This window comes from Plectropomus leopardus, chromosome 17 (assembly GCF_008729295.1).
Source record: "Plectropomus leopardus isolate mb chromosome 17, YSFRI_Pleo_2.0, whole genome shotgun sequence".
Lineage (NCBI taxonomy): Eukaryota > Metazoa > Chordata > Actinopteri > Perciformes > Serranidae > Plectropomus > Plectropomus leopardus.
Genome location: NC_056479.1, coordinates 7,870,351 through 7,942,439, shown reverse-complemented (window position 1 = coordinate 7,942,439; position 72,089 = coordinate 7,870,351). Strand labels below are relative to the sequence as shown.

The following is a 72,089-nucleotide window of genomic DNA, read 5'->3' as shown; positions in this document are numbered from 1 at the left end:
AACATTCACTTGGACTCAACAATGAACTGATGAGAGTATTATACTTAAAGGTCAAGGTCATGGTGACCATTACTCAATGTCATAACTTAGGGACAGAAGAGGAGAAATTTGATCAGTGCTCACTTTAAAACTGTGATGATTGTAATTTTATGCAAACTGAAAATTGGTTACTCAGCAAAAATAACAGTTGTTTTCAACAGGGATGTAATTCCATAATTGTAGTCCTGTGTATCTGAGCCTGAGCTAAATGTCAAAGTATCACTTCAAAGTATCGCTTCATCATTTAAGATCTGTTTGGAATTGAGAAGAGAACATGTTGGTTTAATCTCGGGTTTGATCATTGTTTGTTTTTACATCAGATAATCTACGTGATGCGGAATCCAAAGGACAACATCGTCTCCTACTACCACTTCAGTAGGAACTGTGGTGACCTTGAGACTCCCAAGAGCTTTGACTACTACCTTGAGCAGTATCTGGCAGGAAACGGTAAGATACAGAATAACCATCTGATCACGAAGAGTTGACAGACAGATTTGAAGGTATTTTTAATGTTATGTTAAAAGCGTGGATTGTGTGTTTGTGCTGACAATACCTGCAGATATTTTATGACATACTATACTATAACTGTTTCATGACCTTACGATACTATGACTATACTATACTATGACTTAAAAAAATATTTTCCTGACCTACTATATAACATAACATATTTTATGCCGTGCTGTGCAATGACATTTTCAATGATTTTTTTAATAACATACTATACTGTGACTTTTTCTGATGTTTTAACATTTTTATACTACTACTTTTCAAAAATATTCTATGACCTACTGACATTATTTATGGCATGTTTTACTATGACCTACTATACTATTGTATCTTTTACTTAAAATACTATACTATAAAATTTATAGGAATTATTTTCTGACACACTATCCTTTGACTGTTAAATGACACATTATGCGATCTTTTCTATGTTTTTTGAAAAGAAAAACATATAATGCTGTGACAATGCTGTGGCATACTGTGCTCTGACATTTTTATGACATTTTCATAACACTTCTTATGACATATAAGTGATGTCAGAAAAATGTTTTATTTTAAAAAAAAAAAAATCTATCTGGTTATCTTGTTCATATTATATGACCTACCATGCCATGACGTGGCATTTTTTACGACATACTACAGTATAAAGTTTTTTATGATTTTTTTTATCAGTTTTGTAGGAAACAGATGATTGAGGCTGTCATTTTATCAGTCCTGGATTATGGTGATGTTATCTTATAGACATGCTTCTGCTTCCACTCTGACTGGACTCAGTTTATTACTCTGCGCTCAGAATTATTCCTGGTAACAGTTACTCCACCTATCATTGCATTTTATATGATAAGGTGGGATGGGCACCTCTATCTGTGAGATGAGATATGCATTGGTTTCTTTTCATTTATAAAGTTTTGAAAGACAACATGCCACCATACCGCAGCACATCATGAAACTGGTCAAAAAGTAATTATTCTATGTTGAATTATTCTATGTTAAAGCGATTGCTTAATGCTCAGTTTTACACGGACCAAATATTAAATTTGGAAAAACTGCTTTTAGTTTTTCTGCTGCGTCTACTTTGAACATCTGGCATCTTACATCCAAACTTAACACAATTGTTACTATGGTCCACTTTAAAACTATCATTACCATGGTTATCTGCTTTTGAATGTAACTTTTTAATGGTCCATCCATCCATCCATCATAAAGTTGGCGGATCATCCTGGTTTGACCACATCAGGGAGTGGCATTCTATGAGAGACCAGTACAACATCCTCTTCCTGACCTATGAGGACATGATTTTGGTGAGATGCTTTTTTCCATGTATAGTCAAGAATTTCTGTGGTGTGGGGAAGGAAGTTGTTTCAAAACCATTTAACACCATTAATTTATAGAAGCTGCATTCCTTTGGAAATGACCCTCGTGGAAATAATACATTTTTTGTCAGTGTTTAAACTCGTCTGTTTGCCTTCTGTTTCCCTTTTAGGACCTGAAGGCAGCAGTAACTAAGATCTGCACTTTCTTGGGGAAGAACTTGAGTGGAGCAGCCATTGAGGAAGTTGTTGGAAAAGCTACATTTAACAGCATGAAGAAGAACTCAAAAGCCAACTACGAGTTTCTGCCGCAAGAGAAGGTGAAGAAAGACTTCATGCGTAAAGGTAAAATAACATAACTGCAGCTTAAGTTTATAAACATTTATACAGTTATCGAGTTGAGTTTGTTTTTCTTATTTTTATTACAGGTAAGATCGGTGACTGGAAGAACTACTTTACTGACGCTCAGAGTCAAAGAGTTGATCAACTTCTTCAGGAGAGACTCGGTGATTTGTCTCTGAAGTTTACCTGGGAATAAGCAGAGCAGCCACCAACCATAAGATGTTTACATCTTTTTAAGCCTGAAATGCCCAAAATTGATTGACCCTGTGTCTTCCTTACACGTACAATATCTACACTAGCTAATTAGATCAGTTGATATGCATCACAATATTGCTTTTAATCCATGTTTGAAGTTCTGTACCAGAAAAAAATGAACACACAAGCAGAAATACAACCAATAAATGCAGTTTGCTCATTTGCTGTATTCATGGAATATTAAATATTGGTCTTTTTACTCTGTTTCACTTGTCTGCCAGCTTTAGTTACTTTTCAGTTTACATTTTTTTTATGCCATTTATCATCAGTGAAAAACAACCTCAATATCATCCACTTTTCTGAGGTCCCCATGGTGCTCGCTATGGCCGATCCATGACTAGCACATAAGTTTAATAACATAACACCACTCAGGTTCAGATCCGGCAGGGTGTTCTTCCAAATCACATCTCCTCCAGGTTTATCCAAAATTTGAGCAACCTGCAAGAAAGGCTGAGTACTCCCAACAGCTGATTAGTATAAACAACAGTCAGAGGCCTCCTCTCAGCAACTCACTGTGCATTGAGACCCTTATGTGTTAAGAAAATTCTCCCACCACTTAAGCTAATAAACTCTTAAAAAAAAACTCTGAATCAGTTAAAAAATGCATTGTCACAAAGCTGAAAACAAAGCTTGTTTTCTGACATCATGAAAGGTCGATCTTTTAGAGATAAATGGTTCTCACAGAACAGCAGTGCCACAAACATATGATCTTTTAGAATATGATGTAAATTAAACTACCCAACAGTATATGAAGGAACTGAAAATGAGCACAACCATAAAACACTGACATTGTGTTATATTTTCAGCTTGCTGTTTGTGGCAGTGTGCACTCAGCTGTCAGTGTTGAATATAAAGGTCGATGCATAAAGATGCTAACTGCCAATGGCATATCAAACAAATCAAAGTCCAGAGTCCAGCTGCTGTACCTGTGAACTGAGAGGCTTCTGTGCTCTGCTCTGGTCTGTAACATTTCTCTCATTGTTCTGTGACTCAGAAGCAACATGGAGAAGATCAACGATTACCTCTACAGGTATAAAAACTACACCTTTATCAAGAGTTTCACATCTCCAGAGCACATCGATTCACTTCAGAGCTTTAAAATTCGAGATAGTGACATATTCCTCATCACTTATCCAAAGTCAGGTCAGTGAGACAAATTCTTTATTACACTATTTGCTTTTACAGTTTTGTCCACTGCTTGGAGCAGAATTACTGATCAGGTATGATGTCTCATTACTTAACTTATGACCCACTTTACAGGCACTATATGAACCCAACAAATCATCATCTCCATCTGTGAGTTAGACGGGGGTCTGAATGAATGTCCAAACAACATGGAGCAAATGCCGTGGCTGGAGCATAAGGATTATGAAATACATCCAGCCCTACGACCGTCTCCACGACTCTTTTCCTCTCACCTCATTCCAGCTCTCATGCCTCCGGGACTGAAGGACAAGAAAGCAAAGGTCAGTATGGAGTGGTAACAAGTGGTTGGATATCAACACCCAAAGCTAGCTTGACAGCAACCTCCAACATTTGATAGATGTCACATTTAGATTGATTAACACTGACTTAAAATGAAATAAAATATCAAGTCTAATGATGTTTTCTACCTCACGGCCATTTGGACGACATTGGATTTTGATTATGTAACAGCACAACTAAAAACAAAGAAAAGATCAAGGTCAGCTGTCGTCAGCAATAAGCATTGTTTTTAGCAGGAATGGGCTTCCATAGATAGTGGTCCTATGTGCCTGAGCCTGAACTAAAGATTTTACATTAATTATCTACATTCAGTTTGGCACATAGAACATAACAATTTATACTCTGGGTTGATGGATGTTTGTTTTTACATTAGATGATCTACGTGATGCGTAATCCAAAGGACAACATCGTCTCCTATTACCACTTCAGTAGCAACTGTGGTGACCTTGAGACTCCCAAGAGCTTTGACTACTACCTTGAGCAGTATCTGGCAGGAAACGGTAAGAAACCCAAATTTGTATTATTTGAAATTTGTATCATTTTTTGAAAATAACAAACCAGAGATAAATTATCTTTCTGTCCATCCATCCATCCAGTTTTAGGATCATCCTGGTTTGACCACATCAGGGAGTGGCATTCAAAGAGAGACCAGTACAACATCCTCTTCCTGACCTATGAGGACATGATTTTGGTAAGATGCTGTTTTCAGTATCATTGTTCAGCATTTTCTTGGTGTAAGGAATTACATATCCATTTCAAAATAGCAATTAAAAAGAGCCATGTTCATTTGAAAATGAAACTCTAAAAAAGAACACATTTGATGGCAGTTTTTAAACTTGTCTGTTTGCCCTCGGTTTTCCTTTTAGGACTTGAAGGCAGCAGTAACTAAGATCTGCACGTTTTTTAGGGAAAAACCTGAGTGAAGCAGCTATTGAGGAAGTTGTAGAAAAAGCTACATTTGACACCATGAAGAAAAACTCAAAAGCCAACTACGAGTTTCTGCCAAAAGAGCAGGTGAAGAAAGACTTCATGCGTAAAGGTAAAATAACATAACTGCAGCTTAGGTGCATAAACACTTCACCAGATATCGAGTCTAGTTTGGTTTTCTTTTCTTTTTAATGACAGGTAAGATCGGTGACTGGAAGAACTACTTTACTGACGCTCAGAGTCAAAGAGTTGATCAGCTTCTTCAGGAGAGACTCGGTGATTTGTCTCTGAAGTTTATCTGGGAATAAGCAGCCTCCAACCATAAGATGTTTACATCTTTTTTTTAAGCCTTAAATGCCCAAAATGTATTAACCCTGTGTCCCTCTTGTGCTTACAATAGCCACAGTAGCTAATATCTACAGTAGCTATTCTGTACCAGTTCTGTAATATAAAAAAAAAACACAAGCAGAAAACATTAATAAATGCAGTTGGTCAATTTGTTATCTTTTCAAAATATTAAATATTGTTCTTTTTGTTTGTCTCACAGCTTGAGTTACTTTCAAGATTCCAGATTTTTTTTATGCCCTTCCCGTCCAAAGAAAAATATCCCCAGATGTGTTCATTTTGAATGTTTGTGATAAACTGAGTGATGAAGTGCTCTTTTATGGTTTCTGACCCAATGAAAAGTTGACTTTTTAGAGATATGTGGTTCTCACAGGACAGCAATGCTACAAACATCAGATGGTCTTTTCAAATTTGATGCATTGCTGTAGATTTAACTACCCAACTGTATATAAAGGAGTTAAAATTAGCACAATGTTAAGCATCTACAGCGGTAAAATGCAACATACACATTAATGTAACAGCCATAGTTGTGAGACCTGTGGTATTAAATACCGTAATAATAGATATCTTTCCAGGCAATGTATCAAAGTTAAAAATTCCTGTCTCAGTTCTGCATTACTGGTCCCCTGCTCATTTCTGCCTGTTCAGCCACCCAGCTCCTGGTTTTTAGAGATGCTCCTCAGTATCAGTCAGTGCCCAACTCATCAAGGCAACTCAGTTCACCTGTTCCTGATTACACACAGCCAGTACGTATACACCAGCCTCACAGACACTGCCTCTGTGTGTCTGTTTGCTTGCTCTCCTTGGCTGTATAACGTTCCCGACTGCTCTACAACATTCACCTCGTTGTGCTAACCTGTGATGCGGAGTTATTTGCCATGTGATGAAACACACCGTCTTCGTGTATATGCCATGGAGATTACTCGCCGTCATTGCCGGCTCCTTGATTCCTCCCCTGCCTGACTACCTTCTTCCTCACTGGTGTGTTCACTGCCTGATGCTGTTTCTTGCCAGCTCCTTCATGGCACAGATTAACACGACTAAGCTTTCTGGTGTATGCATCCTGCAGATGCTGGTGACTTGCCTGTCTTCTGCTTTGGCGTGGCCCGCATTGGCTTTTTATTAATCCTGTGCCTCTGGAGACTCCAAGCTGGGGATTTGGACTTTCCTGCTGTTTCACTTACCTGCTCTTTTGGTGTTCTGTTAAGATGTGCAATAAAGGCCATTACATATTGTCTACTGCTTTTCAGTTGTGCTGAATCTTGGTTCACACCACACCCTTTACGATACAATAAGATACAATACAACATACTTTATTGTTCCTTTGGAGAAATTTATCTTAGACTCAGTGCTGCACAGATAATGCCTCCACAGTTAAGAAAAAAACACTCTAATCATATTATTACATTAAAAACACAAAAAACAACATTAGATGTACCATTGCACATAATCCCACTTACACCTAAACACAATATTGTGCACACAAAGTATGGAGATAGGTCTTGCTATGCCAGACTTCTTACTTAGTCTGGCATAGACTTCTTACTTCTTCTTACTACTGTAACTTAGAAAATCTGAAAAGTATGCACTTTTCTGTGGCAACCTGATGGTCCACACTTCCCATAACATGTCCTACCAGCAAAATGTTGCATTCACAAGTTAACCACACGGCCACGTACCTTAAAGGGAAGGCTACCCCTCCATCTTTTTTAAAAATGTAACTTTTTAAAATATGCCAACCACATCTATATTGTGTGGCAAGAAGGGCAGCTTTAGGTGATACTGACTGATAATGTGTTTTTATAATACGTTTGTCATGGTCATGGATGGCCATGTATATTATTGTTAAGATCTCTCTCTCTCGCTCTCTCTCTTTATATATATATATATATATATATATATATATATATATACATTATATATATATATAAATATATTACAAAAATGACTTTGAGCCTGTATGAAGATGTGATGATTTTTTATTTATAATGTAATGTTGTTTGTGGTGTGCTGTTATTGCGGTGTTTTTTATTTATTTATATAATTAATGAGATGTTTCTACGCTAACTTTTTTATGACATACTATACATTGACTTTTTTTTAACTAAAGTTATTATGCTATGACATTTTCTAGTCTTTAATGAAACAATTTATTGTTTTGACTTTTTTGTGATATGATGTGACTTTCTAAAAAAGTTTAATGACCTACAATATGACACATTTTGTGACACACTATGCAACTTTTATGACATTATTTTTTTAAATTAGGTTTTTTTTGTGCCTTAAATCCACAGGACAACATTCGAGTGAGAGAGGGAGAGACAGGGGGTGACATGCAGCAAAGGTTGCAGGCTGAAATCGGGGCCCAATCTACCTGGTGAGCTACTGGGTGCCCTGACATTTTCATGATACAGTATACATTGATGCATTTTATGATATAAGATGACATGAAATTTTTATGCAATTTTTATGACACACTATGATATGACATTTTTAATGATAATACTATATACTATAATAATATAGTATGGCATTTTTTACGACATTTTCATGGCATTCTCCATGACATACTAGACTATTACATTTTTATATTTTTCTCACAATAACATTTTTTCTTCACTGAAAATATTGTGCTTTGAATTTTCTACGGCATTTATGACCTACTGTAAAATGTTTTTTTATTGCGTTTTTATGGCTCAGTACATTATGACATTTTAATATTTTTACTCTTCACTTTGACTTTTTTAAAATATACTATGACTATACTACTATTCAATGACATCTTTTATGGCATTTTACACTGAAAAATGACATTTATGAAATGCTATGCAATTATGTTTTTCAATACAAATCCTGTGCTTTAAATTTAAACATTTTTATATACAATTACATTTTTATGAAATAGAGGAACTGGAGGATCTCCAACTGGTTGGGGCGCCTGTCCCGTCCATGGGCAGCCCCTATTATTTTCGTCTTCTTGTTCTTCTTGTTGTTCTCCTTCTTCTCCTTCCTCCTCCTCTTCTGCTTTTTAAATGCTGTATGATAGACGAAAACAATGACATTTTCGTGGCATTTTTACGACATACTATATTATGACAACTTTTGTGAGATACATTACTATGATATTTCAATGACATTAAATGACATGGCATGGTACATTATGATTTTTTAACATTTTTTGTATTATGACTTTTTAAAGATATTCTGTTACATATTATACGAATACATTTTTATGACCTATTATGCTATGACATTTTTTAAAGATTTTTTGTTCATCTTTTTTTTTTCAATATAAAATCTTTGCTATATATTTTCATGAGTTTTTTTTCCTGTCTCAGTGACATATTATCCCAAGACTTTTTATGACATTTTTATAGTGAGTAGAGTATGAAATTTTCATTTTATTTGTATGACGTACCATGATGACATTTTTATGACATTTTCCCAGTTTGATTTTTAGAATTAAATGTTCTATGACATACTATACTATGACATTTTTTGGCTAGAATTAGTTTTTTTAACATACTATAATATGACATTTGGTAGTGTTTCCTACATACTACACTGTGACTTTTTTTTGATGTGCTATGGTATCTCCTGCTATACTATCTTCTATCGATCTTTTAAAAACTGCTATACTGTGACACTTTTTTTTGTCGACTTACTATATTATGAGTGTTTATTTAAATTTGTTTTACATGCTTTACTGTGACATTTATTTCAGTTTTGTGTCATACTATACTATGGCACTTTTTTTCGATGTGCTATACTAAAACATTTTTTTTCCCGACAAAAAAAGCCGTACTATAGTGTGGCAAAAAACGTGAAATCATGACTTGTCCAAAAAATGCTGAAAATGGCATAAAATGGGGTGCAGAGACATGCCATAGCATTGAATGTTGAAAGACGGCCAAAAAGCCATTAATAATGCATGCTGAAAAAACAACCAAAAAATGCAATACTATTAGTATAGCAAAATATGTCAAAATTTTGAGTTGTCCAGAAAATGCTGAAAATTTCTGGAAATGGCATAAAATAGTGTGCAGAGACATGTCATAGCATAAAATGATGCAAAAAGGCCAGAACATATTAATAATGCATGTTCAAAAAAACGACCAAAAATGAAATACTATAGTATGGCAAAATATGTCAAATTTTGACTTTTCCAAAAAAGGCTGAAAACTGCTGGAAATGGCATAAAATAGCATGCAGTACACGCCATAGCATAGAATGTTGCAAGAACGTCCAAAAACACATTTATAATGCATGTTGAAAAAATGACCAAAAAATGCAATACTATAGTATGGCAAAATATGCCTAATTTTAACTTGTCCAAAAAATGTTGACAACTGCTGGAAATGGCATAAAATACCGTGCAGAGCCATGACAGCAAGAATGTTGCAAAAACAGCCAAAAAAACATTATATAATGCAAACATGCAAAAATGCTATAGTATGGCAAAATATGAAATGTTTTAACTTTTGTCAAAAAAAAGGCTGACAACTGCTGGAAATGGCATAAAATAGTGTGCAGAGCCACAACATAGCATAAAAAATTTTGCATATAAAATTGCAGAAAAATGTTGAAAACACCCAAATATGGCATGTCGAAAAAATGACCAAAAAAGCAAGGCTATAGTATGGCAAAAATGGCAAAAAAGGACATTTCCTAAAAACAGCTGAAAACTGATAAAAAATGACATGAAATAGTGCGCAGAGTTAGACATGCCATTGCTATAAAAATGACAGCAAAAATCCAAAAACACCCAAATGGCATGTCGAAAAATTTAACAAAAAAGCAAGGCTATAGTATGGCAAAAATGTCAAAAATGACATTTCAAAAAAATACTGAAAACTGATGAAAACGACAATTAAATATCGCACAGAGACACGCCATTGCATATAAAATTGCAGAAAACGCCAAAAAACACCAAATATGGCATGTCGAAAAAATTGACCAAAAAAGCAAGGCTATAGTATGGCAAAAATGGCAAAAAATGGACATTTCCAAAAACAGCTGAAAACTGATAAAAATGACATGAAATAGTGTGCAGAGACATGCCATTGCTATATAAATGTGCAGGAAAATCCAAAAACACCCAACAATGGCATGTCGAAAAATTGAACAAAAAAGCAAGGCTATAGCATGGCAAAAATGTCAAAAAGTGACATTTCAAAAAAATACTGAAAACTGATGAAAAACGACATTAAATATCGCACAGAGACACGCCATTGCATATAAAATTGCAGAAAACGCCAAAAACACCCAAAACCCATGGCATGTCGAAAAATTGACCAAAAAAAAGCAAGGCTATAGTATGGCAAAAATGGCAAAAAATGACATTTCCTAAAAACAGCTAAAAAATGATGATAAAAATGACATGAAAATAGTGCGCAGAGACATGCCATTGCATATAAAATTGCAGGAAAAACATCCAAAAACACCCAAATATGGCATGTCGAAAAAATTAAAAAAAAAGCAGGCTATAGTATGGCAAAAATGGCAAAAAAGGACATTTCCTAAAAACAGCTGAAAACTGATAAAAATGACATGAAATAGTGCGCAGAGACATGCCATTGCATATAAAATTGCAGGAAAATCCAAAAACACCCAAATATGGCATGTCGAAAAATTTAACAAAAAAGCAAGGCTATAGTATGGCAAAAATGTCAAAAAGGACATTTCCTAAAAACAGCTGAAAACTGATAAAAATGACATGAAATAGTGCGCAGAGACATGCCATTGCATATAAAATTGCAGGAAAATCCAAAAAACACCCAAATATGGCATGTCGAAAAATTGAACAAAAAAGCAAGGCTATAGTATGGCAAAAATGGCAAAAAAATGACATTTCCTGCAAAACAGCTGAAAACTGATGAAAATATGACATGAAATAGTCCATAGAGACACGCTATTGCATATAAAGTTGTAGAAAACGCTAAAAAAACCCAAATGTGGCATGTCGAAAAATTGAACAAAAAAGCAAGGCTATAGTATGGCAAAAATGTCAAAAAATGACATTTCAAAAAAATACTGAAAACTGATAAAAATGACATGAAATAGTGCGCAGAGACATGCCATTGCATATAAAATTGCAGGAAAAATCCAAAAACACCCAAATTGGCATGTCGAAAAATTGAACAAAAAAGCAAGGCTATAGTATGGCAAAAACACTGTCAAAAAGTGACATTTCAAAAAAAATACTGAAAACTGATGAAAACGACATTAAATATATCGCACAGAGACACGCCATTGCATATAAAATTGCAGAAAACGCCAAAAAACACCCAAATATGGCATGTCGAAAAATTGACCAAAAAAGCAAGGCTATAGTATGGCAAAAATGGCAAAAAATGACATTTCCTAAAAACAGCTGAAAACTGATAAAAATGACATGAAATAGTGCGCAGAGACATGCCATTGCATATAAAATTGCAGGAAAAAATCCCAAAAACACCCAAATATGGCATGTCGAAAAAATTTACAAAAAAAGCAAGGCTATAGTATGGCAAAAATGTCAAAAAGTGACATTTCCTAAAAAACAGCTGAAAACTGATGAAAAATGACATGAAATAGTGCGCAGAGACATGCCATTGCATATAAAATTGCAGAAAATCCAAAAACACCCCAAATATGGCATGTCGAAAAATTGAACAAAAAAGCAAGGCTATAGTATGGCAAAAATGTCAAAAATGACATTTCCTAAAAACAGCTGAAAACTGATAAAAATGACATAAAATAGTGCGTGCAGAGACATGCCATTGCATATAAAATTGCAGGAAAATCCCAAAAAACCCAAATATGGCATGTCGAAAAATTGACCAAAAAAAGCAAGGCTATAGTATGGCAAAAATGTCAAAAATGACATTTCCTGCAAAACAGCTGAAAACTGATGAAAATGACATAAAAATAGTCCATAGAGACACGCCATTGCATAGAAAGTTGCAGAAAACGCTATAAACACCCAAATTTGGCATGTCGAAAAATTGAACAAAAAAGCAAGGCTATAGTATGGCAAAAATGTCAAAAAGTGACATTTCCCAAAAAATACTGAAAACTGATGAAAACGACATAAAATATCGCACAGAGACACGCCATTGCATTTAAAATTGCAGAAAACGCCAAAAAACACCAAATTATGGCATGTCGAAAAATTGACTGAAAAAAAGCAAGGCTATAGTATGGCAAAAATGGCAAAAAAGTGACATTTCCTAAAAACTGCTGAAAACTGATGAAAATGACATGAAATAGTCCATAGAGACAAGCCATTGCATAGAATATTGCAAAAAAATGCCAAAAACACTCAACTATGGCATGTCGAAAAATTGACCAAAAAAGCAAGGCTATAGTATGGCAAAAATGGAAAAAAAAAAAAAATGACATTTCCTAAAAACTGCTGAAAACTGATGAAAATGACATGAAATAGTCCGCAGAGACATTACATTGCATATTAAAATTGCAGAAAAAATCCAAAAACACCCAAATATGGCATGTCGAAAAAATTGAACAAAAAAGCAAGGCTATAGTATGGCAAAAATGGCAAAAATGACATTTCCTGCAAAAACAGCTGAAAACTGATGAAAATGACATGAAATAGTCCATAGAGACACGCCATTGCATAGAAAGTTGCAGAAAATGCCAAAAAACCCAAATGTGGCATGTCGAAAAATTGACCAAAAAAGCAAGGCTATAGTATGGCAAAAATGGCAAAAAAGGACATTTCCTAAAAACAGCTGAAAACTGATAAAAATGACATGAAATAGTGCACAGAGACATGCCATTGCATATAAAATTGCAGGAAAATCCAAAAACACCCAAATATGGCATGTCGAAAAATTTACCAAAAAGCAAGGCTATAGTATGGCAAAAATGGCAAAAAAAGGACATTTCCTAAAAACAGCTGAAAACTGATAAAAATGACATGAAATAGTGCGCAGAGACATGCCATTGCATATAAAATGCAGGAAAAACCAAAAACACCCAAATATGGCATGTCGAAAAATTGAACAAAAAAGCAAGGCTATAGTATGGCAAAAATGTCAAAAAGTGACATTTCAAAAAAAAATACTGAAAACTGATGAAAACGACATAAAATATCGCACAGAGACACGCCATTCCATATAAAATTGCAGAAAAATCCAAAAACACCCAAATATGGCATGTCAAAAAATGACCAAAAAAGCAAGGCTATAGTATGGCAAAAATGTCAAAAAATGACATTTCCTAAAAACAGCTGAAAACTGATGAAAATGACATAAAATATCGCACAGAGACACGCCATTGCATTTAAAATTGCAGAAAACGCCAAAAACACCCAAATATGGCATGTCGAAAAATTGACTGAAAAAAGCAAGGCTATAGTATGGCAAAAATGGCAAAAAAGTGACATTTCCTAAAAACTGCTGAAAACTGAAAACTGATGAAAATGACATGAAATAGTCCATAGAGACACGCCATTGCATAGAATATTGCAAAAAAATGCCAAAAACACCAAATATGGCATGTCGAAAAATTGACCAAAAAAGCAAGGCTATAGTATGGCAAAAATGGAAAAAATGACATTTCCTAAAAAAAATGCTGAAAACTGATGAAAAAATGACATGAAATAGTCCAGAGACACGCTATTGCATAGAAAGTTGCAGAAAAAATGCCAAAAACACCAAAATGGCATGTCGAAAAATTGAACAAAAAAGCAAGGCTATAGTATGGCAAAAATGTCAAAAAATGACATTTCCTAAAAAAACAGCTGAAAACTGATTCAAAATGACATAAAATAGTGCGCAGAGACACGCCATTGCATATAAAATTGCAGAAAAAAACGCCAAAAACACCCAAATATGGCATGTCGAAAAAAATGACCAAAAAAGCAAGGCTATAGTATGGCAAAAATGTCAAAAAATGACATTTCCAAAAAACAGCTGAAAAAACTGATGAAAATGACATAAAATATCGCACAGAGACACGCCATTGCATATAAAATTGCAGAAAACGCCAAAAACACCCAAATATGGCATGTCGAAAAATTGAACAAAAAAGCAAGGCTATAGTATGGCAAAAATGTCAAAAAATGACATTTCCTAAAAAAAAGCTGAAAACTGATGAAAACAACATGAAATAGTCGCACAGAGACACGCCATTGCATATAAAATTGCAGAAAACGCCAAAAACACCCAAATATGGCATGTCGAAAAATTGACCAAAAAAAAGCAAGGCTATAGTATGGCAAAAATGTCAAAAAGTGACATTTCCCAAAAATACTGAAAACTGATGAAAACGACATTAAATATCGCACAGAGACACGCCATTGCATATAAAATTGCAGAAAACGCCAAAAACACCCAAATATGGCATGTCGAAAAATTGACCAAAAAAAAGCAAGGCTATAGTATGGCAAAAATGGCAAAAAAGGACATTCCCCAAAAACAGCTGAAAAACTGATAAAAATGACATGAAATAGCGCGCAGAGACACGCCATTGCATATAAAATTGCAAAAAAATCCAAAAACACCCAAATATGGCATGTCGAAAAAATGACAAAAAAGCAAGGCTATAGTATGGCAAAAATGTCAAAAAATGACACATTTCCTAAAAAACAGCTGAAAACTGATAAAAAAACATGAAATAGCGTGCGAGAGACACGCCATTGCATATAAAATTGCAGGAAAATCCAAAAACACCCAAATATGGCATGTCGAAAAATTGAACAAAAAAAGCAAGGCTATAGTATGGCAAAAATGGCAAAAAAATGACATTTCCTAAAAACTGCTGAAAACTGATGAAAACGACATAAAATATCGCACAGAGACACGCCATTGCATATAAAATTGCAGAAAAATCCAAAAACACCCAAATATGGCATGTCGAAAAAATTGACCAAAAAAGCAAGGCTATAGTATGGCAAAAATGTCAAAAATGACATTTCCTAAAAAACAGCTGAAAACTGATGAAAACACATAAAATATCGCACAGAGACACGCCATTGCATATAAAATTGCAGAAAACGCCAAAAACACCCAAATATGGCATGTCGAAAAATTGACTGAAAAAGCAAGGCTATAGTATGGCAAAAATGTCAAAAAAGTGACATTTCCTAAAAACTGCTGAAAAACTGATGAAAATGACATGAAATAGTCCATAGAGACAAGCCATTGCATAGAAATTGCAAAAAAATGCCAAAAACACCAAATATGGCATGTCGAAAAATTGACTGAAAAAGCAAGGCTATAGTATGGCAAAAATGTCAAAAAATGACATTTCCTAAAAACAGCTGAAAACTGATGAAAAACACATTAAAATAGTCCATAGAGACACGCCATTGCATAGAAATTGCAAAAAAATGCCAAAAACACAAATGGCATGTCGAAAAATTGACCCAAAAAAGCAAGGCTATAGTATGGCAAAAATGTCAAAAAATGACATTTCCTAAAAACAGCTGAAAACTGATTAAAAACAGACATGAAATAGCCATAGAGACACGCCATTGCATAGAAAGTTGCAGAAAATGCCATTAAAACCCAAATGTGGCATGTCGAAAAATTGACCAAAAAAGCAAGGCTATAGTATGGCAAAAATGGCAAAAAAATGGACATTTCCTAAAAACAGCTGAAAACTGATAAAAATGACATTAAATAGCGTGCTGCAGAGACATGCCATTGCATATAAAATTGCAGGAAAATCCCAAAACACCCAAATATTGCATGTCGAAAAATGAACAAAAAAGCAAGGCTATAGTATGGCAAAAATGTCAAAAAATGACATTTCCCAAAAAACAGCTGAAAACTGATAAAAAATGACATGAAAAATAGCGCAGAGACATGCCATTGCATATAAAATTGCAGGAAAATCCAAAAACACCCAAATATGGCATGTCGAAAAAATGACCAAAAAAGCAAGGCTATAGTATGGCAAAAATGTCAAAAAGTGACATTTCCCAAAAATACTGAAAACTGATGAAAACGACATAAAATATCGCACAGAGACACGCCATAGCATATAAAATTGCAGAAAAATCCAAAAACACCCAAATATGGCATGTCGAAAAATTGACCAAAAAAGCAAGGCTATAGTATGGCAAAAATGTCAAAAAATGACATTTCCTAAAAAACAGCTGAAAACTGATGAAAATGACATTAAAATAGCGTGCACAGAGACACGCCATTGCATTTAAAAATTGCAGAAAACGCCAAAAACACCCAACTATGGCATGTCGAAAAATTGACCCAAAAAGCAAGGCTATAGTATGGCAAAAATGTCAAAAAAGTGACATTTCCTAAAAACTGCTGAAAACTGATGAAAATGACATGAAATAGTGCCATAGAGACACGCCATTGCATAGAATATTGCAAAAAAATGCCAAAAACACCCAAATATGGCATGTCGAAAAAATGACAAAAAAGCAAGGCTATAGTATGGCAAAAATGTCAAAAAATGACATTTCCTAAAAACAGCTGAAAACTGATGAAAAACATGACATTAAATAGTCCATAGAGACACGCCATTGCATAGAAAGTTGCAGAAAAATGCTATTAAAAACACCAAATGTGGCATGTCGAAAAATTGAACAAAAAAGCAAGGCTATAGTATGGCAAAAATGTCAAAAAAGGACATTTCCTAAAAAACAGCTGAAAACTGATAAAAATGACATGAAAATAGTGCGCAGAGACACGCCATTGCATATAAAATTGCAGGAAAATCCAAAAAACACCCAAATATGGCATGTCAAAAAATTGACCAAAAAAGCAAGGCTATAGTATGGCAAAAATGTCAAAAAATGACATTTCCCAAAAAAACTCTGAAAACTGATGAAAATGACATAAAATATCGCACAGAGACACGCCATTGCATATAAAATTGCAGAAAACGCCAAAAACACCAAATATGGCATGTCGAAAAATTGAACAAAAAAGCAAGGCTATAGTATGGCAAAAATGTCAAAAAGTGACATTTCCTAAAAACAGCTGAAAACTGATGAAAAACAGCATTAAAATAGCGCGCAGAGACACGCCATTGCATATAAAATTGCAGGAAAATCCAAAAACACCCAAATATGGCATGTCGAAAAATTGAACAAAAAAGCAAGGCTATAGTATGGCAAAAATGTCAAAAAGTGACATTTCAAATAAAAACACTGAAAACTGATGAAAACGACATTAAATATCGCACAGAGACACGCCATTGCATATAAAATTGCAGAAAACGCCAAAAACACCCAAATATGGCATGTCGAAAAATTGACCAAAAAAGCAAGGCTATAGTATGGCAAAAATGTCAAAAAAGACATTTCCCAAAAAAAATGCTGAAAACTGATGAAAAATGACATTAAATAGTGCACAGAGACACGCCATTGCATATAAAATTGCAGGAAAACGCCAAAAACACCCAAATATGGCATGTCGAAAAAATTTAACAAAAAAGCAAGGCTATAGTATGGCAAAAATGTCAAAAAAAGGACATTTCCTAAAAACAGCTGAAAACTGATAAAAAATGACATGAAATAGCGCACAGAGACACGCCATTGCATATAAAATTGCAGAAAACGCCAAAAACACCCAAATATGGCATGTCGAAAAAATTGAACAAAAAAGCAAGGCTATAGTATGGCAAAAATGTCAAAAAGTGACATTTCCCAAAAAAAAAACTGAAAACTGATGAAAACGACATAAAATATCGCACAGAGACACGCCATTGCATATAAAATTGCAGAAAAAAAATCCAAAAACACCCAAATATGGCATGTCAAAAAATTGACCAAAAAAGCAAGGCTATAGTATGGCAAAAATGTCAAAAAATGACATTTCCTAAAAAACAGCTGAAAACTGATGAAAATGACATAAAATATCGCACAGAGACACGCCATTGCATTTAAAATTGCAGAAAAAAACGCCAAAAACACCCAAATATGGCATGTCGAAAAAATGACCAAAAAAGCAAGCTATAGTATGGCAAAAATGGCAAAAAATGACATTTCCTAAAAACTGCTGAAAACTGATGAAAACAGACATGAAATAGTCCATAGACACGCCATTGCATAGAAAATTGCAAAAATGCCAAAAACACCAAATATGGCATGTCGAAAAATTGACTGAAAAGCAAGGCTATAGTATGGCAAAAATGTCAAAAAATGACATTCCCTAAAAACAGCTGAAAACTGATGAAAATGACATGAAATAGTCCAGAGACACGCCATATGCATAGAAAATTGCAGAAAACGCCAAAAACACCCAAATATGGCATGTCGAAAAATTGAACAAAAAAGCAAGGCTATAGTATGGCAAAAATGGCAAAAAAGGACATTTCCTAAAAACAGCTGAAAACTGATAAAAATGACATGAAATAGTCGCACAGAGACACGCCATTGCATATAAAATTGCAGAAAATCCAAAAACACCCAAATATGGCATGTCAAAAAATTGACCAAAAAAGCAAGGCTATAGTATGGCAAAAATGTCAAAAAATGACATTTCCCAAAAAAACTCTGAAAACTGATGAAAACACATAAAATATCGCACAGAGACACGCCATTGCATATAAAATTGCAGAAAACGCCAAAAACACCCAAATATGGCATGTCGAAAAAAAATGAACAAAAAAGCAAGGCTATAGTATGGCAAAAATGTCAAAAAGTGACATTTCCTAAAAACAGCTGAAAACTGATGAAAATGACATGAAAATAGTCGCGCAGAGACACGCCATTGCATATAAAATTGCAGGAAAAAGCCAAAAACACCCAAATATGGCATGTCGAAAAAATGTGACAAAAAAGCAAGGCTATAGTATGGCAAAAATGTCAAAAAGTGACATTTCCCAAAAAATACTGAAAACTGATGAAAACGACATTAAATATCGCACAGAGACACGCCATTGCATATAAAATTGCAGAAAAAAATGCCAAAAACACCCAAATATGGCATGTCGAAAAAATTGACCAAAAAAGCAAGGCTATAGTATGGCAAAAATGGCAAAAAAGTGACATTTCCTAAAAACAGCTGAAAACTGATGAAAACAACATGAAATAGTGCACAGAGACATGCCATTGCATATAAAATTGCAGGAAAAAAAGCCCAAAAACACCCAAATATGGCATGTCGAAAAATTGACAAAAAAGCAAGGCTATAGTATGGCAAAAAATGGCAAAAAATGACATTTCCTAAAAACAGCTGAAAACTGATAAAAATGACATGAAATAGTGCGCAGAGACATGCCATTGCATATAAAATTGCAGAAAATCCAAAAACACCCAAATATGGCATGTCGAAAAAATTGACCAAAAAAGCAAGGCTATAGTATGGCAAAAATGGCAAAAAGTGACATTTCAAAAAAAATACTGAAAACTGATGAAAACGACATAAAATATCGCACAGAGACACGCCATTGCATATAAAATTGCAGAAAAATCCAAAAACACCCAAATATGGCATGTCAAAAAATTGACCAAAAAAGCAAGGCTATAGTATGGCAAAAATGTCAAAAAATGACATTTCCTAAAAACAGCTGAAAACTGATGAAAATGACATAAAATATCGCACAGAGACACGCCATTGCATATAAAATTGCAGAAAACGCCAAAAACACCCAAATATGGCATGTCGAAAAATTGACTGAAAAAGCAAGGCTATAGTATGGCAAAAATGGCAAAAAATGACATTTCCTAAAAACTGCTGAAAACTGATGAAAATGACATGAAATAGCCATAGAGACAAGCCATTGCATAGAATTTGCAAAAAAAATGCCAAAAACACTCAACTATGGCATGTCGAAAAATTGACCAAAAAAAGCAAGGCTATAGTATGGCAAAAATGGAAAAAAAATGACATTTCCTAAAAACAGCTGAAAACTGAAAACTGATGAAAATGACATGAAATAGTCCATAGAGACAAGCCCATTGCATAGAATATTGCAAAAAAATGCCAAAAACACCAAAAACTATGGCATGTCGAAAAAATGACAAAAAAGCAAGGCTATAGTATGGCAAAAATGGAAAAAAATGACATTTCCTAAAAACAGCTGAAAACTGATAAAAATGACATTAAAATAGTGCCATAGAGACACGCCATTGCATAGAAAATTGCAGAAAAAATGCCAAAAACCCAAATGTGGCATGTCGAAAAAATTGACCAAAAAAGCAAGGCTATAGTATGGCAAAAATGTCAAAAAAGGACATTTCCTAAAAAAAACAGCTGAAAACTGACTGATAAAACAGACATGAAATAGTGCGCAGAGACATGCCATTGCATAAAAATTGCAGAAAAAATCGCCAAAAACACCCAAATATGGCATGTCGAAAAAATTTAACAAAAAAGCAAGGCTATAGTATGGCAAAAATGGCAAAAAAATGGACATTTCCTAAAAAAAACAGCTGAAAACTGATGAAAAATGACATTAAATAGTGCGCACAGAGACACGCCATTGCATATAAAATTGCAGGAAAAATCCCAAAAACACCCAAATATGGCATGTCGAAAAATTGAACAAAAAAGCAAGGCTATAGTATGGCAAAAATGTCAAAAAGTGACATTTCCCAAAAAAATACTGAAAAAACTGATGAAAACGACATAAAATATCGCACAGAGACACGCCATTAGCATATAAAAATTGCAGAAAAAACCAAAAACACCCAAATATGGCATGTCAAAAAAAATGACCAAAAAAGCAAGGCTATAGTATGGCAAAAATGTCAAAAAATGACATTTCCTAAAAACAGCTGAAAACTGATGAAAACAGACATAAAATATCGCACAGAGACACGCCATTGCATATTAAAATTGCAGAAAACGCCAAAAACACCCAAATATGGCATGTCGAAAAATTGACAAAAAAGCAAGGCTATAGTATGGCAAAAATGTCAAAAAAGTGACATTTCCTAAAAAAAATGCTGAAAACTGATGAAAACATGACATGAAATAGTCCATAGAGACACGCCATTGCATAGAATATTGCAAAAAAACGCCAAAAACACACAAACTATGGCATGTCGAAAAAATTGACTGAAAAGCAAGGCTATAGTATGGCAAAAATGTCAAAAAATGACATTTCCTAAAAACAGCTGAAAACTGATAAAAATGACATGAAATAGTCCATAGAGACACGCCATTGCATAGAAAATTGCAGAAAATGCCAAAAAACCCAAATGTGGCATGTCGAAAAATTGAACAAAAAAAAGCAAGGCTATAGTATGGCAAAAATGTCAAAAAAGGACATTTCCTAAAAACAGCTGAAAACTGATAAAAATGACATGAAAATAGTGCACAGAGACACGCCATTGCATATAAAATTGCAGGAAAATCCAAAAACACCCAAATATGGCATGTCAAAAAATTGACCAAAAAAAGCAAGGCTATAGTATGGCAAAAATGTCAAAAAATGACATTTCAAAAAAAACTCTGAAAACTGATGAAAATGACATAAAATATCGCACAGAGACACGCCATTGCATATAAAATTGCAGAAAAAAAACGCCAAAAAACACCCAAATATGGCATGTCGAAAAAATTGAACAAAAAAGCAAGGCTATAGTATGGCAAAAATGTCAAAAAGTGACATTTCCTAAAAAAAAGCTGAAAACTGATGAAAAACAACATTAAATAGTGCACAGAGACACGCCATTGCATATAAAATTGCAGAAAACGCCAAAAACACCCAAATATGGCATGTCGAAAAATTGAACAAAAAAGCAAGGCTATAGTATGGCAAAAATGTCAAAAAATGACATTTCCTAAAAACTGCTGAAAACTGATGAAAATGACATGAAATAGTCCATACAGACAAGCCATTGCATAGAATGTTGCAAAAAAATGCCAAAAACACCCAAATATGGCATGTCGAAAAAATGACCAAAAAAGCAAGGCTATAGTATGGCAAAAATGGCAAAAAGTGACATTTCCTAAAAACAGCTGAAAACTGATGAAAACAACATAAAATATCGCACAGAGACACGCCATTGCATATAAAAATTGCAGAAAAATCCAAAAACACCCAAATATGGCATGTCGAAAAAAATTGAACAAAAAAGCAAGGCTATAGTATGGCAAAAATTCAAAAAGTGACATTTCAAAAAAAACTCTGAAAACTGATGAAAACAACATAAAATATCGCACAGAGACACGCCATTGCACATAAAATTGCATATAAAATTGCAGAAAACGCCAAAAACACCCAAATATGGCATGTCGAAAAATTGAACAAAAAAGCAAGGCTATAGTATGGCAAAAATGGCAAAAAATGACATTTCCTAAAAACAGCTGAAAACTGATGAAAAATGACATGAAATAGTGCGCAGAGACACGCCATTGCATATAAAATTGCAGAAAAAATCCAAAAACACCCAAATATGGCATGTCGAAAAATTGAACAAAAAAGCAAGGCTATAGTATGGCAAAAATGTCAAAAAAGTGACATTTCAAAAAAAAAATACTGAAAACTGATGAAAACGACATAAAATATCGCACAGAGACAAGCCATTGCATAGAATGTTGCAAAAAAATGCCAAAAACACCCAACTATGGCATGTCGAAAAATTGACCAAAAAAGCAAGGCTATAGTATGGCAAAAATGGCAAAAAGTGACATTTCCTAAAAACAGCTGAAAACTGATGAAAACAACATAAAAAATATCGCACAGAGACATGTCATTGCATATAAAAAATGCAAAAACGCCAAAAACACCCAAATATGGCATGTCGAAAAATTGAACAAAAAAGCAAGGCTATAGTATGGGAAAAATGGCAAAAAGTGACATTTCCTAAAAACAGCTGAAAACTGATGAAAACAACATAAAATATCGCACAGAGACATGCCATTGCATATAAAATTGCAGAAAAATCCAAAAACACCCAAATATGGCAAGTCAAAAAATTGACCAAAAGAGCAAGGCTATAGTATGGCAAAAATGGCACAAAGTGACATTTCAAAAAAAATACTGAAAACTGATGAAAACGACATTAAATATCGCACAGAGACACGCCATTGCATATAAAATTGCAGAAAACGCCAAAAACACCTGAATATGGCATGTCAAAAAATTTAACAAAAAAGCAAGGCTATAGTATGGCAAAAATGTCAAAAAGTGACATTTCAAAAAAAAATACTGAAAACTGATGAAAACGACATAAAATATCGCACAGAGACACGCCATTGCATATAAAATTGCAGAAAAAATGCCAAAAACACCCAAATATGGCATGTCGAAAAATTGACCAAAAAAGCAAGGCTATAGTATGGCAAAAATGGCAAAAAAGGACATTTCCTAAAAACAGCTGAAAACTGATGAAAATAACATGAAATAGTCCATAGAGACACGCCATTGCATAGAAAGTTGTAGAAAAACGCCATTAACACCCAAATGTGGCATGTCGAAAAATTGAACAAAAAAGCAAGGCTATAGTATGGCAAAAATGGCAAAAAATGACATTTCCTAAAAACAGCTGAAAACTGATGAAAATGACATGAAATAGTGCGCAGACATGCCATTGCATATAAAATTGCAGAAAAATCCCAAAAACACCCAACAATGGCATGTCGAAAAATTGAACAAAAAAAGCAAGGCTATAGTATGGCAAAAATGGCAAAAAAGTGACAATTCAAAAAAAATACTGAAAACTGATGAAAACGACATTAAATATCGCACAGAGACACGCCATTGCATATAAAATTGCAGCAAAAACGCCAAAAACACCCAAATATGGCATGTCGAAAAATTGACCAAAAAAGCAAGGCTATAGTATGGCAAAAATGGCAAAAAAGTGACATTTCCTAAAAAAAAGCTGAAAACTGATAAAAATGACATGAAAATATCGCACAGAGACATGCCATTGCATATAAAATTGCAGGAAAATCCAAAAACACCCAAATATGGCATGTCGAAAAATTTAACAAAAAAGCAAGGCTATAGTATGGCAAAAATGTCAAAAAGTGACATTTCAAAAAAAAACTGAAAACTGATGAAAACGACATAAAATATCGCACAGAGACACGCAAATTGCATATAAAATTGCAGAAAACGCCAAAAACACCCAAATATGGCATGTCAAAAAATTGAACAAAAAAGCAAGGCTATAGTATGGCAAAAATGTCAAAAAGTGACATTTCAAAAAAAAACTGCTGAAAAACTGATGAAAACGACATAAAATATCGCACAGAGACACGCCATTGCATATAAAATTGCAGAAAACGCCAAAAACACCCAAATATGGCATGTCGAAAAAATTGAACAAAAAAGCAAGGCTATAGTATGGCACAAAAATGTCAAAAAGTGACAATTCAAAAAAAATACTGAAAACTGATGAAAACGAACATAAAATATCGCACAGAGACACGCCCCATTGCATTTAAAATTGCAGAAAACGCCAAAAACACCCAACTATGGCATGTCAAAAAATTGACTGAAAAAAGCAAGGCTATAGTATGGCAAAAATGGCAAAAAAGTGACATTTCCTAAAAACTGCTGAAAACTGATGAAAATGACATGAAATATAGTCCATAGAGACAAGCCATTGCATAGAATATTGCAAAAAAAATGCCAAAAACACCCAAATATGGCATGTCGAAAAAATGACCAAAAAAGCAAGGCTATAGTATGGCAAAAATGGCAAAAAAGGACATTTCCTAAAAACAGCTGGAAAACTGATGAAAATGACATGAAATAGTCCACAGAGACACGCCTTTGCATAGAAAGTTACAAAAACACCAAAAAACCCAAATATGGCATGTCGAAAAATTGAAACAAAAAAGCAAGGCTATAGTATGGCAAAAATGTCAAAAAGTGACATTTCAAAAAAAACTCTGAAAACTGATGAAAAACAACATAAAATATCACACAGAGACACGCCATTGCATATAAAATTGCAGAAAAACGCCAAAAACACCCAAATATGGCATGTCGAAAAAATTGAACAAAAAAGCAAGGCTATAGTATGGCAAAAATGGCAAAAAAGTGACATTTCTAAAAAAAATGCTGAAAACTGATGAAAATGACATGAAATAGTCGCACAGAGACACGCCATTGCATATAAAATTGCAAAAAAAAAATGCCAAAAACACCCAAATATGGCATGTCGAAAAATTGACTGAAAAGCAAGGCTATAGTATGGCAAAAATGGAAAAAAATGACATTTCCTAAAAACAGCTGAAAACTGATAAAAATGACATGAAATAGTCCACAGAGACACGCCATTGCATAGAAAGTTGCAGAAAATGCTAAAAACCCAAATGTGGCATGTCGAAAAAATTAACCAAAAAAGCAAGGCTATAGTATGGCAAAAATGGCAAAAAAGGACATTTCCTAAAAACAGCTGGAAAACTGATGAAAATGACATGAAATATCGCACAGAGACCACGCCTTGCATAGAAAGTTGCAAAAAACACCAAAACACCCAAATATGGCATGTCAAAAAATTAAACAAAAAAGCAAGGCTATAGTATGGCAAAAATGGCAAAAAATGACATTTCCTGCAAAAAATGCTGGAAACTGATGAAAATAACATGAAATAGTGCGCAGAGAGACACGCCATTGCATATAAAATTGCAGGAAAACGCCAAAAACACCCAAATATGGCATGTCGAAAAATTGACAAAAAAGCAAGGCTATAGTATGGCAAAAATGTCAAAAAGTGACATTTCAAAAAAAAACTACTGAAAACTGATGAAAACGACATAAAATATCGCACAGAGACACGCAAATTGCATATAAAATTGCAGAAAACGCCAAAAACACCCAAATATGGCATGTCGAAAAATTTGAACAAAAAAGCAAGGCTATAGTATGGCAAAAATGTCAAAAAGTGACATTTCAAAAAAAACTCTGAAAACTGATGAAAACAACATAAAATATCACACAGAGACACGCCATTGCATATAAAATTGCAGAAAACGCCAAAAACACCCAAATATGGCATGTCGAAAAATTGAACAAAAAAGCAAGGGCTATAGTATGGCAAAAATGGCAAAAAAAATAGTGACATTTCCTAAAAAACTGCTGAAAACTGATGAAAATGACATGAAATAGTCCATAGAGAGACAAGCCATTGCATAGAATATTGCAAAAAAATGCCAAAAACACTCAAATATGGCATGTCGAAAAATTGACTGAAAAAGCAAGGCTATAGTATGGCAAAAATGTCAAAAAAATGACATTTCCTAAAAACAGCTGAAAACTGATGAAAAAAACATGAAATAGTCCATAGAGACACGCTATTGCATAGAAAGTTGCAGAAAATGCTATTAAAACCCAAATGTGGCATGTCGAAAAATTGACCAAAAAAGCAAGGCTATAGTATGGCAAAAATGGCAAAAAAGGACATTTCCTAAAAAAACAGCTGGAAACTGATGAAAACAACATAAAATAGTCCTTAGAGACACGCCATTGCATATAAAATTGCAGAAAAACGCCAAAAACACCCAAATATGGCATGTCGAAAAATTGAACAAAAAAGCAAGGCTATAGTATGGGAAAAATGGCAAAAAGTGACATTTCCTAAAAACAGCTGAAAACTGATGAAAACAACATAAAATATCGCACAGAGACATGCCATTGCATATAAAATTGCAGAAAAATCCAAAAACACCCAAATATGGCATGTCAAAAAATTGACCAAAAAAGCAAGGCTATAGTATGGCAAAAATGGCACAAAGTGACATTTCAAAAAAAATACTGACAACTGATGAAAACGACATTAAATATCGCACAGAGACACGCCATTGCATATAAAATTGCAGAAAACGCCAAAAACACCTGAATATGGCATGTCGAAAAATTGAACAAAAAAGCAAGGCTATAGTATGGCAAAAATGTCAAAAAATGACATTTCCTAAAAACTGCTGAAAACTGATGAAAATGACATGAAATAGTCCATAGAGACAAGCCATTGCATAGAATGTTGCAAAAAAATGCCAAAAACACCCAACTATGGCATGTCGAAAAATTGACTGAAAAAGCAAGGCTATAGTATGGCAAAAATGGCAAAAAATGACATTTCCTAAAAACAGCTGAAAACTGATAAAAATGACATGAAATAGTGCGCAGAGACATTCCATTGCATATAAAATTGCAGAAAAATCCAAAAACACCCAAATATGGCATGTCGAAAAATTGAACAAAAAAGCAAGGCTATAGTATGGGAAAAATGGCAAAAAAGGACATTTCCTAAAAACAGCTGGAAACTGATGAAAATGACATGAAATAGTCCTTAGAGACACGCCTTGCATAGAAAGTTACAAAAAACACCAAATACCCCCAAATATGGCATGTCGAAAAATTGAACAAAAAAGCAAGGCTATAGTATGGCAAAAATGGCAAAAATGACATTTCCTAAAAACAGCTGAAAACTGATAAAAATGAAATGAAATAGTACGCAGAGAAATGCCATTGTATCGAAAGTTGCAAAAAACGCCAAAAACACCCAAATATGGCATGTCGAAAAAATGACAAAAAAACCAAGGCTATAGTATGGCATTTCCAAAAAACTGTTTTAAAACTGATGAAAACAACATTAAATAGCGCGCAGAGACACGCTATTGCACAGAATGTTGCAAAAACGGCCAAAAACACATTATTAATGCATGTTGAAAAAATGACCAAAAATGCAATGCTAAAGTATGGCAAAATATGTCAAATTTTGACATGTCCAAAATTTGCTCAAAACAGCTTGAAATGATATAAAATAGCATGCAGTGACATGCCATAGCATTGAATGTTGCACAGCCAAAAACACTTTAATAATGCATGTTGAAAAAACAACCAAAAAATTCAATGACGATGCCAAAAATCAGCTGGAAATGGCACAAAATAGCATGCAGAGACACACTATAGCATAAAATGTTGCAAAAACAGCCTAAAACACCATAATAACATGTCGAAAAAACGGCCAAAAATGCTGTACTAAAATTGCGAAAATGTCAAAATATGATTTCTCCCAAAAATGCTACGAACAGCTGAAAACGAATGCATATTTAAAAAACCACCAAAAAATGCAATACTATAGTATGGCAAAGAATGTTAAACATGACTTGTCCAAAAAATGTTGGAAACTGCATAAAAAAGCGCGCAGTGACACGCTATAGCATAGAATGTTGCAAAAGTGGCCAAAAACACCATCATAACCCATGTCGTACAGAGTTTAAAATATAAAATATGACTTTTCCTAAAAATGCTGAAAACAGCTGAAAACACCATAAACATAAAATATTATTCCCAGACAAGTCATAGCGTGGAGCAATGAATATTGAAAAACATCATAATATATCATGTTGAAAAAACATCTGAAAAACACCATATTATAGCGTAGCCGCAGCTCTCCTCTTTAAGAGTCTCTTTCTCCCCCTTAGTCAGACACTCCATATAATCGAACGCCACCTCAGACCTGTGACAGAGTTGCTTATTTTAGCGGTAGGGTGTATCTTTTCTTTTCTCTTTTTTGTACGTGATGTGTACCCAACAGTGTTTATTTTCACAGTTGTCCAGACCAGGAGGGAAACCCCGGTCCATCCACTCTTGGGGGATCCAGGGTGGACCTTCGGTTGTGTTTGAGTCTTTCATTCACTTGGGGTCGGCAGAAGCATAGCAGCAAACAGAAAGTTTGCTTTTTTTCGCTTAACTGGTTTCTTTCTCTTTTTTAGCCACTTACCAGATTCTCTCAAGGATGAAAAGGTGAACACACAGGGTTTGTAGAAAAAGGTTAAAACTGCTCGAGGCAGGCTTTATTCAAAGATAAAAATGTCAAAAGCGTAAATCAAAAAAACAGTTACCTAACTCCCTGTTAAAGGAGCTATCTGTAGCGTCTAATGCAGAGTCTAAGCGAGATAAGGAAAAACCACACATGCATATAATGAATCAAGTTTCAAGAGCAAAAAGCACAGACAATGATCCGTTGTTTCTCTTTTATCTGGAGGTCCGTCGCATTATCACTCCCTCCACTCTCCATCTCTTGTCACTTGTCACTGGAAAAAGAAGCAACAAAATAAACAACACAGAAAGAAAAAAAAAACATAACATATAAGAGGTCTTAGGGTGATGTATAATTTAAGGCAAGTTGCCTAATTTAAACCTAAATACCCAACATGATGATACATGCAATAATTATGAGTAATCTGTCTCATAGGCTAAATAAGCACACCATTTTTGCCACTATTTTTCTCCCAAATCCTTTTGGAATTGTATGGAAGTCATTTGTTCCAAAATGTTAATGTTTAGGGGTGGCATGTTGTAGAAACTTCCTCCACCTTGGGAAGGGGCATGTTGGGGTAGAAGATTCCTCTTCCTGCAGCTGGGGAATTTCCTCCCCTCCGCATGTGGTTTCCGGTCAACGGTTGCTCAAACGGCTGCTGCTGTTGCTGCTGCTGATTCATAAACATGTTGAACAAACTCATGAGCCAGGGTGCAGCCCCTTGCATGTTCATAGAGGGATTCATCTCCCTCGGGGGGAATGAGCAACCTGAGGTAGGATCTGGGTGCAAGTCTCCATTCTTGGCTGGTCTACCAACAACAACACAACAAAGGATAACTACCATATAGGTTGTCTTACTATAGCATATCGTCCAAAACGTCATAAAACCTTCATAGTGTATTTTATCATTCAAAACTGCATTTAAACGTCTTAGTAAAGCATGTTGTCCAAAATGGCAGACAAAACCTTCAAAGTAAAGTATGTCATCCAAAATGGAATAAAAAATTATAGTAAAGTATATTGTCCAAAATGTCAAAAATATGTCATAGTATATAGCATGTCGACCCAAATGGCAAAATAATGTAATAGTATAAAATTTCACCAAAATGGCCTAAAAATCAAAAAAAAGTCATACTATAGCATGTCTTTCAAATCTGTCTAAAAACATCTTATTATAGCATATCGTCCAAAACGGTATAAAAACATCAAAGTATAGGATGTTGTCCAGAATAGAAAAAAAACAATGTACAATAATACAATATGTCAAACAAAATGTAATAAAATTGACACAGCATCATAAGTCATCCAAAATGGCAGAAAAATGTAACACTATAGTATGTGGTCCAAAAAGAAATTAAAAAGTCATTGCATGCAGTACAGTACAGCATGTCTTCAAAAACTAAATAAAACCATCATAGTTATAGTATCTCGTCCAAACCAGCATAAAAAGTCATAGTATAATATGTCATTATAAATGGCCTAAAAACTTCACACTATGGTATATCGTCCAAAATTGTATAAACACGTCAAAGTATATCATGTCAGCCCAAAAGGCAAAAAGAAAACATCATAGTATAGCAAGTCATCCAAAACAGCAAATAAATGTAATAGTACACTATGTCTTCCAAAAAAGCATAAAAATGTCATAGTATAGTATGTCATCCAAATCGGCACAAAAATTTCTTATTATGGTATGACGTCCAAAAAGCCATATAAACTTCATTCACAACTTAACAGTGACAACAACATCCATGCAGGTGGCTTCTTCAGGGGCTTGAACGGCTCATCTCCTGGGCAAGGATGAGCTTCAAGCCTGCTAAGTCCAGGTCTGTAGTCCTAAAAAAGGGTAAAGTGTCCGACCGGTTCCGTTTTGCCCTGGGAGAGACCACAATTCCATCAGTGACCAAGAAACCGGTCAAGAGCCTGGGCAAGATCTTTGACAGCTCCTTGAAAGACTCAGATGCCATACAGCGAACCAAGAGCAAACTGTCCACCTGGCTCACAGCGATTGACAAATCTGGCCTCCCTAGAAAATTCAAAGCCTGGATCTACCAGCGTGGAGTCCTGCCAAGAATACTCTGACCCCTGTTAGTCTACAAAGTACCAATAACAACGGCAGAGGCTCTTGAAATGTCTATCAGCCAGTTTCTCAGGAGACGGCTGGGGCTCCCCCAGTCCTTGAGCAGCATCGCCCTGTACGGCCATTCCAACAAGCTGCACCTTCCTTTCAGTGGACTAACAGAGGAGTTTAAAGTCATCCGTTCCAGAGAAGTGATGATGTACAGGGACTCCGAAGACACCAAAGTCGGCGCAGCAGGAATCCTCGAGAACACCGGGAGGAAGTGGCGGGCACAAGAAGCCATCACTAAAGCTCAGGCGCGACTAAAGCATAAAATGCTGGTGGGCCCCATGGCAACTGGACGAGCAGGACTTGATTCCTTTCCGAAGCCGCGCTACGATCTGGCCCGTGGAGAGGAGAAGCACCCACTGATCCAGGACGAGATATGAGCAGAGGTGGAGGAAGAACGCTGCAGTAAGATCGCCGGCCTGTCCAAACAAGGAGCGTGGACCAGGTGGGAGCAGACTGATTCCTGCAGAGTCACCTGGGCAGAGCTCTGGAAAGCAGAACCATTTCGCATTGTGTCTCGTCCAATCAGTCTATGATGTCCTCCCAAGCCCGGCCAGCCTAAATACCTGGGGACTGGTGGACACTCCTGAGTGCAAGCTGTGCCAGAAGAGGGGCAGCCTGGAACACATCTTGAGCTGCTGCTCAAGAGCGCTAGGGGAGGGTTGGTACCGCTGGCGCCACAACCAAGTGCTGAAAGCTTTGGCAGAATCCATCTGCACAGCGATCCAACACTGCAAGACCCAGGCAGCCCCCAAACAGTCAATCACCTTCATTAGAGGGGGGCAGAAGGCACAATATCACCAGCCTAACTCTACAGGGGGGCTCCTCACCACAACTCCGGACTAGCAGCTTCAAGTCGACCTCGGAAGACAGCTCAAGTTCCCTGCCAACATCACAACCACTTCTCTCAGCCCAGACATGGTACTAACATCGGAGTCCACCAAACAAGTCGTTATTCTGAAACTGACTAGTTGTGTCCCAATTCAGGGTCTGCATCCTTTGGAGGATGCAGCCTACGCGGTCTACAGAGGCAACTCCTTCAGAGGCACCTCCGAGGGCCGCATCAACGGTTGTTAATGCCCTTACCCCTACGTCAGTTGATTCCTGCCATTACGACAATTATTTTTGAAGATCACGGGGGCGCTAGGAATCTTGGGAAATGGAAGGCCTCGAAGGATAGTAGCGATGTGTCATTCAAACAGAGGGAAAACAAGGCCGCATTTGTGGGCTGCATAAGAAGAAGCCTTCAAATTGGGACCAAATGGGACACCCTTCGTGCAGCGCTGTGACATAAAGGCCTTCGAATGGAGCCTCCGAAGGATGCAGACCCTGAATTGGGACATAGCTACTGTTCTCTGGGAAGACTGGATTGAAGAGGCCCACAAATGAAAGAAGGCCAAATACGCAGAGCTCAGCACAGAGTGCCGGAACGGCTGGAAAGCCCGCTGTGAGCCAGTTGAGGTCGGGTGCCGAGGCTTCGCTGGCCATTCACTTCTGAGAACCCTCAAACTCCTTGGAGTGAAAGGACTGCAATTGAGAGCCATCAGAAACATCCTAGAGGCTGCAGAGAGGTCCTTGCGGTGGCTGTGGATCCATAGGGGGGATCCATGGAACAACACGGCATTTGGACACAAGCCGGTGAATGGTCAATTCCCGGCTGGGTCGCCTGGACGAGGGTGTATGAAGATTAAAGACCCGAAACACCCTATGACCCCGGGTACTTCACTGATGACATGTCCAAGTAGCACCAGAAGGTGTATTCAAACTCTCATAGTACAGCATGTCGTCCAAAGTTGCAAAAAAGTCACAGTATACTATCTCATCCAAAATGCCCTGAAAACAGTATCTAAAGCATGTTGTCAAAAGAGACTTAAAAAAGTCATAGCATAGAAGGTCATCCAAAATGGCATGAAAACATCACACTTTAGCATATCATTCAAAATGGTACAAAAATGTCACAAAATAGCATGTCATTACAAAGGTGCAAAAAAAGGGTCATAGTATATCGTCCAAAACAGCAAAGAACAATCATAGTATACCATGTATACCAAACGGTATGAATGCAAATGTATAAAAATGTCATAGTATAGCAAAATGGCATGAAAACATCATACAACAGTATGTAGTCCTAAAAAAAGCATAAAAAACATCATACTATAGTATGTCAAAACATCATAAAAACCTCAGAGTATAGTATGTTGTCCAAAACGGCTTAAAACATAATACAATAGTATGTGGTCCAAAATGGTATAAAACAGTCATAGTATAGTATGTCATTCAAAATGTCATAAATATGTTATAGTATAGTAGGTCGTCCAAAACGACATCAAAACTTCATAAAAACGTCAAACAAGATGATGTCATCTAAAACAGCATTAAAATGTTACAGTGCAGCATATCGTCCAAAATAGCCTGAAAAGCCACAGTACAGTAAGTTGTCCAAAACGGCTAAATAATGTCATAGTATAGTATATTGTTCCAAATGGCTTAAAACTTTATTATAAAGCAAGCTCTGATTATACGTAATATGTCGTCAAAGATGGTATAAAAACATCACACTACACTAGTTGTCCAAAAAGGCATGAAAAATTTGGAGTATAGTTTATCATCTAAAACGGTATAAAAACGTCATAGTAGAATATTTCGTCTAAAACGGCATTTAAACATCTTACTATGGTATGCTGTCTAAAAGGGCATAAAAAAGTCATCGTAGTTTACTGAGTCCTAAATGGCAAGAAAACATCATACTGCAGTATGTCGTCCTAAAAAGGCATAAAAAACATGCTATAGCATGTCAAACATCATAAAAACCTCATAGTATAGTATGTTGTCCAAAATGGCTTAAAACATCATACAATAGATTGTAGTCTAATATGGCATAAAAAAGTCATAGTATAGTATGTCTTCCAAAACGGTATAAAAACCTCATGGTATAGTATGTTGTCAAAAACAGCATTAAAAGGTAACAATATGGTGTGTTGTCGAAAACAACAAGAAAATGTCGAACTATAGTGTGATGTGCAAAAGTGCAAAAAAGGGTAATAGTGTGGTACTTCAACAAAACGGCATAAAAACATCATACGTCATTCATCATTATTTTTACAGGGCATACTATAACTTTTTTGAGTTTTTCAATAATTTTAACATGCTATTCTGTGACTTTATTTTATGTTTTTCTACATGCTATACTATGACTTTGTTTTAACATGCTATACTTTATCTGTCTCACCTTACAGGTACTCACCTGTACTGCTTGAAAGTAGATCCAGCGACCTGGTATTACCCCGGCTTTCAACCCCTGAACTCTGATGTTGTTGGTTCACCATGTGACTGGCTTCGCGACCGCTGATTGTGCTTGATCCATGTCCACCGGGATGCCACTTCTGCCTGCTTAGAGATGCTGTGCACCACTTCCTCAACGAAGGAGCCAAAGGCATCCTTTTTTCAAAGGCAAAGGACTCATCAAAAAAATCGGTCAATTTTGCCAGATCAATCTCCTGAATGTTGAGGGTGAAATCTTCCTTAGCATGGTGGCTCATGGACTAGCGGGATACCTGCAAAGAAACAAACTGATTGACCAGCAACCCAGAAAGCAGGCCTCTTGGGCTTCTCTGGCTACCTGGAAAATGCTAGTGCCATCTGACAACCAGATCTAGGCTGCCAAGAAGGAGGGAACCGGCTTTCATGTGGTATTCCTGGATCTTGCCAATGCCTTTGGCTCAGTCCTTCACCTCCCTTGATCTATCTTGTTAATACTCTCTGATTTATGGGATTCTTCTTTTTTTCCCTTAATTTTACTCAACTCTAGGGTAAAAGAAAATTTGAAAAACATCTGGTTTTCACAGGCCAAAAATTGTTGCCCAGAGAAACAAAAATTAAATTTAACATTTGAGGAAGTTATAGAATAATGTTTTAGAGTTATTAAAAAGACAGGGTTATTACATTTGAGGGCTAAAGAAATGCTATAATTGGTCAATTGATTGCAATTATTGTAATTCCAGTTACTGTGTGTCCCTTTGATGACCAGAGCTGGAATGTATTTAATTACATTTAATCAAGTACTGTAGTTAAGTACAAATCTGAGGGACTTTTCAAGTACTTGAGTATTTTAATCTCATGTTACTTTCCACTTCTACTCCACTACACTTCAGAGAGAAATATTGCACTTTTTACTCCACTACTTTTATTATTAACTATTACTACTACTTTAATAACTTAACAACTAAAGATTTTTTGCACACAAACCAAACGAAAATATAAACTCAACTCAAACAATTAGTCCATTAATTAGAAAATTAATGGGCATCCATATTTAAAATTGTGTAGGTCATTTTTCATGCAAAAAAAAATTCATGGTGCCAGCTTCTCATAATATGCATGCAAACTTAGCTCTTATTCTTTTAATTATTTTGATTTCCTAAATGTATAATAAATCAAATCAAATTTGCATGTGTACTTTCATACTTCAGTACATTTCCCTAAAATCACATTTACTTTTTATAAGTTTAGGATGCCTAATATGTGACTTATGATCAAGTGGAATTTAGCATTGAACACACCTGTGTAAGAGCAAATTTGGATACTTAAGAACATTTTGTGCATCTTGAGTTGACTTCACTTATATTTTTCCCAACCAGAAAATTAAGAGAAAATATAAGACAAATTTGAGAGACTGTTGCTGCATGAGGCCTAACGTGTTACATTTCCAGCCTTCTGTTGGTAGCAGTGCTTATCCAGCTGTCACTTTTTCACTTGCAGGCCTATGCATAAAGAGGCTAACTGCCAATAACAACATCAAAATAAAAAACATCAAAGTCCAGAGTCCAGCTCTGTTCCTGTGAGCTCTACTGTGGTCCCTAACATTTCCCTCACTGTTCTTTGTGGATAAGAAGCAATGGAACAAATCAACGACTATTTGTTCAGGTATAAAAACTTCAACTTTCTTGCTAAGTACGCAACTCCAGAGTACATTGATTTGCTCCAGAGCTTTGAAATTCGAGATAGTGACATATTCCTTGTCACTTATCCAAAGTCAGGTGAGTGAGACACATTCTAAATCAGATTATTTACTTTTACACTTGTGTTGACTGTAAGGAAAAGATTTTCTAATCAGGTATTAATTTATTCCCCACCTTACAGGCACTATATGGACTCAACAAATCATCATCTCCATCTGTGAGTTAGACGGGGGTCTGAATGAATATCCAAACAACATGGAGCAAATGCCGTGGCTGGAGTGTAAGGAGGAGGGAAAAGATTACACCTTACGACCGTCTCCACGACTCTTTTCCTCTCACCTTATCCCCGCTCTCATGCCTCCAGGACTGGAAGACAAGAAAGCAAAGGTCAGTATTATATGGAATCCAAAAAAGTATAAAGAATATGTTCATATGATAATACTGTACATGTCTTTACATATTAATATCTATCCATAACTATTTATTCTGTGTATACTATGATTAGTACTTTGTAGATAGTACTGTAGGTAAATGTAGGTAAAGCAAAACAAGGGATACTATATGGAAAAGATTACCCCTTACGACCGTCTCCACGACTCTTTTCCTCTCACCTTAAAAGACTCATTAAGATTAAAATCCCCTTTTCCAAGAGTAAATACAAAGAGCAAGCACAACCTTCAGTTAAACAATCAGATACAAGTCTCATAGACCAACAGTACTTTTTTCTCAGCTTTTTAAAACTTAAATGTCCTAAACATGGCCGTTGTGAAAATAATTTCCTACAGCTGTTACTTTATGCCTGTCAGCTGTAACTGAGAGATTAAAAGTCCAAATGATGAAAATATATTAAAACTTACACTTTCTGAACCAAAAGCAGAAACAAAGGGGAAATCTTCACTAACTAAAATCACAAAAGTATGTAAAAATTATGATAAACATTTGTCTTCTTAAATAAAAAGTAATTGTGACAAGTAGGTCTTCGTGACTGAGCCAGATTTAAAACTCAAGGTATCATATTGTTAATTATTCAAGTGGAGGTTGGTATCAAGGAGAGAACCTATTAGTTTCAACTCTGGGTTGATTAATGTTTGTCTTTGTCAGATTATCTACGTGATGCGGAATCCAAAGGACAACATTGTCTCTTATTACCACTTCAGTTGCAGCTTTATTGCAATGGAGACTCCCAAGAGCTTTGAGGACTTCCTTGAGAAGTATGTGACAGGAAACGGTAAGATACCTGATAACCATCTAATCATAAAGAATTGACAGAAAGGAATACCTACAGATGCAAATCATCTGATTATGTATATCTTTTTTAATAACTTAATATTGAGAGCAATTGAAAATCTTGATTTGATTGAAATATTTCAAAATCTCCTTCAAAAATGCAAGAACTGATTCCTTCACTGCTGAATGATCAAACTGACAAAACATTACACTGTTGCATTCAGATTGTGGTATTTTGCAGAAGAAAAATATCTCTGAGAATGTGTGTTGAAGTGATGACCAACTAATGCAATGTGTTACTGCAATGTGTTGTGGTATTTTAAGAAAAATATTTTTCTGACATATTGAACAAGCCCAATTCCCAAAAAGATCTGTTGTAAAACTTTTGTAAAACAGTTTCAAGGTGGACACCTAAGATTACCGTCATCAAATTAGTATTTGGCCAAATGTCTCCCCTTCTGTTTCTGAGTTATGACATTGAGAAATGACCAGAAAAGTGTTTTTGCATAAAAATATAAATGTAAATGTCAACACTTCATTATTATACTCTATTACCTGAAAACATAACGCCCGGTCAACCAGAGCGTGGAGTCATAAAAAACTATAAAGTTTATCAGTTTAACCATCAAAGCTCTCATCTTTGCACTGTTTCCAAGTGAAACTAGGTCACAAGATTTTGCAAATCATTGCATTCTGTTTTTGTTTGTTGGAATCAGGGTTGTACTATGACCTAATATTTTGTTTTTTACTACATACTATAAGTTTTTTATACTATACCATCAAAGGTTTTTATACCATTACAGCTTTATGACACTTTATGGCACACTATCCTGACTTTTTTATGATATTTTATATTGTTGTTTTTGCACTTCTCTTTGTACTGTGTTTGTGAACTACTGCCATCGTGACTGTGACTGATTATTTCCCCTTACAAATAAATTGCCTATCTATCCATCCATCCAGTTTCAGGATCATCCTGGTTCGACCACATCAGGGAGTGGCATTCAAAGAAAGACCAGTACAAAATCCTCTTCCTGACCTATGAGGACATGATTTTGGTAAAAAGTGGTTTTCCATGCTGTTGTTTAGCATTTTTGTGCAGCTTGGACAGTAAAATAGTGTGGGGAAGGGACACATTTCAAATTCATTTAACACTGTGAATTAAAATGAGGCAACATTAATTTTAAAAAGGAACATTTATAAGAAAGAATACATTCTTTATCAGTGTAAAAACTGTTGTTTGCCTTCGGTTTTCCTTTTAGGACTTGAAGGCAACAGTAACTAGGATCTGCAGTTTTTTGGGGAAGAACTTGAGTGAAGCAGCTATTGAGGAAGTTGTAGAAAAAGCTACATTTGACACCATGAAGAAAAACTCAAAAGCCAACTACGAGTTTCTGCCAAAAGAGCAGGTGAAGAAAGGCTTCATGCGTAAAGGTAAAATAACATAACTGCAGCTTAGGTGCATAAACACTTCACCAGATATTGAGTCTAGTTTGGTTTTCTTTTCTTTTTAATGACAGGTAAGATCGGTGACTGGAAGAACTACTTTACTGACGCTCAGAGTCAAAGAGTTGATCAGCTTCTTCAGGAGAGACTCGGTGATTTGTCTCTGAAGTTTATCTGGGAATAAGCAGCCTCCAACCATAAGATGTTTACATCTTTCTAAGCCAAAGATCCCAAAAATTCACAGACACCATATCTGTCTTGTGCTTACAGAATCTACAGTAGCTAATGTTAACTGTTGATATGCATCACAATAATTTATCTTATAATCCATGTTTGGTGCTCTTTACCAGAAAAAAAAACAAAAACACTACAACACTTACAAATGCAGTTGGCCAATTTGTTATCTTTATTGAATGTCAAAAGGAGTTAAATTGTGTTTCTTATATATGATGAAGGCGTCCTTTGGCCTCTGGAATTGAATCCACGCTTCAATTCTCTTCATCTAGAAGGAGAGAAAAGAAAATAGGTTGGTTTAAACAATAATAATAATAACAATAATTAATTAGTAAATAAAACCGGATTAAAATGGAGACTTTTCAAAGAAAAGTTATTTTTCTACAAAGTTATTGTGATGACTGAGTAAACCTGCTTCTTAGAACAAACCTCTGAATTTTTACTCCAGACTTGGACAATAATTTAGGGGATGTAAAACAATTTAATCTAAACTACAATCACAGTTACGCAGTTGTATGCCTCTGTGAATCAGTCAAACTGCACTTTGAGCTTACATCCATGTCTGTGAAAACATGCATGCTTCACACACATCTTCCTCTTGGGGGCACAATCTCTACAATCAGCACAGTTTTAAGGTGGACACCCAACACAAGCAGTAGCCACAAGTTCTTTTGCAGAACATTATGATGCCACAGTGCCTTTGACCTCTGACCTCTGACCTCTTGGATATAAAATGTCACCACTTCATCATTTTATCCTTTATTCTTGAGTCCAAGTGGATGTTTGTGCCAAATCTGAGGAGAGTGTTTCTTAAGATATCGTGTTTATGTGAATGAGACAAACGCAGGTTCACTGTACCCTTAACCACCGCATTAGGATGAGGTTGTGGTTAACTCCGAGTGAACATTTGTGCAAACGCTGAAGAAATTCCCTTAAGGTGTGGCTAAGATAATGTGTTCACAACAGTGGGACAGACAGATGGACATCAAAATGCCTCTGGCCTCGGCTACTGCTGGCAAAGACGCATAAAGACCTCGATGAAAGCGTATTGCGGTTGGGCGATAAGGGCATATACACAGTTTATGGGACAGTTGTGACTGACGGCAGCTATCATCTACTTTATTTTGAGACTGAAAAACATTTTGTGCCCAATATAAATATTTTCAAAAATTGAGCAAAACCAAAAAATTCAATGGATTTGATATTTCCCCTGCTCTAGGATTATTAATAGTTTTATGCAACTGGTGGATGGAAGCTAGTGCTGGATATACACCAGTTCATCTGGTATACTGGTGGTAAGTTTTCACATGATATGAATATGTCGGACACCCTCATACCAGCACACAGCTGCAATACTCACTGAGGTTCCTCAACAGAGAACACACTGCACAGAAGTCACCGTGAGGAGCACCACGGTGGCATGAAAAACACTTTTGATTGAGAGGCGATCTCTTAACTGCACATCCTTCTTACACAGGGTTAACTTACAATTACTAACCCACAAATAACTCTACAAGAGGCCAAAGCAGTCAGACGACAAACAATATGTGACTCATAAACAATTTGTAACATTAATAATTGTACATTTACAAAATGACTTTGTGCTGAATGGCATGCTGGGTACAGCCTGCTAGCTAGTTAGCATAACAATCTGTCAGCAGCAGGGAGAGTCTCTGTTGTCACAGTACATTCAAGATCAAAAAAGAAAGATGGAGGATGAAGAAAGAGATCAAAGAGACCAGAAAGGCACAGATGAGTGCCGCAACAGAGGAGCTGTATCTGCTGTGTGGAAGCTTTTTTTGATTTAAGAAGATCCCATTTGTGTGTCCGAAAAAAAAAACTACCACAGTGAAGCTTACCGGTAACGTTAGCCTGTAGGTGTCCTTTTCAGGACACCAGTGGTTACTGCTGGATAAGGAGACAACGGAGAAATGACTGAACTGCTAAATCCTCCTGAAGTCAGCGGTGTGGTGACATGTTGTCATGGGATGTAAACAATTAACGCCTCCTGACAGGAAATCTACTGTCTGCAGGCCGCGCTACTGCAGTGAAATTCAAAATGGCCTTTTGCAGGATAGGAAACTCAAGCTGTTATAAAAGACCATCTGTTATCGACTGGCTGTTGTTTTCCTGTTTCATTGTTTGTTCAGTTGACTGGTAGAATAAATTATAGTTATATTTAAAACATACAGACTACCTTTTCAAATGAGAATTTGAAAACAAAAATGATAGCTGTTGGGGCATAAAACCAATAATCTATTGATCCTTTAAAACCATTGATAGTCCAACAATGTCAATTCAGTGCTAAAAAAGTGTTTAAATGAGATATTAAACTGTATAGAGATCTTAAAATCAAGGGTAATCATTCTCAGATTTAGAGAATTATGTGTGAACTCCTGATAGTAGAATAAGCCTTTAAAAATCGAAATTCAAAATATGGGGGTGGCGATGCCTTAATATACTGTGAAACCGCCAGAATCTTTAAAAATATTGTGATACAAATTTTAGGTCATACCACCTAGCACTAATGGGAACACTTAAAAAGTAACAATATGGTGTTCATAGTTCTGTACATAATATTACCGAACTTCACGTGGAGTTAAAAAGTTAAAATAGCAATAACTAGATCTCACCTTCTTCTTCCTCATCCTCTTCATCTTCTTCCTCTTCCTCCTCTTCATCAGAGCTGAAGGTCCCATCAGGCAGACTGTAAACCCGAATCACTTGCTATTGAGAAAAAAAAAAAAGGTTTGACACATCAGCTCAACACTTACCAACTACCTTTCAAACAGAGACTTTTTCTGAAAGCTGCAGCACAGTATGAATAGAAACGGTGGCTGCTCACCTTGTTGGGGTCCTTAAGGATGAGGTATTTGCCCTCGTCCAGCTTTCTGCAAATGTCGATGACGCAGCGGAGGATTCCCCAGGCGTTCTCCATGCTCAGGTTGATCTGGCTGGCGAACTCGTTGGGTTTGAACTGCTGGGTCCCCAGGATGACGTGACGAGCAGAGTCCTTTACATGGTACCGAGACACGTACCTGAGGAACACACAGCGACACAACAACTACAGTCAGTCCAGGCTTTGCCACACTGCTGCTCTGTAAGAATATGTGCTAACTGTCTCTGTACAGGTATCTGAATCCTTAAAAAAGGCAGAATGTGTTTGTGATGTATTCACTTAAAGAAGCATTTCACTGCCACATGGTCTTTTCACGAAACTATGCTGCCTAGGCAGGAAAAGGACGCAAAACGTTTTGACAGAGACAGCAAAGCAAAGGAGCTTTAGGTGTTCACTTCTGCTCAAGCGATGAAAATCCTTCAGCTACGACTGCAGCACACTGGACCAATAAATGCTCCTGCTGATGGGTGACGCGATGTTCTTTCGTTGATTTTGACACAGACACAATACAACAAACAATATGGCAGCAGGCTGGTAACAAATCATCTCTCTCTCTGAAACTTTTACAGTTTGATTTGAGTTATAGAGACAGAAGGGCAGCTCTCTAATCTGTAGTTTCATTAACCAACTGTCATTTAATGTTTGTAGAATAATTCTTCTTCCTCTTTGTCTTTGACTTTTTCTCCTCTGCTTGAGAAACTCCACACAGTTTTTCACCTTAGTAGCTCTCTTAAGGGCTAAGATGCTTTGTGACTAACAGGAGCGGGGCGCCGAGTGGCTCGGTTGGTAGAGCAGGAGCCCTATGTACAGAGGCAGTGGATTTGAATCCGGCCTGGGCCCTTTGCTGCATGTCATCCCCTTTCTCTCTCCCCCTTTCATGCTACATCTGTCCTGTCTAATAAAGGCATTAAAAACCCCAAAAAATATCTTTAATAAAAAACAAACAAAAAAAAACAAACAAATAAGCCCTAGTTTTATTTTGAAGAGAAATTCCTAGAAAACGTCAGAATTTTCTTAGAATTTTTTGCTTTTGTACTAGGAGGCTTTGTAAAAAACAGCATTTGGCCTCCATCTCTACATCACCGGTATTCTTTCATATATAGAGTATGACAATTCCTGTGTTCGTGTGTGTGTGTGTGTGTGTGTGTGTGTGTGTGTGAGTGTCTGTGGTGCTCACCCCAGTTTGAGGTACTCTGATCCAGCCAGCATGGCGCAGCAGGTCCAGCGGGCCAGTTTGTAGCTGTTGTTCTTCAGCTCGGTGGCCAGGACAGCTCCTCTCTGAGAGTCCAGTTTCTGACGCCAGTCCACTCCGTTACAATGCTGATGATGAAACAGAGCAACAAAAGCTTTTTAGTTTTGATAATTACACACACACACACAAGTATTTTTATAAACTGAATGGAAAAAAGGCTTTAATTTCACGAGGGAGTAGCTCAATCCAGTTTGAATTTTTTTTAGACACAGGGAGGATTTTGATGACTCGCTCTTTCTAAACTAAATATCTTTTTGGGACTTCCACGGTCTAATGAGAACAGGAGAACTTCACACATTTTCAAAATTAATATGCCATTCCTACTGTCTAAGACAGTCCAAAAACATCAGCTAAAAAACAACTTTTTTTCCAAATCCCAAAACTATAGTGCTAAAACTCAAATTTGTGATGTCATTGGGTATAAAGTCTGGAGCTGCTCTGTGGACAGTAAATGGTGAAAGATGTTTTCGTGAAACTGAGAGCCCCCAGGATGATGTTTTGAGTATATGGCTACATTTTCTGTTTCAGATCTGAGAACGCTCTAAAGAGAATAAAACTCACAGAATGTTTTCTTTTTTTTTGGGTTATTAAAAAAAAGAAAACATTCTGTGGATCCACAAAGTCAGGCTGGCTCCCATTATTGTTTACTGTTTACTCTATGAGTAAGTTTGAGACTTACGTCTCTGGTTTTGAGAGACAGTAGCTCATATTCACACATACTGATTGAATTTTCTTAGACCAAGGAAATAACATATTGGAACTTTTCATTTAGTTGGTGAAAATTAGCCACTTCTGAAACAGCTTCTCCTCATGCCCTCTCACCCTGGAGTCCCACTCGTTGAGGGTCTTGACATTAATGAAGGACACTTCTCCGTTGGCACCGGTCATCACTCCATCGTGCTCACAGCGGACAATCAGATCAATGTCTTCCCCGAGCTTCCAGTGACGGTACCTAAAAAACAAATGATAGTGGACTTTTATTTATTTAAAAAAAATCGAAGACTCCACATACAAGTAGCTCGTCAGCACTGCAAACCTTGTACGAGTTTACAGATGTTTACCTGAAGTGACTGTAAACTAATCAGCAGGGTTTGGTGCCTACCTGTAGGCTACAGATGCCACCTCACTCTTGTCCGTGTCCTCCTCCACAAACGGGTTGGAGCTGGGAAACTTGTACCGCTCTCCACCCTGAATAAAAGAAAAAGACAGAAAGAAAGATATATCCCCATGAAATAAACTCTTTGAGGAAGTTTTAGGGATCCTCTTGTGTCTAAGGTCCCTTGAAGAAAACTTGCAGCTAACCACAAACTGTGTATTACTGGAGGCACTGGTTAGAGCAAACGTTTGACATTTAGGGGAACACATTCAATTGCTTTCTGGTGGAATTAGACGAGAAAATTAATATCACTCATATATCTGTCTGACAAATATAAGGCAGTCAGCAGCTGGTTAGCTTAGCTTAGCTTAGAACAAAGACTGAAAACAGGGAGAAAGCTATCGTGGCTACAGATACAGGGCTTCAATCGTTATATTTGTTCTTACTAGGGCTGTGTGATATTTTGAAATATATCGTATGACGATCAAAAAAAAAACTTACGTTTGATTTTATGCTATACTGTTTATTCCGTTAACATCATCTTACAACCCTTTGCTCTTTGATTTATTTAATTGTAAGAATACTTAATGTAAACTTGGCTTTAACAGCACTTTATTCAACTTTGTACATTTAACATTATAACCGGATTTTATTTAACTATATGTTAACAATAATTTATGTAATTTTATTTTATGGCTGTAGCTATTTTATTTGTAACTGTCGTTCATTTAATAATTTTGTTCTTTAGTAGTTTAAAGTAGTTTACAGTAGATTTAAAAATATCGAGATATATATTGTGTATTGTGATATGGCTTTAAAAATAGTGATATTATTTTAAAGCCATATTGCCCAGCCCTAGTTCTTACCATGCGCAAACACTGCTGGCTGAAGTTGTGGTTGATGTATGTGGCCTCCATCGCCAGATTACGAGGAGAGTTGAAGGAGTTGCCCTCATCCTGCGGCGGCTCGTTGGCGGTCTCACTCACAGTGAGCAAATCTGAGAGGAGCAGTTACAGACGTTACAGCGTTAAAGAAACAACAGGGAGGTCAAATGCTGTGGTGGAAATAGTATTTAGATCTTTAACTTTAGTAAAAGTACTTATACGCTGCTCTACACTGAAGTTGCAGTGTCAGTTAAACTACCCAAGCCTCACCAAAGTCAGAGTTGTCTCTCTTGTCAAAGAACAGCTTGTTGCCAACTCTCTGCACGATGATGTCCCAGGAGTTGACTGAGCGTGTGCAGCACATCAAGGTCGCCAAAATCGCGTCAGTGGCAAACACATTACCCTGAGTCTTAGCCAGCTGGAGAGAGAACAAAAAAAGTATATTTTGTTGTAAAAGAAAGCATCAAAACAACAACTCCTGGTTGAGTTTACTGGAGCAGCTCATCATGTCATGAACTGTATACCTTGCGGATGACAGGATCGTCAGTGGTGGTGACGGTATGGAAGATCCTCTTGATGCTTTTCAGCTGCTTCTCATTGCGGGTGGTGATCCGGTCAAAGGCCTTATCATAGTGCTCCAAAGCACCGCAGCACTCACTGCAGGACACAAGAGAACATTACCTCCTGTATTTGTCAGTTCAATGACTGATGACAAAGAGCAGGTCAGTTTAACTCACATGTCAACAGGGTCAGCCACCTCCATGTATCTCATCTTCATCAGTCTGGGGAAGTCCATCTCCTCCTTCACCTCCCAGTCGCTCCTCACTTCCACAGAGGAGTCTCTGGGCTTCAGCTGGGCCTTAAAGTACAAGGACAATGGAGGGAGGGAGAGGGGTTGTATGGTCGGGGGAGGGGTTGCAGGATCAAGAAAGAGAGAGAGTTGTATGGAGGGAGTGAGAGGGTTGTATGGATCAAGAGAGGGGATAGTAAGGATCAAGAGAGAGAGTTGTATGGAGGGAGGGAGAGGGTTGTATGGGAAGAATAATGTTAACACCCATGTTAAAACTTCTCAGCAGAAAAATCATCTTACTACAAGAATACAAAGAAAATACAAAATACAGCTTTGACAACATTTAATAAGTACAATAAAAACCTGGGATCAAAAACGATTGCTCAATTTACAGATTTATCTATCCTTTTTTAATTCATCAGTAAGTTGTTTGTAGGGTAACACCAGCCAAGTGCCAAACGTGGGTAGATTTTCCACTGGGCAGTAAAACTACACTGACAGGTAAATGTTTGTACTAAAATAGTCGTGTAATAAAAAACTATGCCGAGTCTGTACTTCATCTGGCATCATTTACAGGTGTGCTACTATGCTGCTACTCTCTTGTCAGTGTGGGAGTTTGACACACACACATACACACTGCATATGTGTATTAGGCACGTCACACAGCGAAACTCACCGTCACGAATGCTCCTGGTTTTATGGCACTTTATTCTGTAGGGAACATCAGCTGATCTGCTAAACTATAACTTGCCGCCATGCTGCTAGCTAGCATTATATTAATATGTAGCTAAGGGTTATACATATAAAGGTAATATAAAAGTAAGTTGTAGTAAAATAATAACACATAGACTCTTGAGTCTGTACCTAGACTGCAAAAACTTTGCTGCCTTCAACATTGCTGATTGCAGCACATTACAGATTTAATTCTGCTCTCATCTTTCACAATAAAAGCACTAGGCATATAAACTGTATCACTGCTAACCAGAGGAAGCTTTGAGTGAGATGATTCAATGTAATACCTGATCATTACATTGACGTGTACTGAAACAGATGTTTCTGTGATACACAAATGCAATCAATTATTTTGGCCAGAAAAAAATATGCTTGGCCTGTGAATTTTTTCATCGACCAGTCTCCTTGGCCGGTGAGTCAAACAGTTAATAGCAGACACTGGTTGTTTAGTCTATAAAATGTCTGAAAATAGTGAAAATGCACATTAGTATTTCCCTTATTCCAAGTCGTATTTGCCCAGCCAAAAGGCCAAAACCCAGCAATATTCATTTTTTCATTGTATATCACAAAACAGTAAATCTTTCAAACATTTGAGAAGCTGCAACCACAAAATATTTCTATATTCGTTTGATAACTGGCAAAAACAAGGAAACAATTATTAAGATATTCACAGATATTTTTCTGCTGTGTGACTCATTGGTTAATCAACTACCTATTGCAGCTCTGAGTAATACAACTGAATAACTGAGCAGTACCTGGGATTTTTGGTCCCACTTCTGACGAACACCAAACTGCTTCTGGAACTTCTTCTGCAGGCGCATTCGATCTCTGAACAGACAAAAACTTGGGGTTAAACTGAAGTCTTTAAAACAGGACCAGCTGCCACCTCACAATGTGAAGATGTGATCCCTTTCTGGGAAAATATGAAAACTACTTATCAGAAAGTCAGCTATAAATGGGAGATTTCTCTCCTATCTTACCTCTCCTTTTGCTTGGCGCTTTTAGGGAGTGTCTGCATGTTGAACTGAGTCAGGTTCCTCCGGTCCTTGTCTCTGCGCAGATTCCTCTGTTGAAACAAACAGATATCATGTTTATGGGTCACTTTTCATTTTAAATCAACAACGTGGCATTCAGTGTTGAATGTATCTAGCCTTCTGTGGTCTGTCGTACCTGAGCGAACCTCATGCGGTTCCTCTGGTAGGCCGTCTTCTGTGTCTTAGCGGTGTCCACCAGCTGGAAGCTCGTTTCATCTTCTTCATGAAAGTAAGCGTACTGACTACCGCCTCCGAACTGAGAGGAATACTTATCTGAACACAAACAGAATTGCATAAGAAATCAACTCGAAACCACGTGATGATTACTAATGATGTTTTGGAGATATCAACACTTCCATAAACCTTGATAGAATGAATATATATTTCTATTTGCAGTTAAAATACTTCGAATCACATTCCCTGTTATTTTAAGATCTAATGCTTCAGTGAGAGACATTTTATGTTTGTTAAAAATTGATCTTGAATACATCTAAATACATGAAATGCCAGTAGCAACTGATAGACTTGACAATCAGCTGCATTTCAGTAATGTAATCCAAATCTTCCGATAAATCAGTTCATATGTCAACTTTCAATCAGCTTGTTTTTTTACAGATTGATTACCACTCAGACGTTCAAAGTAAAAGATAATAAATAGTATGTCTGGGTGGAGGTGACTGTAGTTGGACAGCCATTTTACTCACTTGTGTATCTCTTGTCTTGATAAGTCGCTCCAGTCCAGTCAGCAACCTGACAGAAAACAAACAATGAGAGAAAAACTGAAAACATCTTGGTTCTTTTTGTAGAAAATGAAAATTAAGTTTTTGCTATGAGAAAACAAACCTTTCCCAGACGGTCTCCTTTGCTGAAAGGCTGGTAGGGCATGTCTTTAAACTTCTCTGGGACTGCACATGGTCCCCATCCGGACGGATTGTCCTGGATCACAGGGGCGTTGAACTTCGCCATGACCTGAAGTCAGAGTGAAAAAGACAACTCTGTGACCAACAGCTGCTTCAAATAATGTCCAGATTACAAAATTATAACTAATCAGTTTATAGAGTTATGTCTAAACATGCAAAGGGTCTCAGGCAATGAGCAGCACTGATTTCTCCACCAATGCACTAAAATAAATAGGCACTGATCAGCTTGCGCAGTGGGCTAGTCATCATTGACCCCTGAACATACAACAACATTAATGAGTTTTTTGGGGAAGTTCTCCCTATTTAAAATCAGCGGTCAGATTATTAAGCCCTTTGAGGCAAATTTGCGATATTTTGATATATTTCAATAAAAACTGACCTGACTTGAACAAACTAGAACAACTCCACAGGAATATTCCTTTTTAGGACCTTTCACCTTCAGGCTGAAACTAAGCATCATTTCCATCATGGCTTATATTTTGATGACTTTTTATTAACTAGTTTAGTTACTAATAAAACAGCAAAGAGAGAGAACAATGTTGATCACGATTTCCCAGTTTAGAGTAACTGAAACTCAAACTTACAGACATTAATTTTAAAAATTTCCAACGCTGAATATGTCGATTCCTCAATAGCTTAATAGTATGTTGAATACTAAAAAGACATTGTTATATTCAGATTTAGAAATGTACTTGGATGTTTTACTTAAGTTAAAGTACTCATACCACACTGTGATAATAATCTAAATCAAGTAAGGGGAATAAAAGTACTTACTGTGCAGTAAAAAAAAAAAAAACAACAAAAGATTAATATTACTGTTGCATTAATGTGTTGCAATTTACTGTTGTAGATGATTAAGATCATGCTAATTTTAACACTTTTATACATTGGTGGGTAGTTCAATCTAAAGCAATGTATCATTATCTATTAGATCATCATGTGTTTGCAGCATCAATGTCATGTACCTAACTCTAACAAGTCAACTCTTCATGGTGTCGGAAAAGCGGCCCTATTTTCAGCTTTGCGACGTTGCATTTTCTACATAATTAAAACAATTTTTTACAGTTTATTTAGCTTAAGAAGCAAGATCATTTTCTCAACACTTACATAAACTGCAGCTGTCAGACAAATGTAGCGGAGTAAAAAGTATAGTATTTGTCTCTGAGATGTTATATTAGTGGGATATAAGTATAAAGATGCAATAAGAGGAAATACACAAATATACTACCTCAGTGTGGTACTAAAAGTTAACAGTTGATACAATTTACTCTGTTACTACACTTCTGCACTTTAAACAGCATCTTTTATCGATCAGCGGCACCAGCTGGCATCTGGCATCACTAGCTAGCATTAGCTTAACATTATCTTTATTGTACCTTAACATGCTTATTGAAAAATAAACTCAAAATAAACTCGACCCAGGCACACAACTCATTTGTGGTAACATGACAAATATATTTTATCAGAAAGGGTAAAGTCAAATGTATTCTTAGTCATCGAGCAGTGACGGTGGCTAACGCTAGTCATGTTGCCAGGTGGCCGAGCTAGCAAAGCTAAGCTAACATGAATGGCCGGACACACACACCAACACAGGACACGCTACGATTTATCTTCAATAATAACCGAAATACTGACTTTTCATACATCTGTATATGTGTCTCTGTTGTCTCACCGTGAGTTATGAAACAACCTGTCGGGATTTTTAATCCAACCGGTCCTCAAACGGTGCAAATCCCCGACGGAGCGCCGGTGTGAAAGGAAGTGGCGAGATGACGTAAAGCAGAAACTGGTTCCTGCCGTATTTTGTGTAAAGCTGTCGTTAATGCTGAACTTTTGTCATAGCTCATTTCTAAAATGTTGTTGAGTGTTGTGCGCCCACGCTAAAATGTCAGCTACACGTTTTGTATTTTCCAAACGTCTCCACCAAAATGTTATAATAATTTTTTGTTCGTTTCTGATTACTTCTTGGTTTTCATTTTGAAAGGGGCTTGGCGTTATGCCTCAATGTAATTCCTCACTATGGCCACTGGAGAGAGGCAAACATTTATGATATTAAACAAAGACAGTCTTGCTGCTGACTAAATATTTGGTATACAAAGTCCAAACTGATTTCAAGTTAGTGTTTTTAAAGTGACTATTCCAATAATGTATGCATTGAAAAGTTGCAGGGCAAATGTCTAAACATGTGTAATGCTTTATGTTAAGGCCATTTAACAAAACATTTAAAACACTGGTTGTTCATCAGACAAAATGCTACCTTGGAACAATCTCAAAAAACATGTAGGTATTGCATCAAACACTATGATATATTCTCGTGCAGGTGTTGGAATATCAAATGTCTTAACATATTCAGTGTATATAAGTAACTGACAATTCTCATTAACCAATTGTAAAATCAACAAAATATTGTTTTGAACCCAACTGACAAGATTGATTTGTTTTTATACGTATGCTTTACGTATGTATTTGTATTATTCCATGTTAGATGTTTGTGGTGAGAAAAACTGTGTTTATACATGAGAAGCCAACATAAAAGAACCTGCCTGTGGAAACTAGATAACTGAAGAGGGAGTTTATTTGCATCAGAATCACATTTCGGAAGAAATTCTAAACTGTTATTTTAAAATAAATAAATAAAGGATTTGGGATTAAGTACCAAATTTTGTCTTTGTTCTTTATGTAATTTTATGTTAAAGTCAACTCCACCACTGTAAAGTCAGACACAATACGATCATTTCTGTAGACAGCTTTCAAGTTTAATTAGATTAATTTAAATCAAATTAAATAGATAAAGTGAAAACAGTAAAGATTTAGATTAAATAGTGAGAACAATAAACAATTATACCAAATACACATAATGTACACATACATTTCTGCATACAAACATAAAGACATAACACATAAAACCTCATTGCATTACCACATAATATCATATAACAAATGCAGTATTTGTAAAAGGTGTTGACATTACACAGTGTTATAACACAAAGATGCATAGAGGGCATGCATTGCCAAGTGTATTTGCTATTTTAAACAGCAGATTACATTTTAAATGAATAAATAATGAGATGAATATTACATTTTCATTCTCACGTTTACCAAAAATGTCGCAAATGTTGTTGTGATAAGTGAAGTGTGTAGCCTACGTTTTACTTTTTTCCATACTCCAAAACTGTGCCACCGACCTGCACACTGGACCAATAAATACTTCTAATTGGGATGCAATGTTTTATTTCTTTTCTCCTTTAAATGTTTTTATTTATTTATTGAAACTGTCATTTTCCTTTTTTATATTTCTTGGACAACAGTATTTTTGCAACACCTTGGGGGTGGCAGTAGCTCAGTCTGTAGAGACTTGGCTTGGGAACAGGTGGGTCGCCAACTCAAGTCCCCATAGGGACCAAACTCAGAGTGTGGACTGGTAGCTGGAAAGGTGCCAGTTTATGCTTCTGAGCCCTGCTGAGGCGCCCTTGAGCATGCTTGGGGTGCTTGTCGATGAGCAGCCCCTCGCTCTGACATCTCTCCACTAATGTGTGTGTGTAGGTCCTGTGTGTGCATGTCTGTATTTCAGGCCTGTGTGTGGTGCCCTCTGCAGCCTGTGGATGTGGTTGAGTGCATGGTGTTTGAATCCTTGCCTTTTCCTCTCACTTGCTTTACACAGGAGATGAAAAAAACATATTCATGCTCCATTCTACTGATCAGTCAGTGAGTTTTAATTAGCCTTTTGAACATGATATTGTACAGGTAGTGAGGCAGCACATGCACATACATATAACTTACTCTCACACAGATGTGTACATCGGAAAACATCTCTGCGAGTGATTCTGCTTTTCCAGCAGGATAACTGAGCATCACTGATCTTCTCTGCAGCCACTCGTCAGGCCCCCAGTGTGTTGAAAAAAAACCCCTAATCTAATTAGAATGTCATCCACACTCTGCAAATGTCAGGAAATCTGATTAATATACATTAACATGTCTGTCTATGTGACGGATGTCAGTTATACGTAGTGCAGTATTCCACATGGTCGTCACCTGATGAGTGATGCTGCCATCTTTGCCCGTCTGGTCTTTTCAACATCTGCATTCATCCACACATCATTTACTTCTCCGATTGTACCTGTGAATTAATGTCTTTAATCTCTGCCATTTTTACCAATTTTTCCACGTTGCATCATCATCTGGACGCTTAGTTGTGACTCATATCAAACACACCCACATGTGGTCCTTCAGGGATCTTTGGTGCTGACGGCAGATGGTGAACGCAGCATGTGCAGAAGTCAGATTCATGATGTGTCTTGATGACTCTGTAGACTAGAGGGCTTTAATATCCACAGGTGGATAGTAGAAATATTACTCTAGTATAGCTAATTGCCTTCTGCTGGAGCGTCATACTTACTGAACAAACATGAGACTGATATCAATCTTCTCATCTAACTCTCTGGGTAAAAAAAGCAAATAAGCAATGTAATTGAGATTCCAATTTCATGTTTTGAAGCAGTCTTCTGCATTGTATCTTGAAGCAGGGATTTGGCGGTATAGGTCGACAGATTTGATGCCTGGTCAATTTTTGGGGCCGATATATAGCATTATACTGATTATCTGTATTAGCATTTTATTTTATGATCGCCAATAAAATTAACTGATTAAAAAGTGTGAAGAAAGTGTCAGCATGGGAGGAACTTTTTCTTTGTAAAACCTCATGGAGCTATTTTTATTTATTCATTTTTTATATACATTTTCACTTGACTTCATAAAAGAAGTAGCTGGGAACTTGCTGTGTTTGATGTGAGATGTGAAAGTTTCAGTTTTGATTTGCTAAAGGCATTTAAACAAGGTTTGTGATATTCCATATTCTTAATATTTATAGAACGATTTTCAATTTTGTTGTCAATGCATATTGGTTCCAAATATTGATCATCAGTCTCACTAACTACTAATAATTGCTATCAGTATCAGCCCTGAAAAGCCCATATCCATCAACCCCTAGTTGGCGGTTATGCTGCAATCCATTGTACCTTGAGTTAAAAAAAAAAACAACCAAAAAAACATCTGACACAATCATCATCATAGAACATCAGACAGATTATTGATTATTAATTAACAGCTCTCACATTTAAACAAACTTTTCAAATTGCTGCACAATGCAGGATAAATTATAAGGATCATGAACAGGGAAATAATGGCTAAAATGTAAGCTCAATTAAAATTATGATGAATTCCATTCATCACACAAAGGCTCAGTGATTATTTTGGTTAGCCCAAGTAAGTTTATGATGGCGTCTCCACGTAATATTTTACACAAGACATGAAGTTGCAGTATGGTCTTAAAATGTAGGCCATGGAAAGTGTCTTAAAATAGGTCTTAAAAGGTTATACTTCAGGATTTCAACATATCGCTTACCCTGTTTTACATCTTTCAAATATACCACACAGTATTTTGACAGTCTACAATCTGATATTTTTATCTAACTGATGCGACTATTTACTCTCATGTACACTTTATTTCCTTTTCATGTTAAAAGTAGCCAAGGCCTTTACATTTCTGAATATAAAACAAATTAATGCATAAGAATTGACCAGAATGTAGGAAATTAAGTATCTGACACTCAAAATCTCCCAGAGAAGGGCCCCCAGAAACCCCATTGATTTGTGTCCCTCTGGCATGGGCCTTCATTTTTCCACCCAGAAGGTGGCGACCCTGAATGACTGGGTCGCTCAAGTCTGTCATTCATTCATTCATTTGCCGTAACAGCTTGTCCTCGTAAGGGTCGCGGGGGGCTGGAGCCAATCCCAGCTGTCATCAGGAGGAAGGCGGGGTACACCCTGGACAGGTCACCAGACCATCACAGGGCCGACACATATAGACAGACAACCATACACGCTCACAGTCACACCTAAGGGCAATTTAGAGTCACCAATCAACCTGAGCTGCATGTCTTTGGACTGTGGGAGGAAGCTGAACACCCTGGAGAGAACCCACGCAGACACGGGGAGAACATGTAAACTCCGCAAAGAGGGGACCCCGCCCACGGACCGAACCCCGTTCCAACCGGGTTTGTTGCTGTGAGGCAACAGTGCTAACCACGACGCCACAGTGCCGCCCTCAAGTCTGTCATTCACGTTGGAATTCTAAGTAAGAATCTTGACTAGCTTCATCTAGCCCAAGTTTGCCAACATAAACACTCCTGATTTTAAAGCAACATGGCGGCATGCACAGTTGACCGAGCAGAATGACCCTTCTCCATCTCCATCTCCATCCCCGCAAGACAAATACACAAAAGTTCTACAACCTAACGCCATGGTGGTTCACACTACTATGTTCAGCACTTGTTCACATGCTTTTGAGCTGTTGTATGTTATTTGATTGAGCAAATTCAACAGTTACCTTATTTTGAACACTGTCTTGCTTTGCCAATGGTGCTGTGTTAACTATTGTAGGTCCTCTGTAGATGCTTGTGAAACTCAGAGACTTGCCATAAAAACATCGGTTTGGTGCAGGCATCTATGTTTTTCTGCTTATGCACCGGGACGCAGATTTTTTTAATGACATTGCCCACATTCTTCATATCTTTTTTCCTTACAAAATTACAAAATACCTGACTCAAGGTTGACTGTGGATGCCTGTGTTAAACAAATCAATGATATCCATGTTCCAGGATTGCAAGCCAACTACTGAGCCTTTTGGTGAGTGCAGACCAGATTTTACTGGGCGTATGTTGTACCTCAAGGATTTGCCACCATTTGAGGCCGTGACATCTCCTCTTTTTAGCTTCCTTGGTTAAGGCTAAGAAATCAATGTGGGTGATGTAGTCACATCTGTCGAACTAATGTCACAAAATAGCTGACTTTAAGTTGTTAACTCCCCTCTCCTAGGTCAAAATCCTGTGCTTGTTGGACCAATCCACCGAGGTGGTCTTTCTCCCTTTTAACACAATGTTCATAAGTCTGACTGTCTAATAACGACGGATGATAATAGATTGGTTTAAAATGGAGTCAGGTGAAAGCCCAGGTGCTAAAGGGTGCATTGTCTGTCCGTATCTGACACCTAGGGCCACTGACCAATCAGCATGTTTGACACCCCGGGAGTGTTACTTAAAGCCCTTTTCCCTGCAAAGACTTTTTTCTTGCCACACATGACTGAAACTTATTTCTTATTCTACACACCTGATTTGTGGATTCGTAGGAGGGAGAAGTCATCTGGAAAAGTACTCCCATACACTGTCAGCACCAATAAATGTCTCAATAACCACAGATTATGATGTCATGGCAGCACCTGGGTCAGTATAACAGATTAATAACAATTCGGTATTAACTGGTATTCCTGGTATTCCTGATGTGTCTACGCAATAAGTGTGGACACATCAGGAATACCAGTTAAGACATTAATGTGTTGATAAAGACATTTCTGCTGAAACTTTTATAGATATTTCCAACCTTGACTGTACTTGTTGGACAGTGTTTCCTTGTGTATCCTTATCATATAAAACATTTCATGTTCCAATCAACAAAGAATTTGTTTCCATGATCTGATATTAATTCTGTTTATTTCACATGTCACTCTTTTCAGGGTTAATAAAAGATCCTTAATCATATTTTCTTATGAGCCGAGAGTGTGGCCATAAAAACACAAACACTTGTGGTTAATCTTTACTTGACACCACCTCAGTCTCTGAGACTTTTGTTCTTCTTCTATTGAGTGATTTTTCTCCTTGCTATGTTTGAAAAATTTAGTGCCCTAAAATGCTGACAATCATTCAGCAGTTTGCAACAAAAAGAGGTAACATCAGAGGAAAGTCTGGGGAAATAAACATTTTGTGTAGCAGAATATGTAGAACTAGGTTTCTTCTTCATTATCCTGTAAATTAACTTGTGTAAAACAAAACTGTCTGTCTTACATTCTGTCTGTATGTCTTAACAAAATCCACCTAACAGCACCTTTAAAGCTCACTTCAGATACATCATATCTTTTGTTTAATCCATAGTAAAACATAACTGTGGAAATTATGATTTTAATAAGAGAATAAACAAACAAGATTTACAATTTTAATTATCCTAATTAGCAAACTATTATGTTTGCTGCCTTTTCATCTTTACGACTTAACAATTATCAGCTGTAGAGAAAAATATAGATTTTATTTCACTGTGCCACTAAAAGGCCACCACCAGCAGTTGTTGGAGTGTTGGTTTTTTTTTTTGAAATTTTACTGAGTGGACGAGCTGTCATAAATCAGTCAACAATGTGAATTTGTCTTTATGGCACAAAATATTGAAACTGCTGCAGCACAATTAGAAAAATCAAACAAGAAAAAGAAACATCCAATTTATTGCCTATTATATACAAAATGAACCTACATCCAACAGAGTGATGTTGCCCTAATGGTGTGAAGAGATGTGAAACAAAATTGTAATCTCTGCTGATGAGGGTTCACATCCCATTGGGAAACTGGTCCTGCAGTTTTATCAACAACAACACTTCAACTCAAGTGATGGTTGAAAGTAATAAAGACTCCCACTCAGTTAGCGTCACCAGTGGGATGAAACTCCTCATGCATCCTGATTAAACTGTGGATATAAACATGAATTATTCTGTGCAACAAAAAAAGATAAAATATTAAATTGCGAAAGGAAGCATTAGTGCTCATCAGGATCATGTGTGCTGTGTTTGCACAGTTTTTTTTTATATAGTTTCTTCTGCCAAAAAAGTGAATAATAGGCTATTATAGTTAACTTGTCCATATTGTACGTGGGTGAGATTCTGTAGGTGGAGAATCACACTGAGTCACCAGCAGACCATCAACTGACTATCACTTCTCCGTGTACAGTAAGCAAAGGTGGGTTATAACTGAGGGGAGTCGGGGATCACACAGGCGAGCAGCTCAATATTTATAGCCCAACACACAAACACTAGTAAACATCTCACTCACAGAGAGAGAGAGAAGCAAACACACACTGATCTACTTGCCCTGAACAAATCTCTGCTCTCATCAAACTGCCAAACCCCCCCCGAAGGGGTTTGGCAAATAACGTACAGCCAGGCAAATCCCTTTTTAATGTGCCTTTAATGATGGTTTTATGCTCCTCAGTAGATCTTTGCAGAAGGATGAGCGTGGGTGTGTGCGCTGAAGACCAGCCGAGAGCAGCGGCAGCAGCAGCACAGTAACACAGAGTCTCACTGTATTTACAGCCAGCTAAATATAACTGCTGTCAGTGTGTGTGGTGTGTTAAACCTCATGAATGAACAGCTGCGAGGTGAGTTTCTGATGAATGATGGAGAGTTTGGATTTAGATTTTCTTTTATCTTTAGGGTCAGTGGTAGAAAGTACATGCACTCAAGTACTTTATGTTATTAATACACAGTAACAATGCCCAAAAGCAGCTGTGGAGGAAGTATTCTTTTTTTTTTTTACCCAAGTCAAAGTAACAGTACTGCAGTGTAATATTTTTTTACAAGAAAAGGTCATGCATTCACTATCCTACTTTTGGCCCCTTGAAAGGACCATGACTATCTCCGAACGTGGCCTTCACTTTGATTTCAACTACATACTTGTGTAGTTGGTGACAAACGCACACACACACACACACACACACACACACACACACACACACACACACACGTGCGCGCACACACGCACACGCACACACACACACACACACACACACACACACACACACACACACACACACACACACACACAAACACACACACACGGCGCAATATATTCACAGCTGGTAATAATACATTGTAATTTATTTGGGAGAGGGATTCTCCTTTCTTTCAGAAAGTTACAGAATTAAGTCCTGTTAGACTATTATATAATTATTATAATTATTATTATTATTTTCTAATATTTTTAGAATTTTTTTATATTTTAAAATTAAAAATTATGCAACAGAACCCATGACACTGTGATGCAACTCACCCCCCAAAAGTTAAGACAGAAATTTAGGTGTGTTAAAAAAGTGGCTAATGTTTCCTGGAGTCTCTGTGGAGTAATGGAATGTGTGTGATGAAAGAACAATATTGTAGCCTACTGTATGTGGTAACGTATCAGTGATTTATGCCAGATTCTATCTGTATAATGGGATTTGAACTGTTGTAATTTATATTACATGTTTTCTTTACTGACATTCTTTAAATAGTTTATCAGCCACACTGAGTACATGATCTAAAGGTTAATGCTCTGATAACCAAAAGGGAAATCATTATTTTTTATTTTTCACAGTGTCATGGTTGTGCATGATGTAACAAATGATTTATCTTAAAAGGACAGCTCACCCCGAAACATATTTCCCACCTGTGGCTCTATTTATCAGTCTAGATTAATTGTCTTCTCTCCAATATAATGGAAGTAGACAGTACTCAGCTTGTAATGCTCAGCTCAAAGTGCCAAACAATAAAAAATAAATAAAATAAAATAAAATAAAATAAAATAAAATAAAATAAAATAAATCCTTTGAAAAATTCAATAGCAATGTCTCTTTCTAAAAATCATGACCAGGTTCCTCAAAATAATCCACAGACCTTGCTTTGAGCACATTCATGTAGTAACTTTTATTTTCACCAAACTACATGTATTTTTTTACACTCTGAGCAACATAAGCCAAGTGCCATTTAGTTCCATTTTGTTTATGAGAAGGCAATGCCAGTCATATACGGCCAATATTTCAACATTCAGCAACTCACACCAAAACAATCTAGACTGATAAATAGAACTACAGCAAAAAAGGAAAAATGTGTACTTAGGTTAACTAAGGTTAACTGTTGCTCCAACACTCTTACGAATTCCAGTTTTTAATCTCTGGACTGTACAGTGACACAGGACATTAAATGTTGTTTTTGTTTCAAATCAATATAAATACTAAAGTAATGTTGTTTCAATCTCATCTGTTTTCCAGTCCACCTTGATCTGTGAACAGCAGGCAACACAGAATATTTTTTTTCTGATAATCAACTGTGCAATTGTGAAAAAGTTATGAGTGCAAACTTAACACACACTATGTAGTGCATTTTTCTTTCCAACAACAATGTAATGATTCACCACAGTCACAGTTTCAGCTACAACATGATTAAGGTTAATATCAAACAACATCCAAAGGTCAGGGCCTGAATGTAAGCCATACACAGTGCATACAAGATATAATTTAGCAATTAATATATATATATTACTAATCCACAACAGGAAATACATTTTAAAGGAAACATAATACAGTATCGATTACATTTTATCAACATAATATGGAACAACTTACACAACAAGTTGAGGCATTCACTGATTAGAATTTTGAATGAAACTCACAAGTGGTCCCAACTTGTCATTAATATAGTCTGCCTTAATCCACAGGACAAAAAAAAACACACATTTGACCTGAAATCATTAAAATTTCATTCACATAAATTTGGCACAAATATTATGTAAAATAGAACATATTACAATGTAACATAAGACAAACTTAACAGAAAATTATCAGTTCCATATCATCATCATCATGGTTTGTCAATTTCTTGAGAAGGATTTTGAAATAATTTTACTGACATATTTTAGCACAGCAACTTCTAAATGTCATTAGTTATTGTCTCACTCCGACAGCTGCCTCTTTCTGCAGATCTCTTTCTGGTGTTAAATAACCTACTGTAGTACCACTTATCTCGTATCTCTGTGACTCGTCAGCAGCTGATTTTTAAGATATTTACATTGTTTTGAGTCCTCTGATACAGCTATACTGAGACAGCTAAATTTGATTGCTGACATCTGAAAACTCAGTGGTATGAAAATATTGTTTTTACTCTTCTGTAACATTCCTGTGAATAAAACATTTACACAAACACAGCCGAACAGGTTACCCAATGTGGCAATTGTAGGTGCACTGATCATGTTTACAGTAAAATCTCATTCATTAGTCTGAAACGAAGTTTGTACAGCGTTTGGAAAGACTCACATGAGCAAACTTGAGAGAAAAAAGTAAGGTTAAGATAATAAAAAAGTTCTTACATGAGGCACTTTGTTATTGAACATACCTGCAAAGTTCACTTCCGCTTGTACAAACAGCAAAAATTTTGTTTAAAGTTATGGTCTTTGTACAAGTTAAAAAGAGTGTGGTGTTGGTTTAATACAGAAGAAGCCAAAAGTAACAAGAAACATGAGACAAAAGTTTTTATGACCATTTAATTGAAACTACGATTATCACACATCTTAACCAAAATGATTTTGTCGCCTAAATCTTCACAAATCCTGTCTTTCATGGTGTACGCACCATCCACCCCAAAGACTGTCTTTAAAAATGGACAATGCTTCTCTACCCACTGTGCAAAAATGTACCTGTCATATCTCAGATACTGCCGCTGCTATCTGACGTCATTTGGAGTATGCACAGCAGCGATCTCCATGGTGGTGGAGTTCCTGCCCATAATTCCTAACCAATCGCAAGCAAGGATGTATAAAGAGACCTAGATACAGCATTGAACATAGGGCCCCATTCATTCCTATGAGAGTTACTCAGTGTCGCATGATAAAAATTACTTAAATGATTTGGGGATATTCTGCACTACATCCACACAGTGCAGCCCACATGCGAGGCACACTTGAGACTTAAGGTGGTCGAGCATCTAACTTCCACCAACCAACCACCAAGTTTCCAGTTCAGCACTCCACTAACTTGAATTAGGATAAAATGATTTGATTGTGTGGCTTTTATAGACTATTAAACTATTATCTGAATGAATGAATCAAATCCTCATTGTGAAACAAGTCTGTTCACGGGAGATGTGACGCTCAAAAACATTTTACCCCATTGACTTGTACTGCAAGATGTCTGGAAGAGAAGAGATGAGATGTCTGGAAAAAAGTTTTTGGGCAAAAGGGCATCATGTGACGATGTAATTTCACGGTTCGGCCACTACAAAAATTGGCTTTGAAGCCCAAAGGTCTTTCTGATGGCCTGATCCCAAGCACCCTCATTGATTGCATGCATACCAATTGGCACACACAGCTATCAAACTCCTTTTTTAAAAAGCATGTTTAAAAATTAACTTTAATCAGAAAAACAAACACTTGAAAACAAACCTCAGGGGTGATAAGTACTACCTAAAATGACAGAAACCATTTTAGTAAAAAGTTATTTGACATGCACTTTGAGTTTTTAGTTTGGCTCATGTCCAATCCCCTAAGATGGAAGGAGCAGGGTTTATGTCCTATACAGCAGCCATCCACCAGGGGGCGATCAAGATGTTTCTGGTCCAACTTTAGGGAGCTGTAATGTGGTCTATTATTATATACAGTCTAGGATACATCATGACCACCTACCTAAAACCTGCAAATATGATCCTGGCAATTACATGTCCCTTAAAACATAACTGGTAAGTAATATAGAGATAATTATTAGAAGATGGGGTGGCAGGCATGAGATTGGTACCTAAAATAAAGTATAGCGATGTTAACAGTTTTCAGCTAATGTGTAGACGGTTGCAGTGAATGCTGATTTACGCTTAAATACAGTCAAATTTAAGCAAACAATTGTAACATTAAGGAATAAAAATGCTGCAAGTACAATGATCAACAAGATACACAAGATAAAAGTTAATAAAGGCACAACTTATTCATGCATATATACACAATATAAACAAGAATACATTCTGTGTGTTCGGTAAAACTTTGTCAACTCCTTCGAATGTGAAGGAACTTTGAGTCCATTGATCCAAAAAAGCAATTCCAAGGCCCGTATGAGTTTTTCTTAAGTCTTCATTATGTATTTTTTTTTTTAAAATCTTTTTGCTCTGTTACAAACAGCTCATTGTCCACTGCCTTGTGCTGTAATACTGAGTTCATTCTAAGTAACATACAGTCTAGATTTTGCATTATAAATAACTTATCTCCAGGGAGGTGCTCTGTTCCAAGTTTTCCTCTGGCAGAGTTTTAACACTCCCATTTTTGGTTCCATTGAGAAGTAATGGGACAGTCAGTGTGGACCCGTTTATTGGATCTTTCCCCTTCACGTCCCCAGATTTGTCCTTCCTGTCCGGGGAAGACAGCTCAGTCGCTCCTGCAGTCGCTTCTTTCTCAGACAACAGTGGTTGTGAGCTCTGCGGCTGGAAAGTGCTGTTGCCATTTTGGGCAATTCTGTAGATCTCAGTCATTTCTGAGAGGTCTTCTTCATCATCATCCTCTTCATCCCTGATTGCCCGTCTCAGGCTCTCCCTGGGCATGAGGGCCGTCCTGCCCTCCTCCTGCTGCTGCTGGCGCTCCATGGGCTCGTGGTTCTCCACCTTCCTTGTGGAGCGGCAGAGGGCTTTCCGGAAACCCCTCTTGAAATTGTCTGACAAGAAGCCATAGACAATGGGATTGGCGCAGCTGTTGGCATAGCCGAGTACTACGACAAAATAGTAAAGACCCTGGTACTCAGAGGGCAGCAACACCAGCAGGTTGACGATATTAAGGGCGTAGAAGGGAAGCCAGCAGAAGAAAAACATGGCAACGATAATCACAACCATGCGCGTCACTTTCCTCTCTGACTTCCTGCGTTTGGTTGAGGTGGCGTGAACTTTCTTGCCAGAGCTTCGAATCTTGAAGACAATGAGCAAGTAGCAGAGGAAGATAATAAGTAGAGGGCAGAAGAATCCAACCACGGAGGTGTAAATGATGAAAGCCGCCCGCCAGATGTTAGCGGGCTGTGGCCAGGCAATGTTACAGGTACCTGCTGCACTGTTGGAAAAGATCACCACAGGTAGAACAACAAGAAACGACAGAGCCCAGACAGTGCCATTTACCATTTTGGCCACCTGAGGTCGCCTCCACTTTGAAGACCGAATGGGATGGACAACAGCCAGGTAGCGATCGATGCTCATCACTGTCAGACAGAAGACGCTGGTGAACTGGTTGATGGAGTCGACCGTCATCACCATACGGCACATGAAGGAGCCAAATGGCCATGACTGAAGGGTATTCTGAACCGCCAGGAAAGGCAGACCGACCATAAAGAGCTCATCAGCGATGGCTAAGTTGAGGATGTAGATGTTTGTCACTGACTCTATCTTTGAGTAGTGCAGCACAATGTGAATCACCAAAGTGTTTCCACCCAGGCCAATGATACACACAACTATGTATATGAGCGGTATGAGGACCCCTGCTACACTAGGACCTGAGGGGACATCTGTTACGGGGGACTTGGTGGAGTTGGTGGAGTTCTGGAACGTCTCGTTCAGATCGCTGTCGTTGAACATGAGCAGCAACAGAGGGAATCCGGGTGAGGGGCTGGGAAAGCTGCCGTTCTCCCACATCTCATCTGCCATTTCAAGCCCGGGGAGCGAGGCGACACCCATGGATGTGCTCTTTCTGTTGCTTGATCCTTCTGTTGTCTCAGCTCCTGCCCATCTGTTCTGTTGGAGGAGAAACATAATCAATTAGTTTTCTAACTGAATAGTTTCCTACATTTGTTGAATCTCTGAAGAGACCAAGAAAAAAAAACATCTTTGTCTTGCAAGGACATTAGAAATTGTTTTTTACAAACGCAATAAGCCTATTTCAGTTGCTTTGCTGCTGACTACAGACACAAATTTCTGTCTTTATTTCATAAACTGCATGTCTGCACATTTCATCTTTAATAACCACCATCAGGGAGTGTCTTGGTAGCTCGGATGAGCTATGTCCTTAGCAGTGGCCTGAGTTCAAGTCCTGCCAGCGTCCTTTGCCACATGCTATCCCCTCTCTCCCCTATCTTTCCTGTCTCTCTGTCATACTATCATATAAAACAGCAGAAATGCCTAAAAGAAAAAGAAAAAAAAACATACAATCTTACAAACAAAAAGGAAAACACCAGTAAGATAGTTAATGTGTTCAAAGAAAAGGTGTTTGTGTCATGCTAAGCAATTCTGCTTTTTTGCTGGTATCTTATTTTGTGGGTGTTTTAGTCCAAATTACATTAATATGGGAAACTTCTCCTTAATTGTACATACCATTAAATATTCTTTCCAGTTTATGTTCAGTCTTTGCTTTGGCTCAATATTCACAATATAATTCTAATTTGCAAAAGACAAAACAAAATATTATTCTCTTAATTTTAAATATATAGCACACAGAATTCTATTAAATATAGCAATGCAGTGAGGTTATCAGAGTTATGTCAAAATATGTTAGCGTTGGAATAATAATTGTTGCATTTTCCAGTTTCACTGTAAATATACACGATTTGGTCTAGATTCTGACTTTAAATTGTAATATCTCAGATAAAATGATGATAGTCACTGCACTGCTTTTTCTTTTCTGTATGGACCTAATTTCATAAGTTACATAATCTAAAATACGGAAAGCTGAAATGCTGGAGGAAACACAGATAACTGTTTAACAACAATTTACACAGCTGCAATAGACTCCCAATACAAACTAATTAAAATTAATTAAATGACAAGATTTTTTTCTTAATTTTCTTCCACACATTCCATTTTCCAGTACATCGAATGTATGGCAGTGTTGATGAACTATTTAGCAGTGATGTTTCAGTATGTGCTAATGAGGGTAGTGATGTTAAAATGAAAGGAAATATTTGCAAATGATTTTGTTGCAAGTGTTTAGCAAGTAAATTTGGTTCTTTGCACACTGAAACTCTGCTGTGAGAACTGAGCACCAAGCAATCAATAAAATACTGAAATGTCATCAACATGTTTACAATGGAAAAACACAGGAAGCAATGATAACGCTGAGAGGACAAGTGCCAGAGAGACAAAAAAGAAATCCAGCCTGCAGATAAACTGATGAAAAGCAGATGGGAAAGAGGTGGATATGAAATGATGAGTCAGACAGGAAACAATTAAAAAGCGGGTGAAGATGGATGTTTGCAGATAGATTGATTTGACCACAGCAGCTATATTTGGTCCTATTGATACTGCAGGCAGATTAAACAGTGTGTGTTCCCACATATGTGTGAAGCTGATAATTAATATTTCATTCAGCTGGAGTCTGATTGACATCAACTGGGAACACACTGCAAGAGTCGGTTGTAGGATACCTAGTGGAGGTGAGACGTGGGGTTCAGGCGACTCATGTTTGGTAAACATCTTTTTACATCTGGTACTTCACCCACATATTTACACATTCATGTGTCTTACTAAAGGTGGTTGCTAACAAGTGATTAACAGAGACTACACAACATCACCACTCTGAGCCACACCAAACATAAAAAAAAAAGCCTTGTTGTGGTGACATTAAATCCTGCAACTATAGTGTAGTTTGTTTGTAGCCTTAATATTAGCTTTTTACTTCTGGTGATGGCATTTGGACTTCAAAAATCGTAAAAGTGGAAAAACCAAGGCAACACTAACTTCCCCATCATCCTATAAAGAAGATTTCATCCCTGGGGTGCTCTGTTTAACATTCAGAGTGGTATCTATCTCCCCATTTAACTCTTTGCAAGTAGTCCTTGCAGAGAAGTAGTATATTCCAAAACATCAGCCGGTATATGCTTACTTTTTAACTTTATGTCTCATTTCCAGGGCGAAGATTAAAAAGGATGTACAGAAATACCCATAAAACATATTGCAGCCAAACAATATAATTGAAGTATACAGTCACAACAGACACAACATTAAGGCATACGGAGGCTTATCATTTCATTTCACTCTTCATTAACTACAAAGCTGCACTACAGAGAAGTCAGTATCATATAACAATTAAAGATCACAAACACCACTGAGAGAAAATATTTTGAACCATCTCCTTTTTTTTGGCAAAATGTTTGATGTTGCTCCCAGAAAATCAACAGTGAGAAAAACACAGATGTGCCCTGAGCTTATTGATAGAGTTCATCAAACAAACCAATGGAAGGGTTATTGCAGTCTATTTGAAAAAAAAAGAAATGGCATTCAGTCTCTCTGTCTTCTCTGGAGTTCAATTTAAAAGACACGAGTAAAAAATAACAATGGCAAAACAAGAAAAATCAACCCAGTACCATTTGTCTTCTAATGAGACCTGAGTATCTTCCTTGATTTTGGGCACACTGTCACATTAATCATTTTTCAATATCTCCCATTTCCTTGTGATTGCGGACATTTCACATTAAATTTGGTAATCTGGATCACCATGGAAACTAGCAGAAGAGAAAACCCACAGATCAGTGTCGTAAATCAAACAGAACCAAATTAACGGCAGCACATGGCAGCAAAACAAGGAGAAATTTTTTCCGTCTCTTCTTTTCTCGAGTGAAAATGTTTCAAAGAGAAAAAGACTAAAATTCTCTCCTGGTCCTTGGTGATGAATGAGGGATACAATAAAAGCAAATAATATCAGCATCATCAAATAACAACAGCTCAACCAAGCTTTCACGCAGCTGTTGAAGGACTTTTTTAATTATAACCAGGATTAGATCCATGTAATGTCTTCTATGTACCCTGAGCTGATAATGTAGCATAATTCAATTAAACACAAGTTATTGACCAAGCAACTGTAAACAGCTGAGGCTTCTATTAACACAATGAAATGTTATTTGTGATGCTCTTTTAATGTTATTATTGGTTTTAATACAATTTTCTCTTCCTTCAACTGAATAGATGTTTTGTGAGATTTTTCCAAAATTTGTCCCTCTTGTCTCATTGTGCTACAGCAGCTCTGGCAGCGTTCACGCAGATTAGATTTGGTTATCATCATTCAGGTATGAAGATAAACCTTTTTAATAACGCTAAACTTGTTTTTGTTTTGCCTGCATGTTCATAACCTTCTTAACAGGAAATCTCAGCTTTCATCATTAGTGAAGTCCATGGAGATGTGTGACAAAAAAACAATGGCTGCTAAACGACAAAGAAAAATGACCACTTAGAACATAAGTTTCACTCAAAACTCAATAAGGAGCATAAATATTTTATTTTGTGCCACTTATGTTGTCCAGCCATCAGTAACAGCACAAGAGAAACCTAAAAAGTAGGGAGTGAGTCAGTACATTTATGTGATGTTAGAAAAAAATCAAATTATTGTGTTAGTCCAACTAAAACTGGACTTTTAAAATACATGTAAACATGTTAGTCCAGTCAGTATGTTTGTCTTCATGTTTCTTGGACAGACTGGACAGCATTATCACTAAAGCAACAAAGTGTGAAATGTAAATGTGTCCGAGAAGTGAAGCGATGGATGGGTTTGGGCTAGTCTCAGGTTTGTTAGGGATCGAACGATATTGGTTTTTCATGGTCGATACCAATACCGATTATCAGTACTTAATGAGAGCAATAACCGATATTTGGAACCAATATGCATTTACAATGAAATGAAAATCTTATATAGAATTTGGAATATAATAAAGTTTGCAGCAACTTTTTTAAAAAAAGTCAAGTGAAAATTTTAATTAACAAAAGGAATAAATAAAAATAACACCCTGAGGTTTTACAAAATAGAAGTTCCTCCCATGCTGACAGTCTTTGCGCTAATTAATTAATTAATTTTATTGGCACTCATTAAAATAACACTGATACAGACGATCGGCAAAATGTCAAACATTTGCCCCAGTATTCAGCCAGGCTGATAATCGGTCACCCTAATGTTTGTACACCTCATCCAATGGTTATACAGTACAAACACATTTGCATTCGGTACAGCAGCAATATCAGCCAGGAGCGATTTCATCCACCACACACACGTTACACGTTTTATTCTATTTTAGCTTGTTTCTATCTTCTATTCCATATAACTCTCTTTCTAATATGATATACAGTATCTGTGTCTTAATATAAAAACATAGCTTGTGTTTCTTTTATATATTATCTTAATGACATTTCACTATGTTCTTATTGACATGTGGTTAAAGCTGTGAAACGGTTGCAGTTACATTTAGGCTACAAAAGTCCTTTGTTAGGTTTAGTAAATGATTAAATTTCTGATTAAAATAAGTACGCAACGTAATGTAAAAATGTGGCTGAAAGTTTGGCTGTCTTTGACTCATACACCGTCCTTCAAACCTGTCATACGTGGATTTTCTTTACATTATGCGTCAGATGCTCTCAGTGTCAACTTTTTTCAGTGGCTGGGATTACATTGGAGTTATTTGACAATCCACTGCATCTCATAAAGAAACTGAAGGCTTGCTTGAATTTCACATTCCAAGGAGTGAGACAGTGGCAGTATTTGAAGCCTTGAGCATATTCTGTCTTATGTAAATCACATTGCCAACAATTCCCTTGTTGTTGAAAGGTGCTGTATAAATATACTTGCCTTGCAGCTATATACTGTATGTGAATAAAAAAATGCTGAAATGTCAGTCTAACAAAATAATTGGCAGCTATTTTGATGACCATCATTTCAGTCATTTTTCAAGCAAAAATACAAGACATTTGCTTCTCTAAATATTTAACCTTTCTATTTGTCATGTAAAGCATGCAATTTAATCACGTTTAGTCTCTGGGAACTTGTAATGGGTGTTTTTTTATTAAACAATCAACAAATGAATTGATACTGAAAATAATCAACTGTTGCAAAAAAAACCCCACAACATAATTTATGAGATTAGTAAAATTATCAGAAACAAACAGAGAAACCAATGAATGCATCTCTCATATCAAACACCTTGACGTTTTACACCTTCTTTGTCATATTTCACTACAGCTCATTAATCTTCATAGTAAACACTCCAGGACCGGAAATCCATTCACTTTGTAAATCAAGGTTGCGACCTGCTGCCAGTGCTGTGAGACCTCCTCGTCCATCTTACTTTTCTTTTAATGATACGAGGGCAGAACAATCAGAGCAGATCATGTGACCAACACGGCCCAAAATCTGAATACTTACAGTCATAAACAGCTTTCTGCACACATCTGCCTTGGCCGTAAAACTACAGGCTGCAAGTGATTGAACATCTGATAAAAGAGGACACCGAGGCTAAAATTACATATGATCTATATTTGAATCTTCTGATGTCGTCTGCTTTTGATTGGTCAGCGGGCTGATCCGTATCGGGGACTCATCTCCTGTGGTCATGCTGTTACCGGTGACACATTTTTTCACACTTTGTTTATCTATGACTCACTCTGGACAGAATTAAATCATTTCAATGCCTTGCTGCAGCTTTTGTATCAAAAGACAAACAGACCCTGGCAAACAGACCCTGCCTGCTATCAACCGTGGTCTATATTAAACTAATTGTGAACAGTAAATACAATTTAGAGAAAACTTAATTTTGGATGAATTTCTTGTTATGAATTTATGTTATCTGGCAAGTAAGGAAAAAAACTCACACTGAACATATTAGTGAAATCTTTCATTTGTTTTCCACCAAATAAACAATTCTGCAACATAATATCCCCTTTTAGAAAGTACAGCATTATTAAACTTTTGAAATGAGCAGGTTTGGGGAAGTGAATGTGGCTGAGAGGAGGGAGAGAGGCTGAGCGTGATACTGCAGCACTGGTTAGTGAAAGATCGTGACTGTGGTTTAATACAGAAAAAGTCTGCAGTGACTTGAGCCGCTATGTCTTTATTAACAGTTAATTAAAACCACGATCTTTCCTTGACCTTAACTTAAGTACCTCTGCTGCCTAAACCTTACCACAGTCTCCACCACGACCACCTCACTGTGACCCTGTAATTGGGAAAATAATGTAGCACTATACTGAATTAATTTCAAGGAGACAGCACTACGGTGAACACTGAAGTACTTTAGTTATGATCCTTGAGATTTTGGTGATGTCAAACCCTGTATTTGAATTTATTTGTGCTCAACATTTTTTCAGTCAGAACCACTTGATGCACCACATCTACATTTGCATCAGTGATTATACCTGTAGCCCTTTAAACAGTAGTTTTCATTGTTAGTGGTGGGGTCTGCCATTCTTCTTCTGGATCCAAATTACCCAAACACACACATACACACACACGCACATACAAACACACATGGGAGGGACTGACAGCAAACAACGAAGGATGTAATCTGGCCTCACCGTTTACTGTTCTCCATTTACCGTAGTGATGTAGCCAGTGATGTAACAATCAGAAATGTTTCTACAAAACAAGAAATGGCGGCATGTACGTCACGTGTTGTTTGTGACCTCTAATTCGGTAGTTTTGTTGCCTAAACCTAATCCGGTTGTTTTCTTACCTAAAACTAACCAGGTGGTTTCGCTTCCTAAAACTACGCAATTTTGTTACCTAAAGCTAACCTTTTTTTAAAAAATGTATTTCATTATTTCACAGGAAATGCAATGTATTTGGCACTGAGGTTGGCACTGATGGCAATCATTAATGTGTCTATGAAACAAATATGTAACGTGTTGTATGTGACATCTAACAAGGTATTTTTGTGGCCTCCAACTAATCAGGTAGGTACTGTGACCAAAAGAATGGTTATTTAAGTAGTTCTGGCATGAGAGAAAATAGCCCTATTCTGCTGTTTAGCTTTGAGAATGTTAATTCACACCGTATTAGATCAGGGTTAGCTAGCTTCTACTGATAATCAAACATTTCAGCTGCTTTTCACATTAAAAGACTTCAGCTGGCAATACAATGGGTGGCTTTTATTGTGGCACAGGATATACATTGTATTTCTCTCTGAGGTTAGCACTGATTGCAATCAGAAATGCTTCTAACTTCTAAAATCAAGTCATGGCCATTTCTAATATTTTCTAACAGCCGAGTAGTTTTAAACATCTATTTACAGTATATTTATGAAAACCACATAATTTCTTTTGGCTGCTCTTCTGTTGTATTTCTGACAAAGTAGCTACTCAATGAATGTTTACTGTTGTATCAAACTGCACTTGTTGTTACAGACAAAATCTTAAAGATTACATGTTGAAATCGTGATGGACAACATCGTTTTGTCAGGGGTGACTGTCACTGTTCAGTCACACAATCTTGAACTAATCAAACAAACTATATTTTTTACCAGAAGTGCCGTCATGCAGAACAAGCCTGCAGCTATCAGGGCTGCTGAAGGTGAAAGCCGCCTTATCTAAAACATGTTTCTTAGTAGTGACCGAGGCACAAATAACATGTACTACAAACAAAGAGTACATTTTTTTCACAGTGAGTTCTGATCTTAGTAAAAGAATCATGCGAACACCATAATGTTTTGCTGTTTAACAAAACCATTAACCACTAACAATAAGGTGCTATTCTAAAGTTTTTGAATTGCTCCTGAAAAAATATCAAAACAATCATACAGAGTTTAAAAACCTCAACATGACTGATTTACAACTTTTATTACTTTTTTGGAAAAATGTCTTTCTTAATTTTGAAAAATACAAAGAATAAAGAAAAACTATTAAAGACAAAAGTAAAGAATTTGACCCAGGAGATCAGTGTTTGCATCCCTAAGTCAATGTTTAGTATATGTAGCATGCTAAGCTAGTGACGTAGCCAGTGACATAACAATCAGAAATGTGTCTACAAAACAAGACATGGCGGCATGTATGTGAATGTGACGTGACGAATACAAAGAAAAAAGAAAAACTATTAAGGACAAAAATAAAGAATAAGATTTTTTTAATACTGTAAAAAAAAAAAAAAAACATACACACTAATGCCGTATAATCTCTTATGTGAATTAAAACACTGCATTACTTTTTTAATCACGTATGTTGCAAAATGGGTTGAGCGCCGATTGAATTTGTTCTGTTTCCCTGTCTGTGTTGGGTTGGATATCTGTTTGTGCCAGTTCGGTTTAG

General features: G+C 36.7%; 4 protein-coding genes and 2 pseudogenes across 6 annotated transcripts in view; 4 read left to right on the top strand and 2 right to left on the bottom strand.

Annotated features, from left to right (window-relative positions):
• LOC121957032 (amine sulfotransferase-like) overlaps positions 1-2,607 on the top strand; it is a 4,115-nt gene extending 1,508 nt beyond the window's left edge. For both annotated transcript variants that reach the window (XM_042505528.1, XM_042505527.1), the window contains exons 4-7: positions 360-486; positions 1,753-1,847; positions 2,030-2,201; positions 2,285-2,607. In XM_042505528.1, the coding sequence (XP_042361462.1) occupies positions 360-486; positions 1,753-1,847; positions 2,030-2,201; positions 2,285-2,394 (504 nt within the window). In that variant the 3' untranslated portion in view covers positions 2,395-2,607. The remainder of the gene's footprint in view (positions 1-359; positions 487-1,752; positions 1,848-2,029; positions 2,202-2,284) is intronic.
• Positions 2,608-3,444: 837 nt separating this feature from the next.
• LOC121957090 lies at positions 3,445-5,305 on the top strand (annotated as a pseudogene).
• Positions 5,306-29,622: 24,317 nt separating this feature from the next.
• Positions 29,623-32,682, top strand: LOC121956214 (annotated as a pseudogene).
• A 3,142-nt stretch (positions 32,683-35,824) lies between these two features.
• LOC121956742 (amine sulfotransferase-like) lies at positions 35,825-38,911 on the top strand. The gene is made up of 6 exons (XM_042505114.1): positions 35,825-36,027; positions 36,131-36,336; positions 37,051-37,177; positions 38,140-38,234; positions 38,439-38,610; positions 38,697-38,911. The coding sequence occupies exons 1-6, from the start codon at positions 35,886-35,888 to the stop codon at positions 38,804-38,806; spliced, it is 852 nt and encodes a 283-aa protein (XP_042361048.1). The 5' UTR covers positions 35,825-35,885; the 3' UTR covers positions 38,807-38,911.
• A 94-nt stretch (positions 38,912-39,005) lies between these two features.
• On the bottom strand, positions 39,006-50,241 carry eif3d (eukaryotic translation initiation factor 3, subunit D). Of its 2 annotated transcripts, none has more exons than XM_042505111.1 (16): positions 50,136-50,241; positions 48,387-48,512; positions 48,248-48,293; positions 47,680-47,816; positions 47,490-47,575; positions 47,265-47,337; positions 45,725-45,846; positions 45,512-45,644; positions 45,258-45,405; positions 44,970-45,100; positions 44,110-44,195; positions 43,830-43,959; positions 42,933-43,075; positions 41,702-41,894; positions 41,490-41,583; positions 39,006-39,124 (listed from the first exon to the last, which is right to left on the bottom strand). In XM_042505111.1, exons 2-16 carry the CDS (start codon positions 48,507-48,509, stop codon positions 39,111-39,113), a joined length of 1,659 nt encoding a protein of 552 aa, XP_042361045.1. In that variant the 5' UTR covers positions 48,510-48,512; positions 50,136-50,241; the 3' UTR covers positions 39,006-39,110. The 2 variants fall into 2 exon arrangements, with proteins under 2 accessions (XP_042361045.1, XP_042361047.1); XM_042505113.1 differs by having other exon boundaries at positions 45,725-45,840.
• A 12,074-nt stretch (positions 50,242-62,315) lies between these two features.
• On the bottom strand, positions 62,316-63,776 carry sstr3 (somatostatin receptor 3). Its single transcript, XM_042505447.1, has one exon. It carries the CDS (start codon positions 63,774-63,776, stop codon positions 62,316-62,318), a length of 1,461 nt encoding a protein of 486 aa, XP_042361381.1.
• Positions 63,777-72,089: the final 8,313 nt, after the last annotated feature.

Coding starts and splice junctions, on each gene's coding strand:
- LOC121956742 (XM_042505114.1), top strand. CDS start 35,886: ATGGAACAAATCAACGACTATTTGTTCAGGTATAAAAACTTCAACTTT. Junction 36,028..36,130: donor TGTCACTTATCCAAAGTCAG/GTGAGTGAGACA, acceptor CCCACCTTACAG/GCACTATATGGACTCAACAA. Junction 37,178..38,139: donor GAAGTATGTGACAGGAAACG/GTAAGATACCTG, acceptor CCATCCATCCAG/TTTCAGGATCATCCTGGTTC.
- eif3d (XM_042505111.1), bottom strand. CDS start 48,509: ATGGCGAAGTTCAACGCCCCTGTGATCCAGGACAATCCGTCCGGATGG. Junction 45,406..45,511: donor ACGATCCTGTCATCCGCAAG/GTATACAGTTCA, acceptor TTCTCTCTCCAG/CTGGCTAAGACTCAGGGTAA. Junction 43,960..44,109: donor GTGGCATCTGTAGCCTACAG/GTAGGCACCAAA, acceptor TTTGTTTTTTAG/GTACCGTCACTGGAAGCTCG.
- sstr3 (XM_042505447.1), bottom strand. CDS start 63,776: ATGGGTGTCGCCTCGCTCCCCGGGCTTGAAATGGCAGATGAGATGTGG.